This window comes from Tachypleus tridentatus, chromosome 7, assembly GCF_004210375.1.
Source record: "Tachypleus tridentatus isolate NWPU-2018 chromosome 7, ASM421037v1, whole genome shotgun sequence".
Taxonomy (NCBI): domain Eukaryota; kingdom Metazoa; phylum Arthropoda; class Merostomata; order Xiphosura; family Limulidae; genus Tachypleus; species Tachypleus tridentatus.
Window position 1 is genome coordinate 123,418,893 of NC_134831.1, and position 72,089 is coordinate 123,490,981.

Sequence of the window (72,089 nt, forward strand, 5' to 3'; positions counted from 1 at the left end):
TGTTTTATGTGTATGGATATTACTAGGGTTGTGTTTGTTTTATGTGTATGGATGTTACTAGGGTTGTGTTTGTTTTATGAGTATGGATATTACTAGGGTTGTGTTTGTTTTATGTGTATGGATATTACTAGGGTTGTGTTTGTTTTATGTGTATGGATATTACTAGGGTTGTGTTTGTTTTATGAGTATGGATATTACTAGGGTTGTGTTTGTTTTATGATTATGGATATTACTAGGGTTGTGTTTGTTTTATGAGTATGGATGTTACTAGGGCTGTGTTTGTTTTATGAGTATGGATATCACTAGGGTTGTTTTTGTTTTATGTGTATGGATATTACTAGGGTTGTGTTTGTTTTATGTGTATGGATATTACTAGGGTTGTGTTTGTTTTATGTGTATGGATATTACTAGGGTTGTGTTTGTTTTATGAGTATGGATATTACTAGGGTTGTGTTTGTTTTATGAGTATGGATATTACTAGGGTTGTGTTTGTTTTATGAGTATGGATATTACTAGGGTTGTGTTTGTTTTAATGTGTATGGATATTACTAGGGTTGTGTTTGTTTTATGAGTATGGATATTACTAGGGTTGTGTTTGTTTTATGTGTATGGATATTACTAGGGTTGTGTTTGTTTTATGAGTATGGATATTACTAGGGTTGTGTTTGTTTTAATGTGTATGGATATTACTAGGGTTGTGTTTGTTTTAATGTGTATGGATATTACTAGGGTTGTGTTTGTTTTAATGTGTATGGATATTACTAGGGTTGTGTTTGTTTTATGTGTATGGATGTTACTAGGGTTGTGTTTGTTTTAATGTGTATGGATATTACTAGGGTTGTGTTTGTTTTATGTGTATGGATATTACTAGGGTTGTGTTTGTTTTATGTGTATGGATATTACTAGGGTTATGTTTGTTTTATGAGTATGGATATTACTAGGGTTGTGTTTGTTTTAATGTGTATGGATATTACTAGGGTTGTGTTTGTTTTATAGTATGGATATTACTAGGGTTGTGTTTGTTTTGTGTATGGATATTACTAGGGTTGTATGGATATTACTAGGGTTGTGTTTGTTTTATGAGTATGGATGTTACTAGGGTTGTGTTTGTTTTATGAGTATGGATATGGGGTTGTGTTTGTTTTATGTGTATGGATATTACTAGGGTTGTGTTTGTTTTATGAGTATGGATATTACTAGGGTTGTGTTTGTTTTAATGAGTATATGGATATTACTAGGGTTGTGTTTGTTTTATGAGTATGGATATTACTAGGGTTGTGTTTGTTTTAATGTGTATGGATATTACTAGGGTTGTGTTTGTTTTAATGTGTATGGATATTACTAGGGTTGTGTTTGTTTTAATGTGTATGGATATTACTAGGGTTGTGTTTGTTTTATGAGTATGGATATTACTAGGGTTGTGTTTGTTTTAATGTGTATGGATATTACTAGGGTTGTGTTTGTTTTATGTGTATGGATATTACTAGGGTTGTGTTTGTTTTATGAGTATGGATATTACTAGGGTTGTGTTTGTTTTATGTGTATGGATATTACTAGGGTTGTGTTTGTTTTAATGTGTATGGATATTACTAGGGTTGTGTTTGTTTTATGTGTATGGATGTTACTAGGGTTGTGTTTGTTTTAATGTGTATGGATATTACTAGGGTTGTGTTTGTTTTATGTGTATGGATGTTACTAGGGTTGTGTTTGTTTTAATGTGTATGGATGTTACTAGGGTTGTGTTTGTTTTAATGTGTATGGATATTACTAGGGTTGTGTTTGTTTTAATGTGTATGGATATTACTAGGGTTGTGTTTGTTTTAATGTGTATGGATATTACTAGGGTTGTGTTTGTTTTAATGTGTATGGATATTACTAGGGTTGTGTTTGTTTTAATGTGTATGGATATTACTAGGGTTGTGTTTGTTTTATGAGTATGGATATCACTAGGGTTGTTTTTGTTTTATGTGTATGGATATTACTAGGGTTGTGTTTGTTTTATGAGTATGGATATTACTAGGGTTGTGTTTGTTTTAATGTGTATGGATATTACTAGGGTTGTGTTTGTTTTATGAGTATGGATATTACTAGGGTTGTGTTTGTTTTAATGTGTATGGATATTACTAGGGTTGTGTTTGTTTTATGTGTATGGATGTTACTAGGGTTGTGTTTGTTTTAATGTGTATGGATATTACTAGGGTTGTGTTTGTTTTAATGTGTATGGATATTACTAGGGTTGTGTTTGTTTTAATGTGTATGGATATTACGAGGGTTGTGTTTGTTTTATGAGTATGGATATTACTAGGGTTGTGTTTGTTTTATGAGTATGGATATTACTAGGGTTGTGTTTGTTTTAATGTGTATGGATATTACTAGGGTTGTGTTTGTTTTATGTGTATGGATATTACTAGGGTTGTGTTTGTTTTATGTGTATGGATATTACTAGGGTTGTGTTTGTTTTATGTAGTATGGATATTACTAGGGTTGTGTTTGTTTTATGAGTATGGATGTTACTAGGGTTGTGTTTGTTTTAATGTGTATGGATATTACTAGGGTTGTGTTTGTTTTATGTGTATGGATGTTACTAGGGTTGTGTTTGTTTTAATGTGTATGGATGTTACTAGGGTTGTGTTTGTTTTATGTGTATGGATGTTACTAGGGTTGTGTTTGTTTTAATGTGTATGGATATTACTAGGGTTGTGTTTGTTTTATGAGTATGGATATTACTAGGGTTGTGTTTGTTTTAATGTGTATGGATATTACTAGGGTTGTGTTTGTTTTAATGTGTATGGATATTACTAGGGTTGTGTTTGTTTTAATGTGTATGGATATTACTAGGGTTGTGTTTGTTTTAATGTGTATGGATATTACTAGGGTTGTGTTTGTTTTATGAGTATGGATATTACTAGGGTTGTGTTTGTTTTAATGTGTATGGATATTACTAGGGTTGTGTTTGTTTTAATGTGTATGGATATTACTAGGGTTGTGTTTGTTTTATGTGTATGGATATTACTAGGGTTGTGTTTGTTTTAATGTGTATGGATATTACTAGGGTTGTGTTTGTTTTATGAGTATGGATATTACTAGGGTTGTGTTTGTTTTATGAGTATGGATATTACTAGGGTTGTGTTTGTTTTATGTGTATGGATATTACTAGGGTTGTGTTTGTTTTATGTGTATGGATATTACTAGGGTTGTGTTTGTTTTAATGTGTATGGATATTACTAGGGTTGTGTTTGTTTTAATGTGTATGGATATCACTTGGGTTGTATATGTTTTATGAGTATGGGTGTTACTAGGGTTGTGTTTGTTTTATGAGTATGGATGTTACTAGGGTTGTGTTTGTTTTAATGTGTATGGATATTACTAGGGTTGTGTTTGTTTTATGTGTATGGATGTTACTAGGGTTGTGTTTGTTTTAATGTGTATGGATATTACTAGGGTTGTGTTTGTTTTATGTGTATGGATGTTACTAGGGTTGTGTTTGTTTTAATGTGTATGGATATTACTAGGGTTGTGTTTGTTTTAATGTGTATGGATATTACTAGGGTTGTGTTTGTTTTATGTGTATGGATATTACTAGGGTTGTGTTTGTTTTATGTGTATGGATATTACTAGGGTTGTGTTTGTTTTAATGTGTATGGATATTACTAGGGTTGTGTTTGTTTTATGTGTATGGATATTACTAGGGTTGTGTTTGTTTTATGTGTATGGATATTACTAGGGTTGTGTTTGTTTTTATGTGTATGGATATTACTAGGGTTGTGTTTGTTTTAATGTGTATGGATATTACTAGGGTTGTGTTTGTTTTAATGTGTATGGATATTACTAGGGTTGTGTTTGTTTTAATGTGTATGGATATTACTAGGGTTGTGTTTGTTTTATATGTATGGATATTACTAGGGTTGTGTTTGTTTTAATGTGTATGGATATTACTAGGGTTGTGTTTGTTTTATGAGTATGGATATTACTAGGGTTGTGTTTGTTTTAATGTGTATGGATATTACTAGGGTTGTGTTTGTTTTAAGGCGTATGGATATTACTAGGGTTGTGTTTGTTTTAATGTGTATGGATATTACTAGGGTTGTGTTTGTTTTAATGTGTATGGATATTACTAGGGTTGTGTTTGTTTTATGAGTATGGATGTTACTAGGGTTGTGTTTGTTTTAATGTGTATGGATATTACTAGGGTTGTGTTTGTTTTAATGTGTATGGATATTACTAGGGTTGTGTTTGTTTTAATGTGTATGGATATTACTAGGGTTGTGTTTGTTTTATGTGTATGGATATTACTAGGGTTGTGTTTGTTTTAATGTGTATGGATGTTACTAGGGTTGTGTTTGTTTTAATGCGTATGGATATTACTAGGGTTGTGTTTGTTTTATGTGTATGGATATTACTAGGGTTGTGTTTGTTTTAATGTGTATGGATATTACTAGGGTTGTGTTTGTTTTAATGTGTATGGATATTACTAGGGTTGTGTTTGTTTTATGAGTGTGGATATTACTAGGGTTGTGTTTGTTTTATGAGTATGGATATTACGAGGGTTGTGTTTGTTTTAATGTGTATGGATATCACTAGGGTTGTGTTTGTTTTATGTGTATGGATATTACTAGGGTTGTGTTTGTTTTAATGTGTATGGATATTACTAGGGTTGTGTTTGTTTTATGTGTATGGATATTACTAGGGTTGTGTTTGTTTTATGTGTATGGATATTACTAGGGTTGTGTTTGTTTTAATGTGTATGGATATTACTAGGGTTGTGTTTGTTTTAATGTGTATGGATATCACTAGGGTTGTATTTGTTTTATGAGTATGGATGTTACTAGGGTTGTGTTTGTTTTATGAGTATGGATATTACTAGGGTTGTGTTTGTTTTATGTGTATGGATATTACTAGGGTTGTGTTTGTTTTATGTGTATGGATATTACTAGGGTTGTGTTTGTTTTAATGTGTATGGATATTACTAGGGTTGTGTTTGTTTTATGTGTATGGATGTTACTAGGGTTGTGTTTGTTTTAATGCGTATGGATATTACTAGGGTTGTGTTTGTTTTATGAGTATGGATATTACTAGGGTTGTGTTTGTTTTAATGTGTATGGATATTACTAGGGTTGTGTTTGTTTTAATGTGTATGGATATTACTAGGGTTGTGTTTGTTTTATGTGTATGGATGTTACTAGGGTTGTGTTTGTTTTAATGTGTATGGATATTACTAGGGTTGTGTTTGTTTTATGTGTATGGATGTTACTAGGGTTGTGTTTGTTTTAATGTGTATGGATGTTACTAGGGTTGTGTTTGTTTTATGAGTATGGATATTACTAGGGTTGTGTTTGTTTTAATGTGTATGGATATTACTAGGGTTGTGTTTGTTTAATGTGTATGGATATTACTAGGGTTGTGTTTGTTTTATGTGTATGGATGTTACTAGGGTTGTGTTTGTTTTAAGTGTATGGATATTACTAGGGTTGTGTTTGTTTTAATGTGTATGGATATTACTAGGGTTGTGTTTGTTTTATGTGTATGGATATTACTAGGGTTGTGTTTGTTTTAATGTGTATGGATATTACTAGGGTTGTGTTTGTTTTAATGTGTATGGATATTACTAGGGTTGTGTTTGTTTTATGTGTATGGATGTTACTAGGGTTGTGTTTGTTTTAATGTGTATGGATATTACTAGGGTTGTGTTTGTTTTAATGTGTATGGATATTACTAGGGTTGTGTTTGTTTTAATGTGTATGGATATTACTAGGGTTGTGTTTGTTTTATGAGTATGGATATTACTAGGGTTGTGTTTGTTTTAATGTGTATGGATATTACTAGGGTTGTGTTTGTTTTAATGTGTATGGATATTACTAGGGTTGTGTTTGTTTTAATGTGTATGGATATTACTAGGGTTGTGTTTGTTTTATGTGTATGGATATTACTAGGGTTGTGTTTGTTTTAATGTGTATGGATATTACTAGGGTTGTGTTTGTTTTATGAGTATGGATATTACTAGGGTTGTGTTTGTTTTATGAGTATGGATATTACTAGGGTTGTGTTTGTTTTAATGTGTATGGATATTACTAGGGTTGTGTTTGTTTTAATGCGTATGGATATTACTAGGGTTGTGTTTGTTTTAATGTGTATGGATATTACTAGGGTTGTGTTTGTTTTAATGTGTATGGATATTACTAGGGTTGTGTTTGTTTTATGAGTATGGATATTACTAGGGTTGTGTTTGTTTTATGAGTATGGATATTACTAGGGTTGTGTTTGTTTTAATGTGTATGGATATTACTATGGTTGTGTTTGTGCTCTGAGTATGGATGTTACTAGGGTTGTGTTTGTTTTATGAGTATGGATGTTACTAGGGTTGTGTTTGTGCTCTGAGTATGGATGTTACTAGGGTTGTGTTTGTTTTATCAGTATGGATGTTACTAGGGTTGTGTTTGTATTTTTATTATCAACTTCTTTGAATTGTTGATATTTCCGTTACAAACTTTTCATGATTCATTTCTCTGCAATTTAATAATGGTATTGGTATTAAATCTTTAGACTGTCTGCTTCGTTACTTTTATAGCACGAGCTGTTTCAGTCTGTTTTAAAAAGTATTGTCTAAATAATTATCTCGATGAAATTTAAATCACAGTCAATTGAACATGGACCACTTGTTAATGCATAACAAACTAAGATATTGTGATTAACCTGTTTACTGCCAAGTATTTCAGCTCCTGCAATACAACTCTAATGCTTCTTTATTTTGTAACTTTTTCGTGACGCCATTTTGGATCGAAAGTGAAACAATTTGTAAGTACGTAGGTCAAATGCATGTATGGTGCTGACATCTAGCGTTGAAGTTAGGTATTATTGAGAACGAATTAACTCATCCGTGGCACTGTGTTACCGATCGGCTTGGACGAGTTATCTCGTCTACTGCACTGAACAGGTTAAATAATACCATCCATCTTGATATCTTCCACACGTGACACCAATTTAGTCTCAGCTGAATGCTTTTGTTTGTTTGTAATTAAGCACAAGACTGCTCAAAGTGCTATCTGTGCTCTTCCCACTGCTACATATCGAAACCCGGTTTCTAGCAGTATGAATCCGCAGACATGCTGCTGTGCTACTGGAGGGGGTGATCTCAATATTTCACTGACTTTTTACCAGCTCAAATACAGGATCGCTTTGTTATGGTTGTGCCTTTGTAGAAATATTATCCTTGAAATTCCAATAAAGTTTTCAGTGTTGTTTTTTTTGCCACACCACAGCATATTGTTCCATTTATTATTATCTTTTGTAAGATTTTGGAAATATTACCCTAGAGTTTCCAACAAAGTTTCCAGTGTTCGTTTTAGCATATCACAAAATATTGTTTATTTATTAATTCAATTATTGGCGATCCTAAAGTTTCAACAATTAATAATGACAGTAAAGGAAATAGCTCTTTTTTGTTATTTGTTTATTTATCGATAAGCTCAAACTTACAAAATGAGCTATCTATGTTTTACCCATCAAAGGAGTCAAAATCAGGTTGTCAGCATTACAAGCCCAAAGATTTACTGGTGAGCCACTGAAAACCTCTTTAGGTTTCAATTTTATTACTTAGAACACTTTCTTTTAACCGCCATTGAACACTATTGTTGTTAGTTGAATGATTTGATATTAATACGTTTGTAATGACATTATTATTCTGTTTTAATATTTTTAGTGGGCGTTCCTTTCTCTCCCTCCTTCAGCAGATCAGAAGTAAGTCAATAGGCTTACGAAGTTAAACATCAGCTATTGATACCCGTGGTTGGCAGGACACAGGTTGTCCATTGTGTAGCTTTGTGCTTAAAGACATCAAAAACATTATTTCATTTACCATTTACCTGATTTTAATTTCCTCGTTGCAGCTGATTGCTCTGATGTCACTTGAACAATGCATTTCCTGAAATGTCACATGAACAATGCATTTCTTGAATAACGTTTAAACAATATTCTGTCGACTCTTATTGTATTTTCTTTAAAAAAAAAAGAATTTTTCTTTAATTTTTAGTGTCTGATGCTTTTTTTCTTATTTTTACAATTTCTTGGTCGTATTGAGACTTGCAATGTTCTAAGATGACGTAAGCTAATTATAAGTCATTGACATAAAATACTTCCACAGCAGAGTGGGGTTCCTCATGACTCACAGGAACCCTAACATACCAATTAAAATAAACTCCTCCATCATTCCCAATACTTCTATAGCTACCCCAAAGTGTGGTTTGGGGCTCTTACGCTAAATTGTGAGTAGTGGTATGAGCCCAGAGTCTCCAGGACACAAAATCCGGTTTCAGAGTCGTTTTCAGCAACTACAAAGATCCATCCTTAGATTTCTTCTCATCTGGATAAACTTAAGGGGGCGTTTTGGCATAAAATACCTGTATTGCGATTAAAATAAGCTATTTCATTATCTAAGGGGGGAATTCATATGCTAATGGGGCGTTTTAAGCCCCTTCGCTACTTCTTATAGATAAGGACACCTCCTTCCTCGGGTTTTCCTACCATGTTTAATATTACCAACTCTGGAATTTAGAAGGAGTTAGCTAGACATACCTAGATAAAGATAAAGTTACAAACTGAATTAATACAGAATTACTGTTTGTTTGCAATTAAGCACAAAACTATATAATACAAGTAATGAAACCTGGATTCTAACGTTGTAAGTTCTCAGACATAGCGCATACAAGTAATGAAACCTGGATTCTAACGTTGTAAGTCCTCAGACATAGCGCGTACAAGTAATGAAACCTGGATTCTAACGTTGTAAGTTCTCAGACATAGCGCTGTACTACTGGGAAGCAGTTAATACAGAATTTGTATCAGTTAAGCTTATCGAAACAAGAGTATTAACCATTTAAAATGTGAGTAATAAATAAAAATATCAGTGGATCAAGTCCATCGAATCCACATTTAATGATACGTAATAGTTATTGTGCAAGCATACTATGATAGTATCAATAAAACTAATAACCCTGTTTGTTTTTTAATTTCGCACAAAGCTACTCGAGGGCGATCTGTGCTAGCCGTCCCTAATTTAGCAGTGTAAGACTAGAGGGAAGGCAGCTAGTCATCACCACCCACCGCCAACTCTTGGGCTACTCTTTTACCAACGAATAGTGGGATTGACCGTAACATTATAACGCCCACAGGGCTGAAATGGCGAGCATGTTTGGCGCGACGGGGATGCGAACCCGCGACTCTCGGATTACGAGTCGCACGCCTTAACGCGCTTGGCCATGCCGGACCCCTAATAACCCTTTTTATTAAAATTACAAAATGACATGTGGATATATCACATGTAAACAAGATAGGTATCGTTAATGTTTCTGACGGTGTTTTCCATTCGTGCAAGTTTACGTCTTGGACAAAATAATATATTTTACAGTAATTATTTAAAGGATATATTTGTTCTTTTTTCAACAGTTTATTAAATAAATCCCATAGAAATTCACTCTATTTGAACTTTACATAAGTCATAAAAATTCACCATTTTCAAACATTAGCAATATAAATACACTATATCATTACCAAGAACACTTTGGAGAAACTTAAAATGTTTTTATCGAAACAGATTGTAATTGTTAAAACACAATACTTTGAATTTTATAAATGCTTTAAAATTCGGTAACGTATAGGAGCATTCGGTAGCTTCGATCTCTCGAAAAATACACCATAGATTACGAGAAATAATTTATGCAAGTGATTTTTCTCAATTCTGTAAAAATAAGTTATGTAATTGATTTTTCTCAATTCTGTAAAAATAATTTATGTAATTGATTTTTCTCAATTCTGTAAAATAATTTATGTAATTGATTTTTCTCAATTCTGTAAAAATAATTTATGTAATTGATTTTTCTCAATTCTGTAAAAATAATTCATGTAATTGATTTTTCTCAATTCTGTAAAAATAATTTATGTAATTGATTTTTCTCAATTCTGTAAAAATAAGTTATGTAATTGATTATTCTCAATTCTGTAAAAATAATTTATGTAATTGATTTTTCTCAATTCTGTAAAACCTTATGATTTTCTTTGAAGCTTCGTATGAGGACAGCACATTGAGACGTTCCTATTTCATTATGAAGTTGGATATCATAAAAAAAAGACTGCTTTTAATTTATGCAGGAAGAAGAGCCTTCCGTATCGTTTTATGTTTATAATGTTTATATATGTTGCTAAACTTGTATCTGGGATGGATGGGTTATCACACGATGGTAGATTAAGACACTTAAAATTGTCTTCTCTTGAAAAAGAAGAGTTAGATTGTGAACATTGGTTGTAGTGTTTAACAATGTGAAAACACTGGTTGTAGTGTTTAACAATGTGAAAACACTGGTTGTAGTGTTTAACAATGTGAAAACACTGGTTGTAGTGTTTAACAATGTGAAAACACTGGTTGTAGTGTTTAACAATGTGAAAACACTGGTTGTAGTGTTTAACAATGTGATGCTTCATTATTGTTCATACTTAACATCAGGAATTATAAAACTAGAGGGACACAAATGTAGATTTAGATAAGGTCGAAGCTTTCTTCAGGTAATGACTATATTTTTCAAATAGGATGCTTGACCTATGGAATGGGTTGACCTCGGATGTTGTGGAGGCGGTAAATTTGAGTGAGTTTAAAAGAAAGTTTGACTTTAATTTTGCCAATTTATTTATTCAATAGTTTTACTATGGCAACAGATCCCTTGTTGTCGTTAAACATTGTGTTATGTTATACTCATTGGTACAGGTTTTATTACTATGTGCAACTCCAATTTTTACGAAATACTCATAATAAAAAATATATGATACACTATTACTTCTACATTTCCACAATTTCAATTTCAGTTTTTATTTTAAGCTCATAAAAAGGAACTTTCCGTTTTATGAAAAAAAATATTAATATATCAACCACTGGTTTTTAAATATAATTCTCTAAATATCCAAGCGTAGAAAATAATAATGTTTTTTTTTTCATTCCAGCGATCTGAAATATTTTACACGTTTTAGTCAGACATAAATATCACATTATTAGAACTTTATTTCACACCATTTTCTTTATTTTTGTGCTGTCTATTACGTTTAGCACAGTGTTTAGAAAGAGTTGATTTCTTTCGTTTTTTTCCGGTCTCTTCTGTTTTTCCATCTGATATAACGTTATCGGTTATAGCAAGTTCTTTAGCTTTTTGTCTTTCTTGAATTTTTTGTCGAAGGCTAAGCAGTATAGAGGGACTGGCACCGGTTCCGTGCTTCACGTGTTTGCCAGTGAGGGCTCGAGCAGGTTGCTTTTTAGCAGCACAACTCAGGTTCTCGCCCTCCAAGAGTGGCGAATCTTCTATAGAAGACTGTAGAGTTTGTGAGGTACGAGCAGAAGATGGATTGTCTGAGATTATTGCTTCAGCTGATGTTCCTGATATGGCAGCTGTCGTTAGACCTACTCCACGTTTTAATGCTTCGTGGCTGTGATACATCTGAACAAGATAAGTATAATATTCATAAACGTTCCAAGGGTATCCGCATGGCACTATTTGGTGCAAGTGTTCCAGAAAAGAGTTTCTGTCATTTGGTAATGTTGCTAAGCGCTGACACCAATTATGAGAGGTCAAAGGTTCTGCATCGTAGTATTGGAGGTTATCTGACTGTTTCCCTTTTATTTCAAGAGTTATTGGCCGATATGTTAATAACTTAGAGGATCCTTGTCTTCCTTCCTTTTGTTTTAAATATTTCTGTTTATTCGTGAACCTCAAAGTCCGATATTCCATTAAGCTTCTGTTAGCGTCAATATTATTCATACCATATGAGGACGAATTAATTTTAGGGCTAGGTGTGGAGGCTGGAGTTTCACTGTCTGATTTGCTTTTGGACAAAATGTAATTTTGTTGTTCTAAATTACAGCGAGAGATGATGTCAGAAAAACTCGCAGATTTTTTCATTCTATTGCAATTTATTCGAGAGTCTGTAGTTAAGAATCTACTAATTAAGTCTTCTGAATGGCGAAGTGATTTATTAGCGGAAAGATCTTCCGGCAATCCGTCCTCTTCTGAAGAATCTTCCCACTCGCGTTCATTTTCAAACCCCTGCGAAGATCCTTTTGAATGGACATTATATTTTGTTACATTACCGGAATGTAGAATTGAAGAGGAATTTGTCTTGTGGACTGATGTACTAAGAAAGTCGTTTTTACTTAGAGTACTTAAATTTCTGTCCTTTCGCCAAGAATTCGATTTCGACTCGCGTAAGTGGCCAATACGTTTCTTTGTACAGAATTCATAAGTGCATCTCTCTTTTATGTTCATAGCTACACAATTCACACCACTAAGTTTAGCATGACGGTTATTTCCACTTCTGTCTACATTTTTTCCTTCTCTTCACACTCATTTAAATAACTTCTTCGTGAAACGTCACTGATAAAGGAATCTAGTGGAATGGTACACGCCTGCCTCTCAGAAAGCTCAAGCAAAGAGTAAGGTTTTCCTGCATCATCACACACATTGGGAGAGCTATCGATAGTGGTAGCTGGCGCGAGTGGAGAAGATGTAACAAATTTCTCTCGAGTATTTTCAGCAGTTGAATCTACGGAAATAAACGTTTTGTTGAACTTTTGTGACTGGATTAAACAAGGCGAAACCATAGAGCGAATACCTTCGCCACGTGCTACATCATGCCAATTTCCATCTGACTCTGAACTCATGAGCTTCCTATTATGAGTTTGTATTCCCGGAAAGTTATTTGATGTTCTAAAACATCTAGTTTCGCGAATAGCTTCAGAAGATTTAATACTTAGATCTATTGGTCCATTTTGATCTTGATCACAGATCAGCCTCTCTTCATCCATCTTCTCCAGTTTTCTTGTTGTCGAAAACAAAATTTTCTTTGCACTTTCTTTGGACGACGTAATAAGAGCCACTTATCGACCATGCTTTGTAACTGTATTTAGTGTTTGTATGTGCTCTATACACTTCATTATAAAGCATTGATCGAAATGAGTTAATTATTTTTCTGAGTATTGCGTCTGACCGTCATAATTATGATTTTAAAGCTCAAACATCCACGAGACAGGTTTATATTCGCACTTAAAGCTTTAGCGAGTAATTTCTGCACTTAGGACAGAACAAATAATCTCGAAACACGATTTGCATACGTAATTTTTCTTGAGCCTCTTCTTTCTTTGATGCCAGCGAACTTTCGGAGGTCATCCTAATGGACAGTGAAACTAAAGCGATCTCCTTTGAATGAATAGGACAAAACCAAACAAAAGTGACTTGTACGTGTTCAGAAGTAAAAAAAATGGACATCAGGAGCTATCCTTAAATTGATTTATGTGGTGGCTTTATGTCTAGAAGCGATAAATTTGGTAATGAATCCAAACTTCTTTCAACAACAGCCATCACTCTTTTGTTGACTTCCTAGATGAGATATAAATTCAACATGTATCATTTTCAATAACATTAGAAATGCTAAAACAATATCATATCATATCTGGCCACAAAAAAATATAATTATAAATATTATTTATTATATCTGTAATATCTCTTTTGAAATATTAATAGTTAGTTATATCTGGGGTATTTCTTCTGAAATATCATTACTGTAAGTGATTTTCTTGTGTCTTTTATATAATACACCAAAAAGCATTCATTTAATCAACGAAGTCGATATAGCTCTGTAGATGTCGTAAGCACCAAACAGATATCAATGGTAAATTAGATAATTCAGCTAAACAGGACGTACCATATTTGCTAGTGTTTTAGACGACCCTGAAATTTTTGAGCAAATTAAAATGTATTTGTTTGAGTTTCGGTGCATACAGCGACCTCTGTTTTCAAGCGAGTCTAAGACGCTACTTTTGTAAATAAATTCTTATAAGTTATTTTTAAAACATGCACTCTGGGGTAATCAATACAACCACGAGTATTTCTTACACACTTTAAATGCTACAAGCAGCTCAGTGTGGCATAACTTAAGTTATGAACATGTAATAAACAACTTAAGAAAGTTTTCATTATAGCTGTATTTGTTTTCTTTTACAATAAAATACTAAACCTCACAATATCGTGACCTACTATAAAAACATGTTTGTAAATTTAGTGTACGTTACAGAAACGTTTTTATATAATATTAGCAATATTTCAATACGACAGATAAAGTCAACACACTTTAAATAAAAAAAGTCTGGAGTAATTGTAACTAGCTTACGAAATTAATAACTTGTAGTTATGAAAAAACGAAGTAGGTGGCACTGTGTCAAGACACTTACTAAAAAACAAACAAAAGTAAAAGGAACAACGTAGTTTTGGTTAAATATGCTATTAAACTGTATTGTGTATAAGATGAGGGGTAAAATCAGGCATTGTTTTAAGAGTAAAGAATTATCGTCTTATACATCGGTAAATAGGGCACATAAAGTTCTTAAGAGGATTTACAATTTAACGAATAAAACATGTTCACAGCCAACGTACTTAACCACGTTTCTATAAACTAGTAGTTTCACTAAAATAAACTAGAATCGATGTATTTCAAGCATGAAAGATTATTTTCAAATATACAATACATAGTTATATATCAGTTTTATCAGAGAAAAATAAAACCTAATAACCTATATCAATAACTTAAGTAAAAATAAACACTCAAAGTAATTTATTTTTCAGATTTATCAACGTGTACACACTGCTGAATTTTGAACAATGAGGTAAGTTAAACATGAGCATCAATAGAGTCGTACGTCAAAGAAATATTTAGCAAGATAATTTTCTGAACCAATAGCTCCAAACCTGGACATCTTTTTCTTGTATCTTAATAACAGTGCTTAGACATCTCAGACATCAAATCATGTGTTAAAGTTATTAATGTCTAAAGACATTAATTTATTAAATTATTGGGTTATGCCATTGATGATATCAATCAACTCTTAAAATTATTTTATTAAATAATTAGGTTGTGTCATTGATGATATCAATCAACTCTTGAAATTAATTTATTAAATGATTAGGTTATACCATTAATGATGTCAGTCAACTTTTAAAAATTATTTTATTGTTTGTTTGGAAATTTCGCACAAAGCTACTCGAGGGCTATCTGTGCTAGCCGTCCCTAATTTAGCAGTGTAAGACTAGAGGGAAGGCAGTTAGTCATCACCACCCACCGCCAACTCTTGGGCTACTCTTTACCAACGAATAGTGGGATTAACCGTCACATTATACACCCCCACGGCTGGGAGGGCGAACATGTTTAGCGCGACGCGGGCGCGAACCCTCGACCCTCGGATTACGAGTCGCACGCCTTACGCGCTAGGCCATGCCGGGCCTTATTATTTTATTAAATAATTAGGTTATGCCATTGATTATGTCAATCAACTCTTGAAATTAATTTATTAAATGATTAGGTTATGTCCTTGATGTGGTTAATCACCTCTTAAAACGTCATTTTATTAAAAGCTATTTTATACTATTGATGGTATTAAATGATATTATTATAGTACTGCTTATGTTAGCCAGTGGCTTAGCGGTATGTCTGCGGACTTACAATGCTAAAATCCGGGTTTCGATACCCGTTGTGGGCATAGCACAGATAGTCCATTGTGTATCTTTGTCCTTAATTCAAAAACAACTTATATTAACCAACTTGCGGATAATATCCAATTAAATAATATTTTTATACTATTGGCTTTATTAACCAGATTCTATGCCTAATTTTAATACATAATGTATAATTTGTTTAAATAACTTGTTAAAGGTATTCTTAGCTTATGAGGTTGTCCAAAACTCACAGAAATTCAGTTGCAATTTGAACACTATCAAATTAATTGACACATGCGCATAGGAAACATTTTATATATCCACTCTTTAGCTTGAGTTCACATTCATTTTGTTTAAAATTAAAACACAAATGTGCATGTTACAAAAACCAGATATCAAATTAATTTTGCTTGTTGTAGATTTTAATAAGATTATTTGTGTTAGTTTTTAGAATTAGTTTTTTTTCTTGAAACCATTGATTATTGTGTAAACTGTGTGCAACAATAAGCCTCCTAGTGGCTTGGTGCTGAGTCATTGAGCTTATAACATTAAAACTTGGGTTTCTGATTGACAACAAATACAATAATAACCAAACCACTTTCAAATGTCACTTATTTTACATTTTTATTTCTAATTTGTTGAATTATTAGATATTATTATAACGAAAGCGTATTTCATAAAAATGACATTGGTAACTTGGAACAGTTTTTGTCTATAATTGGGTGAACATCTACATGTAATGTTAGGATAAAAGTGTAGTTTATGTAATACGTGTTTTATTCGTCGTTTTAAACCAGTCTGAATGATATGTTGGTATTTAAAAAGTAAAGTACAAACTGTAAAGACAAGAGAATGGACTTAGAGTGCATTAGAGTGTCTGACAGGTCAGGTCATAGAAGCTTGAGTACTGGTGCTAAAAGGTGTGATTTGAATCTCTAATGATGGCGAAGTCGTATCCATTTTTCTTTTTTCCAATTTTTATGCGGATAAGATTGAAAATACTCGTATGAGTTTTAATGAAAATGTAATGTCTATAAATAATAGTAACGAGTTATATAAAATGTAAGAGTGTAATATCGCAGCAACTGCGAAAATATCTCGTAGTTGTGCTGCACCTTTTGTGGATCGCACCCAGAATTGAGTTAGCACTAAATCTGAGGGCTTATAACGCTAAAATTTGGGTTTCGTTTGTTTGTTTTTAATTTCGCACAAAGTTATACTAGAGCTATCTGTGCTAGCCGTCCCTAATTTAGCTGCGTGAGACTAGAAGAAAGGCAGGTAGTCATAACCGTCCACCTCCAACTCTTGGGCTACCAACGAATAGTGGGATTGACCGTCCATTATAACACCCCTACGGCTGAAAGGGCGAGCATATTTGGTGTGACGGGGACTAAAATTTGAGTTTAAATGCTTACGGTGTACAAAGTATAGATAGTTCAATATGTAATTTTGCACTTAACAATCGACAACTGAACATTTTGTGTCTCGAAAGCACTGAAGTGCATCAGAACGCATCTTGGTATAACAATAATTCAGTCTGTTTCGACTGTCATTGTGGCTTGCAAACACTGAAGTGCATCAGAATTCATCTTGGTATAACAATATTTGAGTCTGTTTCGACTGTCATTGTGGCTTGCAAACACTGAAGTGCATCAGAATTCATCTTGGTATAACAATATTTGAGTCTGTTTCGACTGTCATTGTGGCTTGCAAACACTGAAGTGCATCAGAATTCATCTTGGTATAACAATATTTGAGTCTGTTTCGACTGTCATTGTGGCTTGCAAACACTGAAGTGCATCAGAATTCATCTTGGTATAACAATATTTGAGTCTGTTTCGGCTGTCATTGTGGCTTGTAAACACTAAAGTGCATCAGAATTCATCTTGGTATAACAATATTTTAGTCTATTTTGGCTGTCATTGTGGCTTGTAAACACTGAAGTGCATCAGAATTCATCTTGGTATAACAATATTTCAGTCTGTTTTGGCTGTCATTGTGGCTTGTAAACACTGAAGTGCATCAGAATTCATCTTGGTATAACAATATTTCAGTCTGTTTTGGCTGTCATTGTGGCTTGTAAACACTGAAGTGCATCAGAATTCATCTTGGTATAACAATATTTCAGTCTGTTTTGGCTGTCATTGTGGCTTTGTAAACACTGAAGTGCATCAGAATTCATCTTGGTATAACAATATTTCAGTCTGTTTTGGCTGTCATTGTGGCTTGTAAACACTGAAGTGCATCAGAATTCATCTTGGTATAACAATATTTTAGTCTGTTTCGGCTGTCATTGTGGCTTGTAAACACTGAAGTGCATCAGAATTCATCTTGGTATAACAATATTTCAATCTGTTTCGACTGTTATAAATCAGTTTCCATTGCTTGCCAACTGTGCTGAACAAAAAACACCTAACCCCCAATGGCACAGCGATATATCTGCAGACTTATAACGCTAAATCTGTGTTTTGATACTCGTGGTGGGCAAAGCACAGACAGCCCTTCGTGTAGCTTTGTGCTTAATTACAAACAACATAAAAAAACAACGCGTGACGTACATAATGCATCAGCATGCCCATTCTAAATTAATTACCTCGAAATTACCTGTGATTCGATGTAACAAATCCGAATTTATTTCACACAAGAAAATAAAAGAAGTTTGTTATACATAATATATTGTAGGTATCAACAAACATTTCTTATTACAATGAAATCATTTCTTCCTTTGTAATAATAGTAACGTATGTTATTTATTTTGTATACGACATACTTTTGTAGTTAGTGTTTTTAGATACCCCTGGTGGGTATAGCACAGATAACCCATTGTGTAGCTTTGTGCTTAACTATAAACAGACAAGCAAACTATCCACAAAACTAGCATTGACTAAAATTATTAACATCACCATTTTATTTCCTTTTCAATAATAGTTACATTTGTTGACAATAGATGACGCCCCAAACGTTTTGTTTGCCACAGTTAAGTCGATAAATGCACGCGCCGTCATGGAATTTTTTACTTTTAAAAATGCAGTTTCATTTTTATTTATGTTTGCGGCTGAAGAGGCCAAAAAGGTGAGCTGAATTTGGTTTGACTTTGCCTGATTGGACGAGCACAACTGAGATCGTCCAACTGGAGTTCAAGCAGGCACCGTTTCGAAAAATTTTGCAATCTAACCACCAACCTAAGCCTGCGATCCGATTATAAGTTACTATAGTCTCGTAACTAAGTAAAAAACATCACTAAAGCTGTTAAGAGGAGACAAAATCCTCCCACCCCATACAATGATCAATGGAAGAAGGAAACACTGGAGTGTATGTAATAAATGATTTGTTTCTTTGCTGGGTTTCGATAAAAGATAGCCCCTCACAACTTAAATATTATAACTCAGATAGAAGAAAACTAATCACCATCACTCACCATTAAACTTGGATTACTATTTTACTTACATTATGACGCTACCATGACTGAAAGGACAATTATGTTCGGTGACGGGGATTCGAACTCGCCACTTACAGAATACGAGTCGAGTGCCCCAACCACCAGGACAGGCCTGCAGTAAATAGTAGGCCGAAGTTCCTGGCTAACGATAAAGTATAACTGTTGATCAGAAACGAATGAAGCTACGTATATTTTAGTAAAATTTCCGAAAGATTGTTGTCATACGAGTTTTTATGTTCATCTCTCTGAAGTTTTGCTGCTACAATATTATTAATATTTGTTACAGTCATATTTTCAAGAATGCCTGTTTTCAGAATAATTCGTCTAGTAAGTATTATTAGCAGTAGCTATATTTGAGGCCCGGCATGGCCAGGTGGTTAAGGTATTCGACTCGTAATCGGAGGGTGGCGGGTTCGAATCCCCATCACACCAATTATGCTCGCCCTTTCAGGCCGGGCATGGCTTGGTGAGTTCTGGAGTTCGAGTTGTACATTATATCAAAATAAGTTTGGAGCCTCACCACTTCTCTCTACAGGTTTCCCATAATCCATTTGGTTTCTAATCACATAGAAATCCATAGTTACTGCATCAGTCACGTGACCGGTATGTCTGTGTGTACAATAACATGCATATGTATTTACTTACTGAGGTGATAACCTAGGCCCGGCATAACCAGGTGGGTTAAGGCGTTCGACTCGTAATGTGAGGATCGCGGGTTCGAATCCCCGTCGCACCAAACATGCGCGCCCTTTTAGTCGTGGGGGCGTTATAATGTGATGGTCAATCCCACTATTCATTGATAAAAGAGTAAACCAAGAGTTGGCGGTGAGTTGTGATGACTAGCTTCCTTTCCTCTAGTCTTACACTGCTAAATTAGGGACGGCTAGAGCTTGTGTAGATTTGCGCGAAATTCAAAAACAAACAAACAAACAATCGTCCTTTTAGCTGTGGGGGCGTTATAATGTTGCGGTCAATCCCACTATTGGTTGGTAAAAGAGTAGCCCAAGAGCTGACAGTAGATGGCGATGACTAGCTGCCTTCCCTTTAGTCTCACACTGCAAAATTAGGGATAATCCTCGTGTAGCTTTGCACGAAATTGAAAACAAAGTTTTACTTGACGGATTGGAATTCTGATTTGTTTTTTTATTCCCCGAAGTGAATGAATTAAAACTACAACTACATAAAATACATAAGAAATAAATACCAGGAGAAGTTTCAACGTATATACTCTATTACTTTTTTTTTATTTCTATTACATTTTACCAGTGAAGAGCAACTCGTATAATGTCTCTCTGAGTTTCAGAAGTACAAACTATCACCTTATACCTCGATCATCTCTCAAACGATTTGAATTCTAATTACAGCTTTGACCCGAGAGGGTCAAACCCTTTTCGAACTATGACCTCGCTCAAGGTCTCATAGATTAGTATATTATAATGCTGCCTGAAATAATTTCAGTTTGAGGGTAAGCTGGTGGATACCCTGATGAGTAATAAAATCGAATCTGATGCACGTGTGACCCACGCATCGTGTTGGTGGCGCACAATAACATAACTGATCTAAAGAGAGATAAGGTGTCGTTGAATAATTCACTCTGATCTTGCCTGAAATTATTTCATCTGGCACGATGATTAAGGGATCCTTGTTTTCACCTGACTTCTTTTGTGAACTTAATTACATTGTTTTAATATTATATCAGAAGATGAATATGTGTAAATTAAAGAAAACTATACAGTATTTACTTTTATATGTCGTTTATTGCATTTAATGTCAAACTGGTTTTATTATGAATATTTTACCTGTGTTAGTTTAACTTTCACTGGAGTTATCGTTGTGTAACAGTTCCTAATTTAACAGTGATATACCGATATATTATAAAGAAAGGAAACTAGACAATCAATTAAGGAATTTGACTGTCACACTTATAGCGCACCCTGTGCCCCAAAGTGCGAATTCAGTTTTTACCTCAACGGTTTGGGAGCCATGAACTCTCGTGCAAATTAACCAATAGGCTACGCCAGCCCCCTTCGTTTTAGTTGCTAACAATTATGATATTGGAATATTGGGTGCTGTTTAAGTCGGATATATTGGTGTAAATTAAAAATTATTACTTGAGACATATGGATAGAAATGTATAGATTATTCACGTTAATTTTAAAAGTTAGTCAAATAAAGAATACTTTGTGCTTTTGTTCTCTACACTGACGGCGAATCTCAGTTAATTTCACATTAAAGTTCAAAGTTCACCATATGTTATAAAAATATATATATTGTTTGTTTCTGAATTTCGCGCAAAGCTACTCGAGGGCTATCTACGCTAGTCGTCTCTAATTTAGCAGTGTAAGACTAGAGGGAAGGCAGCTAGTCATCATCACCCACCACGAACTCTTGGGCTACTCTTTTACCAACGAATAATGGGATTGACCGTTACATTATAACGCCTCCCACGACTGAAAAGCCAAGCATGTTTGGTGTGACGGGAATTCGAACCTAGGAGCCTCAGATTACGAGACGAGTGCCTTATCCACCTGGCCATGCCGGGCCGTGCAGAGTGAAACGCATTTTACACTTAACAGAATCACAAAAATTAAAGATCGTTTTTTTGTATTGTTTTAAATTTCTCGCAAAGCTACATGAAGGCTATCTGCGCTAGTCTTCTCTAATTTAGCAGTGAAAGGACGAGCATGTTTGGTGCGACGGGGATTAGTGCACGCAGTAAATACATATTTACATTAACATATCGATAAATGATTAACCTATTAATATAAATTAAGCTATTGTCAATATTTTCTTTTTATAATAAAATTATTTTAATACAATATGTAATTATGCCTTTTAAAGCAACTGTAAAAAAACACTATTTGTAAATATTATACAGCTACTTTGTTGTTATTATTAAGATGTTTGCTTAAAGCTGTATGTAATGACCGTTCTTAACATTGTAGTGATCAACAGAAAGGAAGGCAGTTAGTTAGTCAACAATAGCCATTACCAGCTATTGGATTAATATTGTCCAATTGGGAAGTAGGATTTGACAGTCACTTTTTTTAGCGTACCAAAGTGCAAATAGAATGTTTATAACAACGGGTTGCGAACCCTGAATCATGAAATTCAGAGTCTGGACACACAAATTTCTAGCTAGTCGTGCCCCAATTCGTCAAAAGAAACAAAGACTACAGCATATTCAAGCAAGAATCAAAGACTAGGGGGAAAATATGAACAAGTAACAGTAATTAAAATGTTGAAACACTTTTAACTTTGTTTAGTGTTACAGTGTCACTTGGTCAAATTATATTAAGTTTTTTATTTTTATTTTAAAAATATAGTCATGTTTTAGACCAAACATTTCAATGCTATATTCACAACACTGAGTTCCTAGTGAGGACATACGACTTTAATTTCTGAGGTTCGATTACCTGCGGTGAACATTGCGCAGGGAGTCTATTGTGTAGCTTTACACTAAAACACAACTAGTACGTTCTGTTAACTGTTAAAATAGTTTGGTAACCACATTATTTTACTTGTGATTAAAGTTCGGCTGGTTAAAAAGTCAAGTTTTCCAAAACTAATTTGACAAGAAAAATATTTTTGTGAAAACATATAAAGCAATACGACAGATCAAGCTGTTACTTGGCGTTTTGATTACGTAATACAAATTTATTAATGTAACTCTATATTTCGCAATAACGTTTGTTCTAAATATAAAATAAATACGGTCTATTAATGTTATATTGCTGCTGAGGACAATCGTTCTCAAACTTTCCAGTTTACTACTTAGGCATTTATACGGCTGATGACATTCGTAAATGGCTAAATTATAAAAGTTAGTTTTCATAGCTTGTTTGTTTGTTTTGTTTTTGAATTTCGCGCAAAGCTAGTCGAGGGCTATCTGCGCTAGCCGTCCCTAATTTAGCAGTGTAAGACTAGAGGAAAGGCAGCTAGTCATCACCACCCACCGCCAATTCTTGGGCTACTCTTTTACCAACGAATAGTGGGATTGATCGTAACTTTATAACGCCCCCACGGCTGAAAGGGTATGCATTTTTGGTGCGGCCGAGATTCGAATCCGCGACCCTCGGATTACGAGTCGAACGCCTCAACGCACTTGTCCATGCCGGGCCGTTTTCGTAGGAAGAGACTGTTTAAACCTCACTCGATTCATCGAATACCCGGCATACTAAACCTCCTTTTCACACATTATGAAAATACGATGGAAAAAAAAAATGTGTTATTTGAATCTCTTACTTAAGTGGGTCCATATTACGTAAACTAATGTTTTTATGAAACATATTTCGGTAAATTATGAACGGACACGTTTCCTAGAAGTGACACTTTTCAACTGAGAGACCAACAAAAATAATTACTTGGTTTATTTAGGTTGTTAGCTGGAAGTAAGAGCATTCATTTACAGAACTGAATAATTTGTACGTGTATTGAGTAACAAAAACAGTTTTGTTATCTGTTCGTTAAAATGTGCAGCAGAGAGTTAAATCACACAGACCAATGGCATTTACATCACAACAGAATCTTAAATATTGTTGGTGGTCATAAAAATGTCAGTAGTTTTGAAACTCGTTTTTTGAACACGACGGGTAAGAGTCAAATAAATAGAAACCTTTCTGATGTAAATTATGATAGTTAATCGTATCGCTGAGTAGTTTAAACGTTTTTGTAATAAAGAAAATCGTGGGAAGTTGGAAAAAGGAACTCAAATGATGTATGATTTTAGCCTTTTGAACTGAAGAATAGCACAAAACATATTGGAACCAATCTAGAAACTAATTATAACCTAATGACCTATTTATTATGATGGGAAAAAAAGAAATGCTGTTCTAATTCAATTATAAGAATATATTCTATAAGGAAAATCGAATGTGAAAGAAGTAGTAATGAAAGTAAGAAAAGCACATTAATTTTCGCGTTAACAATTGAAAAACAACAAAACGATGAGAGGATAGACTTTTCCAAAACCCACAAAAAAAGTTATTATTCCTCGAATTATTAACTGTCTCCAGTTTTTGTTTGATTCAAAACATTCGCTCTATGGAAACTTTAATTACTTATGACAACGATCCAGATTCTTCTAATAGTTGTGGGTATACATACACTAAGGATAAATTGAATTTTAAATCGAAAAGAAATCGTAAAGTAACGATCCAATTAGAACCTCGTAAGCCTAAGTTATCTACGCCATCACAGTTCGTACGGGAAGTTGGACAATAATAATAATAGGGAAAGAGAAAAGAAACACGTGACACAACCTATTATGTAATATTTATTAGAGCAAGTGGAGTTGTGAATTAACTTGGAAGACTATTTATTTCTTCCAAGTGCATGTGGTGGTATTTCTGAAGACTGGAATAAAAGTATATTTATTTTGAGAAACGCCAATATATTACAAATATATATATACATATATATTCACGAATTTTGCTAAACCAGACGATTAAGTTATGTGCGAGCGTGTGCGTAAAATCAACTTGAGTTAGTGGATTCGAGAAAGACGAAATATTGGACTTAAGTACGTGTTAACAGTGCTATAATGGCACATCACGTATAACCCGTGCATTTCGGTCATGCACGAATAACAGTATTGAAAGAGATAAAGACAGGCGAAGCTGATATACCAGGAGGACGCGACCAGGTGATTTCCCTTCAACTTAATTCTGATGACCCATTTAACAAATTACAAGGAACCGATGAACGAAGGATAGAAAATTATTCGATCATGTAATAACAGAAAGCTTTAGAATGGATAACCACATTTTTATATTTGGAAACGAGCAAGAGGTTAGCTGGGACAAGTAATCACGGATATAAAGAAATATAAACCCGTTACACATGTGTACTATGTGTGCTAAACTTCACTGGACGAGTATTTTGTTGCTGGTAATCCCCACAGTGACAGATACTGTAAATATCACGAGCAGTTCTGATCTTTGACCAATCACGTTCTCTAAGGCATCTAATAAAAATATGTTTGCAATCATGTGTTATAGTTCAACAGAATGCCTTTGACGGTAACGGGAATTTTACTTTGATTAACACGAAAAACAACAACAAAAACACGTTATTATAAATAATAAAAAAAAACGTTAGTAAATGAACTGTGAGTAACTGGAAAAAATTAATGTTTTAAAAACCTATTCACATTATTCGTCAGATTAACTTAACATATAATGTCTTATATGAACATAAATAAAAACAAAACGATAAATGAAATTTGATTTCAGGTGACATTCCAAACAAGGTAAGTTTGTGTTAACCTTATAACAGTACACTGTACAGCGGGCACTCATAGTTTTTACTTGATTTTGAATAGTGGACCGTTTTAACAAAACTTAAAATCAGTGACGTTTGTAATAGTCTGCAGTCCTGAAGTTTCGAGCTGAAATTATTCCACGTAGTAAGAAAACTGTAATCGGAGGTGTGAACTGTGTAGTGCGAAAGTCAAACATTTAAAAGATTAATGGAGTTTAGAATACTTAACCCGAATGACTTAACCACTTAATGAATACTTAACCCGAACGACTTAACCACTTAATGAATACTTAACCCGAACGATAACTTATGACCTACCGAAAAAATAAATAAAACGAGGGCAAGAAACCAACAGAACCAGCCGTCTCAAGGATTTTGGACCAAATAACAGGGTTGACTGGTACCTTTATAACTAGCCTTTAGCTAAAAGCCACATTTGTTTGTAATTAAGCACAAAGATGCACAATGGGCTGTCTGCGCTCTGTTCATCACGGGTATCGAAAACCATAGACCAACACGCTAACCTTGAGGCTACGCCTGACTCATTTAAAATAGAGTTAAGTTTAGGAAATACTCATTCTAATATAATCTTTATGTTATGTAAGCTGAGCACTGAAAATAAGGTGAAATCTGCCTACCATTGCTGCCAGTAGAAGTGTTTCATCTGAACGTAAATCACAATGTTCACGGTGATTAGTAAAACCACGAAAAACACAGATAAGTAAAATACATCCCATAATGATTGTTTCGATTCTCTTAGTACGTAACCGACACTGTCCAAGATCTCTAGGTTAGTTAGACAAAACAGCATTCAAATGTTAAGAGCTGAAGGAAACTCAAGTAATCGAAGTTCAAAACACTTAATGTTTATCAAGTCGTGGAATTGAGATGCTAACATTACAGTTCAATCTATGTGGAATCGAAAACGAATTTTAATGACTTCATTCAATTCTAATGGCTTAATCTTTGAAAATGAGGTAACGTCTTCCTCTGCGTAAACTTTGAAAATTACTAATTTTATTTTGTTTGCAATTACAGCGTTGGAAATAGGTCAGCATGCTAATATGGATTGAATCTAAGCTTTCGAATTAAGAAATAATCACTTCTCTTTGAATTCTACCCGAACTATGTAAATATAGAGTTTATCTTCTTAGCATTCAGTTTAAGCTACAGCAATAGGGGATGAACTTTAAATTGACTAATACGAAAAATGCAAATAGATTCAATTCATAATTTAACCTGAGCTATGTATGTATGGGGAAAATTTTATCCACAGTATAAACAAAGAAAGTTCTCATAACATTCACTCATCGCTATACAAATGAGAAAGAAAGTAACCAAAACGTTCAATTCAAAATGGCCCCTGGTGGTTAAGGCACTCGACTCGTAATCCGAGGATCGCAGGTTCGAATCCCGTCACACTAAACATGCTCGCCCTTTCAGCCATGGGGTGTTATAATGTGACGGTCAGTCCCACTATTCGTTGGTAAAAGAGTAGCCCAAGAGTTGGCAGTGGGTGGTGATGACTAGATGTCTTCCCTCTGGTCTTACACTGCAGAATTAGGGACGGCTAGCGCAGATAGCCCTTGTGTAGCTTTACACGAAATTGAAAACAAACCAACCCAATCAATTCAAAATATATATAAATCGTGAGCAATTACCATCGGATGCAATTTTTTATAATCATAGTATCAATTCATCTTATCGATGGGAATGTACACCGGAAATCAATAGTGATGTATTTAAATGTGTTGACTATAGTTTGTTCTAGGTTAAATATGACCCCGGGATACAACAAGGGGAGATGTCCGATAATAAAACTGAATGATTAGGTTCTCTTGAATGTCAGCTTGACCACAAATTTAACCATGATTTCTAACGGACGGAAAACGTACGAGCCAAATTGAGCCAGAGGTTCAGATATTAGGCACCAAAATGTAAGATTGGTTTTCTTTATTCTGTTTTCATTTAACACCTTTTAAAGTCAGTTAATTTCCAAATAAGCCGTGTAAAACTCAATTATGTTAATATACTTAAATCATTATAGTATCAGATAATCTTTCTTCGGAACATTTGTTTCTGTTAGAATCTATTTACGATGAGTAGATTATTATGGTCAGCCATTGGACGTATAATTAGTAGATTATTATTGTCATCCAGTGGAAATATACACTCTGTGTAGTGGATAGATTATTATTGTCATCCAGTGGAATTACACATTCTGTTTGGTGAGTAGATTTTAATGGTCAACCAATAGAAGTTTGTTTGTTTGTTTTTAATTTCGCGCAAAGCTACTCGAGGGCTATCTGCGCTAGCCGTTCCTAATTTAGCAGTGTAAGGCCAGAGGGAAGCGAAACTAGTCATCACCACTCACCGCCAACTCTTGGGCTACTCTTTTACCAACGAATAGTGGGATTGACCGTCACATTATAACGCCCCCACGGCTGGGAGGACGAGCATGTTTGGTGCGACCGGGATTCGAACCCGCGACCCTCGGATTACGAGTCGAACGCCTTAACACGCTTGGCCATGCCGGGCCACCAATAGAAGTATACACTATGTCTGGTGAGTATATTATTAAGGGTGTCTGTTTTCATAATTCCAGATATGGAAGGACATTATTCAGCAGCGTGGATTCAGGGAAGGAGAAGATAAAAACAAACCTAGGTACATCAGGATATGAAACAAAGACATTTGTCAATGTTATTTGCAAACTTGATCTCACCTATCCAATTTAAAATGAACGACCATCTTTCTAAATGACACGTTTACGATTGTCTGTCCGCAACTTTTCTAGCAAATTTCTTGAACAACGCAACAAATTTTGTATCATTAGAAAGGCCTTTGCCCGAGGAGTCCAGATGGCCGTACCTTTAACTCAGTCAGAGTTTTCATTGCAATGAGTATGTTGCACGATAGCACAATGCCATTATCATCAGGTGAGAACCGGATTCGATTTCAACTTTAGTTTTTTTTATTTGCAAAGAACACAAATAACACTCAACCCACGCCTAATTTCCTAGAAAAATTAACATTACACTGAATAATATGACTTATATGGGCTTTCCGGACTTATTTAGGTATAAAATACATATAAGCATCATACCATTTAGGCCCGGCATGGCCAAGCGCGTAAGGCGTGCGACTCGTAATCCGAGGGTCGCGAGTTCGCGCCCGCGTCGCGCCAAACATGCTCGCCCTCCCAGCCGTGGGGGCGTTATAATGTGACGGTCAATCCCACTTTTCGTTGGTACAAGAGTAGCCCAAGAGTTGGCGGTGGGTGGTGATGACTAGCTGCCTTCCCTCTAGTCTTACACTACTAAATTAGGGATGGCTCGGTGCAGTGGGCTTTAGCACTTTCTAGCTAAAGTTTTTAAAAGAACCGTAGAGGTGGACGGTTATCATTTCTTATTCGTTATCAACATGTAAGCAACAATATACTAAATTTTATTTCTAACTTAGAAGCGTTTATTGTCACGTGATACTAACTTAAGTAATTAGCATAAATACTGATGCTTGATACAAGTGAAGCGATTGCATCGGGTGATGACATGAAGCTGTTGATCCAAATTTCGTGGCGTTACTACAAGAGAGGCTATTTTCGAGATGAAAATCTGCCACTATATATTTTCAAGAATCTGACTGGTTCTGTAAAGATCTGTTCTGGATAACAGAGTGGTAATCCAGAAGTTAATACGGGTTACTGTCGAGTGTCATTTTCTTACTTGTTGTGGTTTGTTGGTGTGTATTGATAAAAAGTTAAGATATTTAATCAAAAACACCTTAGATTAAAAAAAAAACGATTTAACGTGTGACCTAAAGGAATCAAATCAAAATTAGCGGACAAACTGGTAGCTACACGTGTTTGTTTGTTGTTGAATTTTGCGCAAAGCTACACGAGGGCCTACTAGGCTACCCCTTCTATATTTAGCAGTGTAAGACAAGAGGAAAAACAGCTAGTAATCAACACCCACTGCCAACACTTGGGCTACTCTTTTACCAACGAATTGTGGGATATTCCCTCACTTTATAACGCCCTTACGGCTAAAAGAGTAAGCATGTTGGTGTGAGTGGGATTCGAACCCGCGATTTTCAGATTATTAGGCAAGCGCCATAACCCCCTAACCGGGGTAGCCCCACTTATAACATTTTGATAATATTTTTGCAATAAATATTCGTTAGTTAGCCAGGCTGTGTTTATGTCCAACTTTAGACATGATATTGGTGAAAAGAGAAAATACAGTATAACTAAAGAATGAATATTGGGTGTAATACTCTTACGAGAAATAAATTATGAGTAAATCAGTGGAATTGATGGTAACATTATAGTGCCCCCACGGCTAAATAGGCGAGCATTGTTTAGTAGGGGAGGGATTCGAAACCGGAACCTTCAGAGTAAAAAGCGAGGGCCTTAATCATCTGTCCATACCACACATTAATGACGAGAGGGTAAAATTAAACCTTAAAATATTAACAAACATAGAAAATTCAATATATTTTTCTTATTTTCTTACTCCTAAAGATTAGAATACATTGTTGCCCCCGTTGTTAACGAGGTGTTTGTCCGTAATAGAAAGAATTATATAATTATTGTAGCTTTAAAACGACTGTTTACATGTGTAAAAAGTTTCCTGAAGTATGAATTAAATACAGAAATAAAAGACTTGATTTATATTTATATGGAAGCTTACAAATCCAGTAATACTCAGCACTGTCTAATTGTAAAGTAAACAAGAAACCAGTTTATAACAAGCGTGAGAACACACAGCCTGAGGGCGTTAAATCTTAAATCACTGTCAAGAAAAATGTAACTTGGGCAGGTGAATAATGTTAGGTGTTTACTGTTCCAAGGACATGTATCTGTATGAAAAAAAAAAATGAAAATACGTTTGTATTTATAAATACATGTGAGTATTATAGCGGTGAATCAAGTCTTATGTGAACTGAACATATTAAAAAGAACTAATACATTTAAAACCTTAATATATATATATATATATGTATGTGTGATGTAAAAAAGTAAATAAATATAAACTTTCTAATTTAAAGTACCACACTATTTAGCGTATTTTTTATGTAAGTGATATATATATATATCAGAACTATCTAAGTTTTGACGTTATTTATATTTTATTGTTTCGCATGTTATAATTGGCCTACATTTCACTAAATACTCTTGATGTTACAAATGTTATTATAGACAAAATAGTTTATACAATGAAGTCGCCCCCCCCCTCCTTTAGCGGACTCGCACCGCTCAAAATCGGGTTTAGATACCCTTGGTGAGCAGAGCACATATAGCCCACTGTATAGCTTTGTGTTTAATTCCAAACAATCAATCAATCGGTGAAGCCACGTGCAAGACGAATCTTGCAGGGAATGTGAGCTGTTTCCAGAAAAAGCAGAATTTCAAAATTGTTATTGTAATAGAAAAATTAGTTAGTTTAACATTATGTGGCAGTTATATGTTTGAGAAGGATTGTATTAGTTAAACAAATAATAATAACAGTAAGACTTCTGTGTTGTTTTGGACGACAAATATTATTCAAACACGCATATTGTTTAATATGATATTGAAGTGTTAATTATAAACAAGTGTCACTATTTACTGGCTTTTTTCACATTGCCCCCCCCCGTTAGTACAGTGGTAAGTCTACGGGTTTACAACGCTAAAATCAGGGGTTCGATTCCCTTTGGTGGGCTCAACAGATAACCCAATGTGGTTTTGTTACAAGAAAACCCGCAAACACACACGCTTTTTTCACCCAAAGTTACAACTATCTGAGCTAGCCGTCATCAACACTCACCGCCAACTCTTGGGCTACTCTATTACCAACGGATAGTGGGATTACCCGTAACATTACAACGCTCCCACGGTTGATATTGAAGTGTTAATTACAAACAACTGTTGCTGTTTAATGATTTAGTTTCCTACACTTATAAAAGTTTACATTTGTTCAAAGCTACACAGTTCTATGCTACAGTTTTCCAATTACTATTTATAATAATAACATGTAAAAACGGCTTACCAAATACCTTACTTACAAGTGCACTTGACGTTTAAAGTAAATTTTAAAACTAAAATAACAATTGAAACAGATTTACTGTACGTTACAAATAAATAAGTTTAACTATTAGAAATTCTCACCCAAGATATTATACACAAACACAGTTGATCTCACTAATTGATGGAAATGTGTATAGAAGAGAGCAAAATTAAATTCATTGTTTTCTTAGTGCTGATTGATAACACTTTATGTTATCCACTGTACAGTCTTACAAAGTTATATAGTGTTGATTAATCTCTGACCTGTTTATAAGGATACCTTGAACTTTAAGACAACACATGACCTATGTCTATATCTGTTCTCCCTGACTTACAGTTGTAGCCTCTAGGAACTCTTTGGTTTTTCGTAAATACACTCAGTATCTATCTGCTCGTGCAAGTAACCGACATTGAGTAGGTTGTTTGACTAATAAGGATGTATCAGTTGCTACAGTATCAGATGCTGCAACAGAATTGGTAGGAAGTGTCATGTCACTTAGTGGTGCCGTGCAGGACTGTTTAACTACGACAGGTACGGTTTTCAATCTAAACCGTGCGCCTGACTATTGGGCAAAATTTATGGTCTCAATTTACTATTCGTGTCTTTCTATATATGTTACAACTTATTTCAAAATAACTAGATGGCCGATTTTGCTTTCACTGTAACTTCTAAGCGCTTTCGTCAAGTTAATGATATTAACGTCTGAAGACTTGGACGAAAGCTCTTATATTAGAAAAAGAGTTAAAGTGTTTATCCGGTTTATCCTAAAGTAACGGTTTGTATCCCTCTCGTCGAACATGTTTGCTCTTTCAGCCGTGGGGGTGTGATAATGTTACGGTCAATCCAACTATTCGTTGATAAAAGAGTACCTCAAGCTTTAGCGGTGAGTACTGAAGACTAGCTGATCTTCCCTCTAGTTTTTCACTGCTAAATTAGGTATTGTTAGCAAAGATAGAATTCTAGTAGCTTTGCGCGAAATTCAAACCCAACTACACGTACAAATAAGAGTTGAACTGAATGAATTAAACATATAATTTGAGTATATTATTAACAAAGAGATTTGGAAAGAAAGAATCTATGTACTTACATACTTCCCAGTGCTCTTGGATTCGAAACCTCAGACAACGTTACTTAGAAAACGGTTTCATGCTAATCACCTAAAATTATTCTTACGTCCTCTTCCAGCCGTACACGTACATCCTTAAAGTATTTAAGTAAATGCATAACAGCGTATTACATGCGACTTTGAGTTTATAACATCTTTAGAATATTGTATACATATACCGTGTAGGCACACATCTGTCAACAGTTCTACTTTGTTACGTCACGCTTACGCACCCACTTAAAAATCTTAAACGAGTACTTTTAAGACTTGATGTAGCAACCAGCACTGTTAAAATTACTACAGACACAGTAGAGTAAAACAAAAACCAACTATACTGGCCAGCGAGAGTGGATGATTTGACCTGTTTCGACGTAATCGCGGTTAAACTAGGCCTAACTTCCAGTCAGGAAACGCTCTCACTACCCTAATTTCTCTTGCCCCATTACAAATCCACGATACAGTCTGTGCTGCATATAGCAGCAACCACTGACTATGGGTAATCTTGCCCTGTGTTTGTCGTGGGAAATGAGAGACAGTCCGTGAGCACGTGACTTCCATTTTTGAGCAGCCATGCGGGATTGAGTTTTGTTGTGTGTGTTTTTTTGGTTTTTTTTTTACATTAAAAAGAGTGTTCAGTTCCCAACAGAGACATGTACTTCGTTCTTTGTTTTCGGGGTGGGGTGGGAGAATACTTGAGAAATTCCAAACTCGTGAATGAATTTGAAGGATTACATATTTGGAAGATAATTTGGCGTATCCGCTAAGTTAATACAGTACGCTCTGATACGAAGGTCAAGCGTTAAAAAAGAAAAGCACTCGTTTAACCGTGGATGGTTATAACCGGCTATAACTTAATACTCTAAACATAATGTAGAGGTAAAGGTTAGACGAAAGAAAAACATCACGCTTCGAAACTGGGGAAAATAATAATATATTCTTTTCCACCAGTAAAACTAGTTTAATTATTTTTTTCTCTGACTTGTTTGTAAGAAATACACTGTAATTCTATGCTTAAAGAAATGTCGTGGGATAAAGAATATGTTTTGTTTTTTTAACTATGCTCTCTAGTTTTCGATTTGTTATATTTGCCTTCATGCGGTTTTTAAGTGAATAAATGCAATCCTCACTTCATAAATCATGATAATATGGAGACATTTTAAAATAATATTATTTTATAATGTGGTATACGTAGGACTCGTCACATTCTAGGCGTTAAGCGTACAGACTTGACAAAAATCAGTATTTAGCACGGGATTTAAATGAATTACGAATTTTTTGTTTTGTTTTTGAGTTTCGCGCAAAGCTACACGAGGGCTATCTGCGCTGGCCGTCCCTAATTTAGCAGTGTAAGACTAGAGGGAAGGCAGCTAGTCATCACCACCCACCGCCAACTCTTGGGCTACTCTTTTACCAACGAATAGTGGGATTGACCGTCACATTATACGCCCCCACGGCTGGGAGGGCGAGCATGTTTAGCGCGACGCGGGCGCGAACACGCGCCCCTCGGATTACGAGTCGCACGCCTTACGCGCTTGGCCATGCCAGGCCCCTAAACTTAATGAGAGAGAAAAGTATATTTCTTGAACTATATGTTTTCTTTTGCACCAAATTTACATATCTTTTAATTAAAACAAAATTGAAGTACAAGTTTTACAGAAAAAGATATTGTAATACTTCTGAATTCTTTACTAATTTTTGATCAGCCAGTAGGACCGATTTTATGGCCCTAACTGTTCTTAATTTTGGACCATATTTTGTCAGAGTTCAACAACGATTCGTGTGAATTTTAATTGTTGGACTGTATTAATTATGGATTGTTTCTAACAATTCACAATCGAAACAATTAATAAAAATATATTGTGATTAAATGTCTAAAGAAAATGTGAATAACATTTGTTGATGACTTACTAAAAGGTACTGGTACTACGTAATATGGGCCGGCATGACCAGGTGGTTAAGGCACTCAACTCGATTGTTGCGGGTTCGAATCCCCGTCGCACCAAACATGTTCCCACTCTTTCAGCCGTGGGGGCGTTATAATGTGCGGTCAATTCCCCGTTGTTCGTTGGTAAAAGAGTAGCCCACGAATTGGCGGTGGGTGGTGATGACTAGCTGCCTTTCATTTACACTGCTAAATTAGGGACGGCTGGCGCAGATAGCCCTCGTGTAGCTTTGCGCAAAATTCAAACCAAACCACACACATACATATATCTATATCAGTTTCTAAGGTAAATCTCCGAAAGTATTGCTGAGGTTTTTGTAAAAATACAGTGTTGATATTATTATAAAAAGCATGAGGTAAATCATTCTAAATTGCTTGGGAAATGTTTACATAAAAAATATTACACATTAAGAAAAACATGAATAAGACAACACGTCGTTTGAACAGACAAAAACACTAATTGTGCCTTTGAAGAATGAAAGTTAGTGAAGTAAATATCATTTTGTGAACCCTGTAAACCTACATGTTTCAAAAACACGAGCAGCAAAACTACTAGTTTTTCTAACACTACAGGAGGGCCTTCGTGGTACTCTTTAAAGGAACTATTTGTTCTAACACTGTAGGAAAGACTTCCAGTTACCTTTTAAATTAGCTCAACCAAGAATACACTATATTTCCAGAACTGTAGGGAAAACCTCCTCTTATACCTTTAAGACGAGAGTTTATCCTTCACTAAGAACACGATATGTAAGCCTTTCTCATGTACCTTTATTAAAGGTTACTTATCGCACAATTACAGTGTAAACTATGGAGGCCTGTCAGATTTAGCATAACACCACACTGCTAAGTTAAAACATATCAACGGTGACGAAGTTTAAATCCTAGGTAGTGTGGTTCGTCGATAAACTTACACGGTGTGGTTAGTCGATAAACTTACACGGTGTGGTTAGTCGATAAACTTACACGGTGTGGTTAGTCGATAAACTTACACTGTTTGGTTAGTCGATAAACTTACACAGTGTGATTAGTCGATAAACTTACACAGTGTGGATCGACCAGCTCATAAACTAAATTTGAACCGATAAAGGCTATGTTTTAATAAGATAAACTATGTATAATATAGATTCATGTTTCAAAAACATGTTTCTAAGGGTAACTCTTCTGGATCTGTTGAACCAGGATCTGCAGAAACCACGACTGATGAGAAGAATCAAGTTATATCTTGCCCAAAGAATCGTATTGTAATAGTGAGTCCACTACACTGTGCCCAAAGAAACGTATTGTAATAGTGAATCCACTACACTGTGCCCAAATAAACGTATTGTAATAGTGAATGCACTACACTGTGCCCAAAGAAACGTATTCCAATAGCGAATCCACTACACTGTGCCCAAAGAAACGTATTGTAATAGTGAATCCACTACACTGTGCCCAAAGAAACGTATTCCAATAGTGAAGCCGCTACACTGTGCCCAAAGAAACGTATTCCAATAGTGAAGCCGCTACACTGTGCCCAAAGAAACGTATTGTAATAGTGAATGCACTACACTGTGCCCAAAGAAACGTATTCCAATAGCGAATCCACTACACTGTGCCCAAAGAAACGTATTGTAATAGTGAATCCACTACACTGTGCCCAAAGAAACGTATTCCAATAGTGAAGCCGCTACACTGTGCCCAAAGAAACGTATTGTAATAGTGAAGCCGTTACACTGTGCTCAAGGAAACGTATTGTAATAGTGAAGCCGCTACACTGTGCCCAAAGAAACGTATTGTAATAGTGAATCCACTACACTGTGCCCAAATAAACGTATTGTAATAGTGAAGCCGCTACACTGTGCCCAAATAAACGTATTCCAATATTGAATCCGCTACACTGTGTCCAAAAAAACGTATTAAATTAGTGAATCTGCTGCACTTGAAGTTTACACAAAATCCGTGGATTCGTTATTACAAACATTCGGTAGGTATCGCTATCTCTCAGCTGTTCATTTGCTAAATTGATACAATGTTATTGGAACGTGGGTTCTTGCCCTCGGATACCACGAAAAACATCCAGAATTCCGTAAGCTTGAACACTACATATTTTCTCACATAGTCACATACAGAATCAGACGGAACAGTTCATGTCAGAGTCATGGAGTAACATTGTTTAGTTATCACAGTTTACAAAGTTAGATGTATAGTTGAGTTAACCTACGTTTTCCTACATGTTTGAATTTCGCCAAGTTTTGAAGCCTATAATTGTTTGCATATGGGTGCTTTAAAAATATTGAATAAACCAACGCTATATCTTTTGTGAAATGTTACCTCGGCCTCCCCACCTTATTCTTACAAAATGTTTCTCTCATTACATTTTTTTCGAATAATAATTAATGTAAATTTAATTTGTTATCATGATATTTACTGTTTTTTGTTTGTTTTTGAAGAATAGACATATTATTATAGGCCTTTTTCTATGGTAGAAAATAATATGAATCCAATGACAGATTAGCTTTAGAAAGTGGTCTACTATTTTATATTGTATTTATAGAAGTATGAACATCAGTCTTAGTAAATGGTCTACTGGTTCATGTTATAAATACTTTGAACAAAGCATAAATTTGAAAAGGAATTGGTAGTATACATGAAACAAATGCTATTGGATGAATATGAAAGTTTTCATCAGACATTTTGTTCTAACAGTACAGGTACTGAACGTATACACACTGAAATTCGTGACGCACACATTTTAGTTCCATTTTCAGGTGGTTAAGGCACTCGACTCGTAATCTGAGGGTCGCGGGTTCGAATCCCCGTTGCACCAAACATGCTCGCCCTTTCAGCCGTGGGAGTGTTAGAAAGTGACGGTCAATCCCACTATTTATTGGTGAAAGAGTAGTCCAAGAGTTGGCGAGGGTGATGATGACTAGCTGCCTTCCTTCTAGTCTTACACTGCTAAATTAGGGACGGTTAGCGCAGATAGCCCTCATGTAGCTTTGAGCGAAATTAAAACACAAAACAAATCAATGCTCTCACGATTAAATCTAACAAAAAAAAAAAAAGAAAATAAGTTAAAAGGAAAAACCATGGTAACAATTATTTACCGACTTCTGCTACTTCGTACGTGTTTCATTCCTCAAAAACACTCGACACACACACCTAACATAAGACATAACCATACTTAGGATAATCTGGATTCGTCACATATACCGAACATAATATATAAGCCAGCCTCGGATTGGTTGGATTGGGTATACACACCGTCAACATAAGATGTAACATAACCTAGGATTGGCTGCATGTTAAATTTTCAAATCACCAAAGTACTTTATTATCACGAAAGGTGCGATTTTAAGGTCAATGTTAAATTGGCATAAACTATAAAGATAATCACTTCTAGGGTAATAGTTTGTTTGTTTGTAAATAAACACCACGCTATATGTGCTCTGCCCAACACGGGTATCGAAACCCGGATTCTAGCGTTATAAGTCCACAGACATGCTGCCGTGCCACTGGGGAGCTTGGAGGTAATGGACCTTACCTGAATAATATAATAATAAAACAAGCGAAAAAAAGAAAAGCCTAAACAGAGATACATATATACTAAAACATAAATAAACATATAAACACACACACATAGAAAGGTAGAAAGAATAATGAGAGACAGATAGACAAAATGGCAAATGTATATTTATATAAATAGAAAGAGAAGGTGTAAGAGGCTAATTTGTATTATGTAACAAATAAAAAACAAATTGTCAAATTGATTGGTAAGTTCAGAGAACTGACGAGGATTTCAGCTTGAAAATCGTCTCTGGTGACGTTCATATATTTTTAATTTTATCTTTGCTACACACTATTTCTTTTTGGTTATTTCCATAAAAACTAATTTTAAACAATCTGTGTACTTCCCAGTGTCTTTAACTTCCCCTTAATCCTAACTGTTTTTGCTTGGTTGAAACATGTTCTCCCATTAGTTCAGAAACTCGAGACCAGTCGCCACGTTCAAACAGCGCACCCGCCAGAAATGCAGGTGGTCTTGAACGTTCGTTATATGACTCACAGCTGTTACATTTAGCAGGCTGATCCAGCTTGGATTAAGCTGTACGCTATTCCAAAACTAAGTTTTACTTGGAAGACGAAATGGTGCAATTTATATTTCACAAAAACAATAAATAAAAAAACAACGTTTTTCGCGTGTGTTTTCGTGTTTCAAATTTGGTATGTTAAATGTAGGTCAGAAAAGTTCGTATCGTAAATTACGAACTGTGTTTTCACTCTGTTTCGTGTTGGAGTGGGAATTGTCTCGATTAACAGGGGCTATCACACAATATACGCTCGTCAAGCCTGAAAACCATTATTAACATGGCATCTTTTTTGTTGCTGCTTTGTTTTTGGCAGGAAATATGGAAACCATTATTTAAAGTGTAGAAATTGCTGGGGCAGAGAGTAGCGCAGTGATTAATGTCCCATTGCGGCAGAGCACGTTTCAGATTTTAGGGGCTGTAGCTGTGTTATAAGAGTAATAGTTAAACTCCGCTATTCGATATGGGCAGTTCGAGAGTTGACGGTGTTGGTGGTGTTATTGACTAGCTTATATTCCTCTGTTATCTCAGTTAAAATTTACGGTCGGCTAGTGCAGATAACCCCTGCGTACCTTTTGGTGAGCATCCGTAACAACCTGTGCTATTGACAGATGTATTAGAACACGTGGATAACAGAAATATATTCGCTGCACTCGGAAGATGATTTCTTTTCTACAAATATTTCTCAAACGAAAAAGAAAAAAAAACGTATATTAGAACATAATACAACAAATGCTGTATGGTAAACATGAAGGAAGACATTGATTTGTTTGCTTTGAATTTCGCGCAAAGCTACACGAGGACTATCTGCGCTAGCCGTCCCTAATTTAGCGATGTAAGACTAAAGGAAAGACAGCTAGTTATCTCCACCCACTGCCAACTTTGGGGCTACTCTTTTACCAACGAATAGTGGGATTGACCGTAACATTATAACGCCCCTACGGCTGAAAGAGCGGGCATGTTTGGTGTGACAAGCATTCGAACCCGCGACCTTCAGATTACGAGTCAAGTTCCCTAACCACCTGGCCATGCCGGGTCTTTTTAAAGTTTATTTGAAGAAAGTATTGTACTTAATTATCTACGTATAAGGAAAATTTGGGGAACCTTTCTTATAAGGCTCTATATTTAAAACAACTTAATTCACAGTTTCTTCTGGCGAGTCAACCGTAAATTTACGTAAAAATCGTGGGTCCGATTCCTCTCCGGAAATGTGTCGAGTCATATAACCCGTTACGTAGGGTTGCGTTAAAACAACCATATCTAATTTTAATATATAAATTTTGTATTTCATTCGTAATTGTTTCATATCCGTTTAATATTCAATTAATTATTTTTTGAAAACATGAACTTGCATAACAAAAAAATACCTGTAAAATTTTTTTTTTATCAAATCTGGTTCCATATACGTTGTATGATCATTTTTTATCATCTGATCAAATTCTTAACCCAGTTTTGTCTCGAATGATATTCAACGAACTGTTGATAATTAATATTCTTTAGACCATTGCTTTCACTCAAGATTTATGAGTTGCTTACACTAAAACCAACATGATGAAAAACGAAATTTAAAACTTAATTAATTTTCCAGAACATTATTCGTGTTAAACAAGCTACAGTGCATCAATATGGTCGCATAAAGTGTTAATATTTATGTGACACGTACTACGCGTTTTTATGTCTTGCTGTAATTTTAGGTTAATTATTTACTTTCGAGAATTGGGAGATTCAATCTCCAATTTCCTGATTAGTTTGTCTTTCGAAAGATAAAATTACAGGTAAATAGAAAAAACAACATTAATTGTATCTAGATTTTTTACACTACTGAATAATTAATAGCATTTAGGCCTTTTCAGTTGTATATGTGCGTGTGTGTGTGTGTCTATCTATTTGCCCCAAGCGGTTCATTGGTGAGGTTGAAGGCTTATAACGGTAAAAACGGAGCTCCGATACCCGTGGTGACCACAACAAAGAAGGCCCGGCATGGCCAGGTGGTTAAGAAACTTGACTCGTAATCTGAAGGTCGCGGGTTCGAATCCCTGTCACACCAAACATACCCGCCCTTTCAGCCGTGGGAACGTTAGAAAGTGACGGTCAATCCCACTATTCGTGGGTAAAAGAGTAGCCCAAGAGTTGGCGGTGGATGGTGATGACTAGCTGCTTTCCCTCTAGTCTTACACAGCTAAATTAGGGACGGCTAGCACAGATAGCCATCGAGTTGCTTTGCGCGAAATTCAAAACAAACAAAACAAGAAAACAAACAATCTATTTTCCTATTTACACGAACACGCACACACAAACACACATCTCAGACAGATTCATTCATTCACGAAGTTAGTTAATTAAATACAAAATTATTTAAGTGTGTTATTGAAAGACTTGTGATATTAACACGAAGTGTTCGTTCCTTCCTGTGCTGATACGTCATCGTGTAGCGTTGCGCTAAGAAAAAAACAAAACATACAAATACTAGGATGGGGGTCAAAAGTACCCCAAATTATATTATTTTCTTCAAAGAATAATTTTTGGTAGTAAATAATCTGTTTGTTTTAATGTTTGCAATAACTTAATTTTTTGAGATTTTCTTTCATCAAGGGAAACTTTGGAATACAATAATGTACTTTTAAAAACAAGTTATAGTTTTTTCTAATGAAATCAGCTTCAAACTTGTATCTGAGCACTTTACCACATATCTGTCTAAGGGCGTGTTATCCAAGTCGCAGTCAGTTCCATTATTCGATTTAAAAAGTGGCAGTTAGTGCTTCTTGTCTTTCTTCTGGTCATTCTTTTAAAGTTTTCGACTCGAAACCTAAATTCTAGAGGTTTTCGACCTGATCACTTAGTGTACGTGAGCGTAAAGTGCCGCTTAAATATTTCATATTCAGGATACCGCTCGTTCAGCTTTCGACAGTTGGCCTTTCATTCGAGTTTACAGTCCGAGGGAAAGGTTACTGCTTTAGTTGTCGCGGATTAATATGGTTTGACTTTGATTTGGATTGTTTCCTTACTGTTTGTTTGGACTGTTCGTTGGTCAAAAAAAAAACACGTTTTTTCCGCGCGAGACTCTCGCGTAAACATCCCTTCTTCAAAGTGTGTTTGTTTGTTTCTGAACTTTGCGCAAAGCTACACGAGGGCTGTCTGCATTAGCTGTCCCTAACTTAGCAGTGTAAGACTAGCGGAAAGGTAAGCTAGTCATCACCACCCACCGCCAACTCTTCTCTTTTCACCGATGAAGAGTGGGATGACCGTCACACAATAATGTCCCTTCGGCTAAAAGGGATTTAAACCGGCGACCCTTAGAATGCGAGTTAGGCTCTCTAATCACCTGGCTATGTCCTAGATCAGGATTTTTGATTCGGGAAGACCTTTATGATAACCTCCCAACTTCAGGTGCTGTCTGCTCATATGATCACACTTTAATTTAATTTTAAAAAGAAGTTGAATTGAAATTTGTGGACAGTATTACTGACTACAAAATAAGCCATTTACCGCACTATTTTATTGTAGGGACTGCGACAAATGATTTGAAGTGGTAAAGTAAGTGAAGTCTGTCAGCGCATCACAAACTGAACGGTCAATCACAAGAACCATGGACGTCTCCAAATGACACACAGAGGTATTCAGGAACCGTTTAGAACCACATTGATAGATACTATGCAGCAAGTCAAGTACAATTTTACGTCTATAGATAGTTTCAAATAGTTCCTGTCCACTAATCCTACTGCTGACTATCGTGATACTTTGATCTTCCCTACCAAATCGCAAATGAAATCGTCCTATCTTAGTTGAAAGATAATTATAAGAAAGTGATAACAGAAGCATAAAGGGTTGACAATTGTTTAATTAATGATGCTGAGGACGTGGCTTTATTGATAAACACTGAATTTACTACAAGTAGGTAGATCTTACTATTAGCTAGTATGGAGACTTTAGGGTTATGTTTTTCACTTATAAAATTATTAGTTAACAAACAAGATAGGTACAAAACCATCTTTTTGTAGGAATTTTTGGACTAAACTTACTTTAATGATCAACAATCTGTAGTGTAAAGACGTTCCTTGACTCCTGATGGACGTGTTAAACTATGATTCAACAACCTGTAGTGTAAAGACGTTCCTTGGCTCCTGATGAACGTGTTAAACTATGATTCAACAATCTGTAGTGTAAAGACGTTCCTTGGCTCCTGATGAACGTGTTAAACTATGATTCAACAATCTGTAGTGTAAAGACGTTCCTTGGCTCCTGATGGACGTGTTAAACTATGATTCAACAATCTGTAGTGTAAAGACGTTCCTTGGCTCCTGATGAACGTGTTAAACTATGATTCAACAATCTGTAGTGTAAAGACGTTCCTTGGCTCCTGATGGACGTGTTAAAATATGATTCAACAACCTGTAGTTTAAAGACGTTCCTTGGCTCCTGATGGACGTGTTAAACTATGATTCAACAATCTGTAGTGTAAAGACGTTCCTTGGCTCCTGATGAACGTGTTAAACTAGGAACGGTGTTATATTTACCTCATATTCTAGACTAGTGTTGATTTTGTTTGTTGTTAGCGTAAATACTATACAACGGCCTTTCTGTGCTGTTCCAACCACGGGTATCGAAACCTAATTTTTAGCCGTCTAAACTTTCAGACTTATCGCTGAGCCGATGGGGGCTTCGTGTTTTACTGGAGTGCATAAATCATAAGCGTCATGGAAACAAAAGTGGGGCCATTTCTATGGTTACAAAAACTACCGTATCCTCACGATCTCCGAGTGGCCCTCTACTCACCAAAATGAAACTATTTTTGTTCAAGATTTGAATTAACCTTGTACAACTGGACATAAACATCGCCAGAAACGAAACATATCGCGTGAAACTTTATGGTTAACGTAACTGTTTAGAGTTGCCTCATTTACATAACAAATTTATCATTTCCGCAAAATCATGTATTTTCTGACAGCAACTCACGACTTTAATTTATTTTAGGGTATAGTAGGAACTGCTTCTGAGAATGTCGTTTACTCGGGAAGCAAGACAAACTTCGTATTAGCTGCAAAACAAGGAAAACTCTTCGAAAAGAATTTGTTTACAAAATGACTAAGCGACTATGACTTTAACATTAAGATGATTGGCAACTTCTAAAAAAAGAAATGAACACTTGATTTCCTGAACAACACCATAAGATGATGAAATCTGATACTACTCTTGTCAGTTTACACCATAGGTTCATAAAATCTGATGTTACTCTTGTCAGGTTGCACCGTAAGTTGATGAAATCTGGTGTTACTCTTGTCAGGTTGCACCGTAAGTTGATGAAATCTAATGTTACTCTTGTCAGGTTACACCGTAAGTTGATGAAATCTGATGTTACTCTTGACAGATTGCACCGTAAGTTAATAAAATCTGATGTTACTCTTGTCAGGTTACACCGTAAGTTGATGAAATCTGATGATACTCTTGTCAGGTTACACCGTAAGTTGATGAAATCTAATGTTACTCTTGTCAGGTTATACCTTAAGTTGATGAAATCTGATGTTACTCTTGACAGATTGCACCGTAAGTTAATAAAATCTGATGTTACTCTTGTCAGGTTACACCGTAAGTTGATGAAATCTGATGTTAGTCTTGTCAGGTTATACCTTAAGTTGATGAAATCTGATGTTAGTCTTGACAGATTATACCGTAAGTTAATAAAATCTGATGTTACTCTTGTCAGGTTACACCGTAAGTTGATGAAATCTGATGTTACTCTTGTCAGGTTACACCGTAAGTTGATGAAATCTGATATTACTTTTGCAACTCCATTTCAACCTTTAGATTTGATTATCCCTTCTAAACAGTGATTTTTTTATTTTTTTTTGAGTAGCTACAAGTTCACTGAGGAGATTCTGAATTGATATGTATCTTATTGTTTTGGAAGTAGCATTCAAATGTGTACATATAGCACCTGGTGTGGTCGTGCCAGGTTGTCACATGAAAACCTTAAACTGAGCTACTCAGCACCAATTTTGAACTGTGTGTTTTTCTAGCAAGACTGCTTCCATAACCATAAATACTAGTTTTATGTATTCGATTCAGTTTCCCCACATCTACCGAAACGTTAAATTTCCTCCTCAATCTCTGGCCAAAAAATTAACCTTTAGTATCCAAAATGTCGACCTCAACACATTCGTCATTGAATAAACAAAATCATGAGGAAGGGCTGCGTTAAAAACAGAAAATCTCAACCTCTGATTAATTGTATTATAACCATAACCCGTCGCACCAAACATGCTCGCCCTCTCAGCCGTGGGGGTGTATAATGTTACGGTCAATCCCACTATTCGTTGGTAAAAGAGTAGCCCAAGAGTTGGCGGTGGGTGGTCATGACTAGCTGCCTTCCCTATAGTCTTACACTGCTAAACTAGGGTCGACTAGCACAGATAGCCCTTGTGTAGCTTTGGGCAAAATTCAAAATAGACCAAAAACAAACTTATTATAGTATTTAAAATATTTGTAAAATGCTAACCGTTTCGTAGTGAATGCTATTATTCCCCATTTCGCAGACATTAAGGTAATGAAATGAAATATAAAGAACTGTACTGTGTGAAAGGTTTTAGCCTTGAGGATATCCTTGACCTATGTTATTCGTAAATGCCTTTGTCTCAAATAAACGCTATGAATTTCGTCTTTACAATATGTTGGTGTCACTTGAAAGTACGAATGCGTGTTACGTGTAATAAACATCTGACGTTGTTACCTGAGGCTATTAGGACGAAATAGTTGTTGATTCGATTGTGTCCAGCTTCATTGTTGTTAGGTAAACGATCCTGACGACAAAAAAAAAACAAAAAAAAAAACTGGCGAACAAAGTTTTAAACGTCAAAATGATAATCATTTATTTATTTGAGAAATGCGGGTGTGACTGAACGGTTAGCACGTCCTGAATGTTTATGGCTCACGTTACGTTGCGTTTGAACGCAGTGGGTGTACTATGAGAGTGGAAACCATTGTTTTGTTTGTTTGTTTGTTTGTTTTAATTTCGCGCAAAGCTACACGAGGGCTATCTGCGCTAGTCATCCCTAATTTGGTAGTGTGAGACTAGAGGGAAGGCAGCTAGTCATCACCACCCACCGCCAACTCTTGGGCTACTCTGTTATCAACGGATAGTGGGGTTGACCGTCACATTTTAACGCTCCCACGGCTGAAAGGGCGAACATGTTTGGTGTGACGGGGATTTGAACTCGCGACTTTGAGATTACGAGTTGAACGCCTTAACTCACCTGGCCATGCCGGGTCATGACAGTCATACTGCCATTATCCCTCTCCGCATAAACAGTACAACGCCTGATATACGAATGGGAATTGTGGATATGTCCTCTTCGTTGTTAAATGTTTCATTCTTAAAACTATGTTATTCTACCAACCTTAACTGTTTGTTGAAAATACCTATTGACCTATTTGTTTGTCAGTTTCATTTTTGAACTTCGCGCCAAGTGACTCGATTTTGCGTTAGCCGTTCTTATTTTTCTCGAGCTACGTTTAACTACGAATAGTGGGATTGATCATCAGATTATAACGTTTTTACGGCTGAAAGAGTGGACATGCTCAGTGATGGTTTTAGAGTCCACATCTTTGGGGGCAAATATCGATACGATAATAATTTGAAATCACACGTTGATAGCATGATGTATTAGACTTGCATTAGCACACGAACCAAGTGCTACTTTGTTTGCACAGTTCACTGTGATATTCTTTTGTGTACAGCACATATATATGTATACAAGGAACATAGTCATCACCACCCACCGCCAAATTTTGTGCTACTCTGCTTACCATTGAATGGTGGGATTAACCGTAAACTTATAACGCCCCCCAAGGCTGAAATGGTGAGCATGTTTGATGTGGCAGGGATTCGAACCCGCAACTCTTAGATTATGAGTCAAGCGCCCTAACTACCTGGTCATGCAGGGGCATTTGGAAAGAAAGTGCTAGAAAAGTACATATATATATATGTATGTGCACCTATCTGAAATCATAAGAAATCATAACATATTTGGTTCGGTACTTCATGTGGTTAATTATATGTGAAATATTAGTTGGCACCACAGTTAAAACAATAAACTCATAAAAATTCACTATTACAGTTGCTTTTATCTAATTTCTGAAAGACAAAGACATGATATGTACACACACGTTAATTCTCTTTCGCTTTTGAGGGCCTGGCATGGCCTAGCGCGTTAATGCGTGTCCTTCGTAATCTGAGGGTCGCGAGTCCGCGCCCGAGTCGTACCAAAACATGCTCGCCCTCCCAGCCGTGGGGGCGTTATAATGTTACGGTCAATCCCACTTTTCGTTGGTAAAAGAGTAGCCCAAGAGTTGGCGGTGGGTGGTGATGCCTAGCTGCCTTCCCTCTAGTCTTACACTACTAAATTAGGGACGGCTAGCACAGATAGCCCTCGAGTAGCTTTGTGCGAAATTCCAAAACAAACAAACTTTCGCTTTTGAAATCGAAACTTAATAACCTGGTGTCAGAAAATCAAATTTAACCTGGAACTTTTATCTTTAAAATTCCACAAAACAAAATGCTCGCGGACACTCAATTTTTTCAGGCGTTTGATGGCGGTCAGTTTTAGTTGAATCTTGAGACAAAAATGGGCATTCAAATAAATATTTAATTCCTGCACGTGAAACTAACTCGTACACCAATGATTAATAGAAGAATATATCAACTGTTTCTTATGTTCTAAATCCGCGAAAAAAAAAAGTGCGTCTTTTAACAAGTTTTGTTAACTGTGACGTACATACATACGCATATCTGATGAAATCAAATCGGTCACTGATAACAAAAAGAGCATCTTTGGAATCAGTTAATCTTTGTTAAACACGTCATGGTCACATGCGTTATCAGTATCAAAATACCTATTTAACTATGTTAAGTGACATCTATCGACGCACTTGGAAATCTACAAAATATAGAAATTTAAAGACAAAATAAGAGACATAATAAGTAAATAAAGGCAGCTTTTTCTTTATATCACCAACGTTCAATCTACTATTTTTTCTTTGCAATAGAAAGCCTGACCACTAGTTGGATATTCATATTTTTTTAAAACGGTTCGAACAAAATACGGTTTCTTATCGGCAGGCTTGTACATAGTCAGATTTGTAGCTGACATAAATATGCATAGATCTTTTTATATTTTCTAACAGACGTCACCGTTTTTCTAATACATCCTATTGTTCAATTATTTTAGCTTATACGGTGCTTAAGATATTGTGTGTTGTGCAATTATAGTAACGATTAGAAAACTATTTATCTTACTGATTTACAACACAAGAGATAAATTCCAGTTTCGACATATTAAATCATTTTAAAGGAAATACGTTCTGGATTCGACAGTTCTACTGATCACACTTTTTGTCCTGCAATCGTGTTTGATTCATCGTCCCTTATTCTCAGAAAAGTTTTTAATGTTCGTTAAAAACAGATGTAGATTTCGAGATTGTTGTACATTAACATTAAATACTTTCAATTATGAACAGACGTAACAACATTTTTGGGCCCCGGCGTGGCCACGTAGTTAGGGTTGCTACACTCGAAATCTACAAGTCGCGGGTTCGAATTCCCATTTTACCCAATTCATATATGACCTTTCAGCCGTGGGGGGGGCATGCATTGTAATGTGATCATAAATCTGTTATAAAAGAGTGATCCAACAGTTGGCGGCGGGTGGTGACAACTACCTGCTAGCTCGCTCTAGTCTTTTATCGCTAAATTTTCGACGGCTAACGCAGACAAGTAAATTCGTGTCGCTTTTAGCAAAATTCAAAACAAACAGACAACATCCGGACTATTTAATTGGAAAAAAAATCAATTTTAGTCTCACACTTACTTGTAGTATGTTATGATATCAACTCGCACTGTATCATAACAAGTTGAACATCTATGTCAGTTTACGATACGGACATAAGATTTATTCGGTGCATAAAGTATAAAGATACTTCAGGCCTGTTCCCTAGTGGCTCAACGGTATGTCTGAGGACTTACAACGCTAAAAACCGGGTTTCGATACCCATGGTGGGCAGAGCACAGATAGCCCATTATGTAGCTTTGTACTTAATTCAAAACACAACAAGTACTACTTCAGGCCTAATATTTATCATGGCTGCTTCTATCTATATTTCCCTACATTTGTGCATTGCGGACTTCAAGCCAAAAGTGTATAAAAATATGAAACGCTTCAGATCCGTCTTCTTTTTGTCTGCCACACATATGTCTGTAAGGAACATTCTTTCACCATTAAGACTAATCAATAATTGGTTTCCAGTTTCAACATATTAAATCATTTTAAAGGAATTACGTTCTGAATTCGACAGTTCCACTGATCACGTTCTTTAAAAGTACGATTTTTGATGTAACGCCACTTAATATAAGTTCGATTCACATACATATACATAGAGTGCGATTCAGAAGTCCAGTGGTAAGAATAATAATGAATAAGAAATGAATGTTGGAAAATAACAGTTGGTGACACAATGGAGTTTTGTGAGCCTGTTCTGTGGTAGTGTTATTGAAGTCATTCAAAGTAGTTTTTAAAACCTTGTTTTGAGGGGAAATTTTTATTAATATGCTCTATACACCACTACGTCAAAAATGACCAAAATAGCTCTTCCATAATATGTGCAAATGCACCTCTTTCGTTCGCATGGAGTTTTGTCACAGAAGACCGAAATCTGACGAAATCTAAAACTAGGTTTCAGGAGCAAGATTTTATTTTGCATAAAAAGTATTACAAGAAAAGCTACATAAAGTAACATACAAATATGGCGTCGCGTCAACTCACAAATTATTTAAGTAATAATACTCATTCAGATGAAGAATGACTGACACTAGAATACTTAAGTTGACACCGTATTGAATATTAACCAGTTTTCAGATGGACGCCATTCGTCATATTAGATGATAGGAAATATAAAATAGCGGCTGCGTACTACAGGCTCATTTACCTATCACTGACAGATCAAAAACAGCAGCTACTTGTCAGCATTTCCAACATTGTTAGGTTGTGTTATCGAAACTTTTGTGTTTAGTGCATGCCAATAAAAGTCTTATGAACTACTGACCTTGTGATTGATCTTAAGTTATCTCAGAAGTTTTATTAAAGAGTTGGACAACAGCACCTCATACCATATCATTAACAGTTATGTTGCTATACCTCTGCGTTTATGAGTCATTTGTCTATCACTGGACTTCTGAACAAATTATTATAGAAAGGGTAGCTTACATGACATTACTGTGCCTGTTTGCTCGCGAGGATATTATAGACCTATTTACACTCATCTTCCAGTCGAAACTCAGATAAATTACTTTAATATAAAATAACATTCTCCAAGGCACATTTTACTCAATAGTACTTCGGATCAGTTACAAGGAGGAAGTCCACATTTCCACAGGAACTTACAAAAGACTTTATACAAACTTTTGAGTGCATTATATTTTGAACGGGTAAACTAGCAGGCCAAATAACATCGACAGATGATATAAAATATAGTGGGACTGAATGTAAATGAGCTACATTTTAACATTGTTTGATATCTTGTAGATGACATCATGCCACCAAAAACTGATCGCTTTTAGGAAGGGTATGTAACAGCTATTTCCGACGTAAAATATGTCTACACTAAGAATGTAAAGATATCTTCAAATCGAAGACTTAAAATTTCCAAAACAGGTGTATACTTTGTACTTAATGACATTATAAAACAAAAAATATGGATCATCTTGTGGTTTCAGGCCCAATCAGAAAGAAACCTACAAGAAGTCGTACCCCAGCTGTGGTAAACAAAGTGCATAATCTTGTAACAGGTGGGAATCTACAAAGAGAAAGAACGCGTATTCCAGGAAAGAAGAATCTTCACCTCAAATAGCAGCATAGTAACATGCACAGGAATTGCTGTTAGATTTGTTTAACAGCCACATATTTTAAACACCTGGATAATCCAATTGATATTCATGGTATTCCATGAAATTACAGATCAGTCAAACTGGCTTGAGGAATTTCTATGCCATCGGATTGTTTAAACGGGCGCTGTGAAACCATCTTCATCGTACATTAAATTATTTATAAAAAGTATACGGAGGAGACGAGTGTGCTTTAGACATGACAACCTTACGATAGACCATTTTGTACCGGAAACTATGCTGCACAATCGTCAGATAGAACATGATTGAACGTGACGATATGAATTTTAATATAACGTATTCAAACACTGTATTTTTGAAATATTATCCATTTATTTTACCGAAACAGATTTACACATAGTAATAAAAACATAACCATGGTTAAAATCAACTGAATAAACAAACCGCTTATTTTGATAATTCGAAAATATTTACGAAACACCTGAGCATAAGTATATTTATATGGTAGTAATAAATATAACACATTCGTTTACACTAGAAATAAACGACCTTATAACATCAACATTCTGTTTTTATTTACACTAGAAATAAACGACCTTATAACACCAACATTCTGTTTTTATTTACACTGGAAATAAACGACCTTATAACACCAACATTCTGTTTTTATTTACACTAGAAATAAACGACCTTATAACACCAACATTCTGTTTTTATTTACACTAGAAATAAACGACCTTATAACATCAACATTCTGTTTTTATTTACACTAAAAATAAACGACCTTATAACATCAACATTCTGTTTTTATTTACACTAGAAATAAACGACCTTATAACATCAACATTCTGTTTTTATTTACTTAGACATTTGTCATTTCCCTTTACAGTTTTTTCAGTAAGGTTCATTAAAACGAAGACCGAAAATGACACTACATAAAACTTCAAGCGTTAAGCATCTAATGAGATAAAATCATCATTGTGGTGTAAAAAGGTCGTTTACTTCTAGCTTTAGTATGTCTTCTATACACCAATATGCACTTTAATAATACATTCGTTTAGGCACTTTAAAAATGGCGGAGATAGAGAATGTTGGACAGACGGGAAATTGATTTTGTTCTTACAGTATTGATGTTTAAGCCTTCGTTGTAATATTCATAAATTTACGTTAGCAATACCAAGATAAAACAGCTTCCAAAATACCAAAAACGCAAAAAACAAACAACCAACTACATTGTATAATTCTACAAATGATAGCACTTTTCTTAACTGGGTTTTAACCAAGATCATGATGATATGGGTTTAAAGTAGCTTTATAAGGACACTTATCATAGTAGCATTAGTTAATTCTATTAATGTCAACTGCGTGTTCACATATCGTAAGTTCTTACCTTGTGATTATTATAAAAGCAAGTTCGTTTGTACGTCTAGCTTTAGTTTCCAAACGTTGACGCACTTCTAACTAATCTGTATCTGGCTACTGTATCTGGATATTACAACCTCCAAATAACCGTGTTAGTACAGAAAATTGATAATACCGTGATATTCGGGACACGGAAATAAGATAAAATTACGGTTTTAGCACAAGGTTTAGGCGTCAGCTCCTGGTATTCATTAAGGTCGATCCTTCACCTTTGTAAGGCGTATCATGAAATACAACTAATTAACGAAGTTTAAAAGGGCGAAACCGTCTTTGTTACAATGGAACTCGACTCTTAACCCCAGATACGGTTCAAGACATTAAGAATGATATCACCCCACCAGCATCTTATTCAGTCGGGTCTTGTGGACAAGCTCTAATACATACGAGATCGCGCGATAATACATGTGTGCATTCTCCGGCGTTTAGGGTATGGTCTTCTGCGCACTCGCGGATGTGCCACACGCCTGAAGGTTCCGAAATTTATGCAAAGAGCAACCAATACAAGAAAAGAAATGGAGCGATGGGTAATCAGAGGAGGAGCTATTTGGCGTTCCACCAATCAATATAATTGTTCCAGAAAACATGCGGAGAAAGAAAAAGACAGATGAAAGATATACTCATATTCTGTTACTATAATTATTTTTTATTTTTGCTAAATTATCTCTCAAACATAAAAAGTTAGAGTGAATTGATCAAAATCTGTCAACTTAAAGAGAGAACTATGAGTTGTAACTTACCTCTACAAACATATTAGTTAGCTAGGCACCATCTTCAGGGCTCGGCATGGCCAAGCGTGGTAAGGCATTCGAGTCGTAATCAGAGGATCGCGGGTTCGAATCCCCTTCGCGCCAAACATCTTCGCTCTTTCAGGCGTGGGGGCGTTAAAATGTGACGGTCAATCCCACTATGCGTTGGTTAAAGAGTAGCCCAAGTGTTGGCGGTGGGTGGTGATGACAAGCTGCCTTCCCTTTAGTTTTACACTGCTAAATTAGGGACGGCTAGCGCAGATAGCCCTCGAGTAGCTTTGCGCGAAATTTAAAAAACAAACAACATCGTTAGAATGTTAAAAAACTGTTTTTAGAAAATTATTTAAACCATATGTTCTTTTTTCTAATCACAGTATTTTTTCAGTTCGAAGCTTTTGCAACTCAAAGTTTATTCTTCGATTTGCATTTTTTTATTGTTTACTTTTTAATTTTTATTTCATTAAAAGCAAAGACGGTTTTTGTGAATAGTGTTTTAATAGTTTAAAATATCCTGACTTGTAGAAACAAGATCAACACTTATACATATGAGAGGCCAAGCGTAGTGGAGTTTGTGTTAGTTTTTGTTTTGTGATGTGCGATAAAACTATTAAAAGGTTAGGTAAAGAAAAAGGCATTGGAAGTGCAGTAGTTTTAGTAAACTAGCAAGATAAACTGAAAATCTAAATTAAATGCTACCTCACAATACATCACTGGATAAACACTTCAAAAAAAAAATTACAGAATTTCATTTTCTTGCAAAGTCTTAGTAACGAATCTACAATGAAAGAGAAATACGATATAAAAATGTCTGGAGATAGTCCAAGAACAGTAAAATATTATTACATTACATCATATCATACGAGGTTAAAACACTACTGTCTAACACAACATTGTATAAGTGTAAAACACTACTACCTAATACAACATTGTATAAGTGTAAAACACTACTACTTAATACAACATTGTATAAGTGTAAAACACTACTACCTAATACAACACTGTATAAGTGTAAAACACTACTACCTAACACAACATTGTATAAGTGTAAAACAATGTATCTGTGCCCTTCCCACCACGAGTGTCGAAACCCAGTTTCTAGTGGTATAAGTCCGCAAGTATACCACTGTGGCACTGGGTGAGGCGCTGTTTTAGAAGTTATACAGAGAGTATATTCACGAGTCCTGCATGAGGAATACAACAAAATAAGTCTGGTTATAATTAAAACTAGAATTCTTCAATTTTCTTTTGGCCAGTTTTTCGACAATTCTTCCAAGAATTAAACTGACAAACAAAAAGAGACAATTAAAACGAGTTCACAGATAAAGAAACTGAGAATGACAAAGCGACTGAGGCTTGCTGTGAAACAAGTGGTAATATGCAGTATATCTCTCCTTCGACTCCTAAATCAATGGGAAAGTTATATTGGTAATACTGTATAAAACAGTTTGATCGAAGTAGGTCACTATAACATAGAGTTCTGTATTCTATCACACCTTCATTAAAATTGTTTTTTTCACAGAATATCAGCAGTATATATACAGCAATGTACGTATATATGTAACAAACACCACAGTAACGACGCTAGGCTTTATAAAGTATTTAAAATATTTTTGACAACGGAGTTATTGAGTTTTCTTTTGATAATTTCGTATGAAGATTTATCGAGCCTACACATTTTCTGATGTCAGGATTTTAAGTAGATAATGGTTTACGATACCATACGAAGCTGTCCGAAACAGCTCAAGAAACAAATATGAAAAAAAAAAACAGTTTATTTATAAAGCATATTGTGGGTGTTTTCTTTTAGCAAAGCCACATCAAACCATCTGCGGAGTCTACCGAGGGGAATCGAACCTCTGATTTTAGCGTTGTAAATCGGGAGACTTACTGCTGTGCTAACGAGGGAGGGGCTAAAGCATATTGACCAAAGGAACATCTATCGTACATTTTTACATCGAGCCAATTCTTTAACCCTAAACACATAGAAGTGTAAATTTTTTTTAATAACGTCTGATGTTTGGATCATTAACCTGTTTTTTGATATCAGGCGTTGGTCAAAACTGCTTTCTTCAATTGGTCAGGGTTAGGACTCTCTGTATTGCTTGCAGTGTTTCTTACGCCCAGTACAGATACAATACAGTTTATTTACGCACACATAAATAAATAAATTGCCCGTGAAAGGTACTTTTGATAACATGGATTAGTTTACATGCAATGACAATATTAGAATAATTGATACAATCATTAAAGTCTTTATTATAAACAGTTATTTTCATCCGGTAGATTATTTCATAAATAAAAGCCTCATAGTATCGTATCTAATTTACTTGTTGCAAGTAAAACCAGTACAGATAAATTTGATGTAAGTTAAGATGTGTGATAGGCAACTATATCTTTGCTCTTTAAATGCAACGGACGCGTATACAGAACTTGAATACGTTATATTATAATGATTTTGAAGACTCACTATGTCGTTGCAGCTCATGTCGCCACGTACAGTCGTGTTCTGTTTGAAGACGATATATTTTGGTCATAAACCTACAGCGTAGTTATATTACAAGAGTCGCCATCATAAGGCTGTCATGTTAAAGGCGTATTACTCTTCTCTGCATCAATAATCCATCTACTGAACGAGGCCGTCGGTTCCCAGTGCCCGTTTTAACCCTTCAATTGTACAGAAAACCACACGTTCTGCAACCGGTGACTTGATTTGCATATCTTTATATGGAATAACACAAATATCTATTTCATTCTTCAATTGGTTGATGTATATGACGAATGAGCTGACATGTCGTGGAAGCAGCTTGTGTTTCTTTCACAGATGGGGCCATTCTTGTTGCCTCGGTCAGATGGACAACTTTTACTACTCCCCTCTGCACTCGTAAGTTCTCACCTGTCGCAAGACGCCACACTTTGCATGCTGCGATTAGAGAATGACTTGTTGCAGGTCTCTTTCTGAATGGGCCAGATACCCTATGTTGATCTATACTTCTTTGTTTACGTGAATTTCTTCCAATATATTAATACTGGAGTGGCAGCACACTGAATACAAAATCCCAAGCAATTTCAGTATGCAATTCTGTTAAATACCGTCACTCCCTTCTCTACATCAGTTATGATTTTTACATGATTTATTGATTTGCTTATTAAAAATCGTTTTAGTATAATACACTTCAGAGACAAAGACATATAGGAGACAAAGCCCATACCGTATTGCCCTTAATTAACGCCCTTGAGAGCATTGAAAACTGCAAATTGGAGGAAGAGGGTATATTATGATATCTTTACAGTTTCGGATTCTATTTTTCGCATGTGATTTGTTGACTTAATGCAAAAAGTGCGAGTGTCTTTTACTTTTTTCATAAGTTACGGTGACGATAGTGAATCATATGTTGAATTACTATTGCTGTCACACACGGTACACTTTGTAGAAATACAGGGTGGAAGCAATACTTACAGGGGTGGCGTTACTTCGGGCCAATCCGGTATATAAATATATATAAACATCGTTTTAGTCTTAAAAAGTGTCATAAAATGGGCTCTTCAGAGTAAGGGGCATGAAATGAAACCATCGTAATTACCTAAACAGTCATAAACGTCGAATATTAATTGACGAACATAGGAAATAAATGCATGAACAATTATTTTACTAATAGTTCTAAACATATTTTCTAATAGCAAAGTCACATCGGGTTATCTGGGGTGTCCACCGAGTGGACTCGAACCGCTGTTGTTAGTGTTGTAAGTCCCTACACTTACAGCTGGACTAGTGGGGGGACTTGTTGTTAATATGACAATTAATAACACTATGTAACACAAATTTTGTTCCTGGATAGTATGTGTTATTTCTTAATTACTTACGTTGTAAAAATACATAAAATGGTCATTATTCCCTTCAAACTTTGCTTTTGTGACCTGGATAATGAAATTTAGAAATTAACCTGTTTTCTATGTAAAAACGGGCAAATTTGCACATTTTCATTTACATAAGGTCTGAATAAAACAACATATGAATCAAGATTTACATGTATTTATACTAAAGTTATACAAAAATATTTAGAAGTGAGTAGTTTTTTTGAGATTTGCGACTAATGTAAATCACTTTCACGTATCAGCCCCCAAATATAGTCTCCCATCATGCTTTAGTTATACGCTCCTTGGTAGCGGCGTTCAAAGTCCAGTATATCTTGGTGGAAGCGCTCGCCTTGCTCCTCTCAGTATGCTCCCATGTTCTCCTAGAATTTATCAAGATGAGCGTCAAGGATATGGACTTTCAGGGATATCCTGCAGCCCATTTTGCCGTACTTCTTCACCAGAGCTTCAACCAGTTCCACATAATTTTCGGCCTTGTTATTGCCCCAAAAGCCCCAAACCACTGCGACAAAGCTGCTTCAAGCTTTTTTTCCCTTCCTACTGAGCTTCTTGGGGAATTCTGTGCACTCCAGGATCTTCTTTATTTGTGGCCCAACGAAGTCCCCAGCTTTGACCTTTGCCTCAGACAGCTTAGGGAAGAAGCCTCGAAGGTACTTGAAGGCTACAGACTCCTTATCAAGAGCTGTGACAAATCGTTTCATAAGACCCAATTTTATGTGCAATGATGGGAACAACACCTTCTGGAGGCCCACTAGTGGCTCACACTTGATATTGTGTCTCACCACAGAGAAATCGGTCCGTTGTGGCCAGTGCTTCCTGTTGTAGTGCGCTGCGGTGTCCCTGCTGTCCCAAAGGCAAAGATAACAGGGAAACTTGGTAAAGCCTCCTTGGAAATCCATCAGGAATGCCACCATTTTGAATTCTCCGATAACCTCCTAGCCATACTCATCATACTTCAAGGCTTCTAGCAAGGTATTGAAGCTGTTGTATTCCTCTTTGAGGTGCACCTAATAAGCCAGGGGAAGAGACAGATAATTATTCCAGTTTTGGAGCAGTAAAGCTTTGAGGCTTCTGGATGAACTGTCAATGAAGAGGCGCCACTCGTTCGGATTACAGGCAATTCCACAGACCGGATATATTGTGGCAGAAGCAGAGCCCATCTTGAGGAGTGAATGCGTCTGGAGAATGCTTGCAGCTTCTTGATGCCATCTCTGATAAAATCAGATAGGTCTATGTGTTCACTTAGACAGCTAGAACTAAACTGAAGTGGTGAATGGTGAACCCCTTTACATATATTACTATGAAAAGTTCTTGAAAATTCTTTTAAGTTCTACAACATTCTAGAAAGTTCTTGAAAATTCTTGTAAGTCCTACAACATTCTAGAAAGTTCTTGAAAATTCTTGTAAGTCCTACAACATTCTAGAAAGTTCTTGAAAATTCTTATAAGTTCGAGAAAATTCTCTATCAGCTACTCAGCACTGAATCTTCCTGGAATGTTCTGGAAAATGGGTAACTTTGCTTTTGTGACCTGGGTGATAAAATTTTCAAAGTTTGAAGAGAAAAAATATGTCTTTTCCATTTACTTTAGGCATAAGCAATTAGGAAATAACGATTTGTGCCCAGGAACAAGAAAAAGTAAAAATTTTATTACACAGTGTTATCGAGGTATAAGTGATTATACAACACCACATGTGTTTTTTGTGTGTATCTAAAAATAAATCTGGCAGTTGAAGCGTGAAGAGGTTAAACAGCTTATATTTTATATTAAGAAAAGCAGTTCACGTGAGAGGTAGTTAATGCCAAGGACAAAACAGTTTACGTGTAAAATTATATGATCCTTTAAATGGTAATAATGTTATATGTATTCAGCAAAATATTATGAGAATGGGCTAGGTAGGTTTTCCAACTCCATTAAACACATCATCGGAATTAGCGATAAGAAAAGTCTTCACGTGTATTTCATCTCTCAACATACTGAATCAGGTGGGAATCCAAGCTAGCTACTCGTTTAGGGTGTGCAACAAAGTTAGTTAATTAGGGTGGAGAAAATCTCTGTAAGGAACACATAAATGTTCTAAGAATTATGTTTTTTTTAATATATTCGTGTTTAATGATGTCGCTACAGGAACCTCCAAACTAGGACATGTAACGTCTCAAGTGCTGTTCATTTCCAAACTAGGATATGTAACGTCTCTAAAACCGTTCATCTCCAAACTAGGATATGTAACGTTTCAATTACTGTTCATTTCCAAACTAAGATATGTAATATCTCAGAGTGTTGTTCGTCAACAAACTATGATATGTAATATCTCAGAGTCTTGTGTATCTACAAACTAGGATATGCAGTGTCTCATAGTGCTGTTATTCACCTGTTTCGTGTTCCATTCCTGATACGATATGTTTTGCCCTTAAGAAGGTAATAACTTAAACTATCATTAGTAGTTTTTCAGTTATAATTTACCTACTTTCTAAATATATAGCTGTACGCTAGAGGTCCCTAATTTGTCTTGAAAAATTTATGACTTTTAACAACAAACACAAATAATTTTGTAATATGCTTTTATAAATACATAGCTATGATGGACAAGTTATCTTTCCTGTTGTATGTAATATCCAGAAAATTATGTTAGTGTGTATGGTTTAATATGGCTGGAATATAATATTATAAGCATCTATGTGATTTTAGGCTTTGAAGAATTTCAAAATCGGTGATTCTCTAGTAATCCGTTAGATAGAGCTTTCAATGACCTTTATTCAACCATTGAACCCAATAATATTTTATATAGTAAGCGGTTCCTAATAACTTACATTCAACCACTCTACTCAGTAATACTTAATAAAATAAACAGTTTCTAGTAACTTATATTCAACTGTTCTACTCAGTAGTACTTAATAAAGTAAGCAGTTTCTTGTAATTTATATTCAGCTGTTCTATTCAGTAATATTTAATAAAATAAACAGTTTCTAGTAACTTATATTCAACCGTTTAATTCAGCTGTATCTTCGATAATAGATAGTTTCTATTACACAGTTTCTGGCCCGGCATGGCCAGGTGAGTTAAGGCGTTCGACCCGTCATCTGAGGGTCGCGGGTTCGCCGTGGTGGCTTTATAATGTGATGGTCATTCACACTATTCATTGGTAAAAGAGTAGCCCAAGAGTTGGCGTTGGGTGGTGATGACTAACTGCCTTCCCTCTAGTCTTACACTGCTAAATTAGGGACGGCTAGAACAGATAGCCCTCGAGTAGCTTTGGGCGAAATTCAAAAACAAACAAACCAGCAATGCCAAGTGGTTAGGGTGGTCGACTCGTAATCTCAGGGTCTTAGGTTCATATTCATCACAAATTAAAATTAAATGAGGATATTAATCAACTGTGATAAGAGCTTTAAAATTATAAACATCCATTGCCATTTCTTTCAAATTATAAAAAAAAATTGGAGTTTATATCTTACCGCTGATAAAAAATAACTGAGTTTATTTATTCCTTTCGTTTTTAATTTTGCGCAAAGCTACACGAGGGCTATCTATGCTAGCCCTAATTTAGCAGTGTAAGAATAGAGGGAAGGCAGATAGTCAACACCACCCACCGTCAGCTCTTGGGCTACTCTTTTACTAACGTACGGTGGGATTAACCGTCAGGTTATGACGTCAACACGGGTGAAAGGGCGAGCATGATTGGTGTGACGTAGATTCAAACCTGCGACCCTCAGATTACGAGTCAAGCGCTCTAACCACCTGGCCATGTCGGGCCCAACATTTAGTAGTTATATCAAACTATTTGTATATAAGCCATAAAAAGATAGAAAGCTTAAAATTTTATGTGTCACATATAAAAGTACTTTGATAAGTAGCAGAACAGCAACAAGTATTATTTATTGGCTTTCAATACTAAAAACCTGGTTTCGATACCCTTAGTGGGTACAGCGTAAACAGCCTATAGACAGCTTTGTGTTTCATTTCAAAAGTTATTTCGTTTTGTTTCAAATAACTCTCATCTGATGCTCAATTACAAAATGTACTGTTATCCACGTAACAATATGCAGATGTAGCTACAGATTACATACAGTCTCTCTAGGTAACGTTACTTAATATTTCTTGATTGGCTAAATTATCCAAACCATTGAAGACTCCAAATATTTCAAGATACACGCCGCCCACCGCTTGATGTTGGAAAATCAGGACTACCAACCCACTTTATTAAGATCTTCTGAACTGACGGTGAGCTTCATCCTATCACAGCTGTTTCCTCAATCATCACCACTTCAGTGGAAAATCTCCTCATCAGAAACTTTGCTCACCCCTCTCCTAACCAGTTTCCCTCCTCTGCCACACCCACCCCTCTCCCAACAAACACCCACCTCCGATCAAGAAGGCCCCACGTACCCAGGTGGTTAAGGAGCTCGCCTCATAATCTGAGGGTTGCGGGTTCGAATCCCCGTCGCACCAAACATGCTCGCCCTTTCAGCCGTGGGGGCGTTATAATGTGACGATTAATACCACTATTCGTTGGTAAAAGAGTAACATAAGAGTTGACAGTGGATGGTGATGACTAGCTGCTTTCTCTCTGGTTTTACACTGCTAAATTAGGGACGGCCAGCGCAGATAACCCTCGTGTAGCTTTGCGCGAAGTTAAAAAAAACAACAAGAATTTTCATGTTTACCTCATCGCTTGCTACACGTGACTCCGTTTTAAAGTATGTGATTTAGTTTCATGTTTTTTTCCTCATCATTTGCTATTCGTAACTCTCTTTGTTTTAAAGTATGCTGTTTAGTTTCATGTTGAAACTCCGTAGATGAATGGAACACGTAAAGAAGACCTATAAACGAATCCCAGCCATTACCAACACAGAAACAGCTCTTCCCTGAAGAAGGTAACAGATCTTATGACCTGAACTCGTTACAGAAATTAGTCAATAACTGGTATTTAGTATAGATCAGTCCTATGGGATTGTATGAGCTACCAACTCTGACAATGGAAATCCCCGCAATTGTTTTATTCGTTCAGCCTCTTGGGGATCCTACTGCACACTGCATTTTGTACTAGTTTGTACTAAATTAGTTTAAAACATCAAATAATGTGTTATCTGTATGTTGTATCTTCAGTTCGTTATGTTTTCAGACATTTTATTATCCACAACACGTGAGATGCATTAATGCACTTTTGTAGTTGGTAAAACGGAAAGAAATGAAAAGATGGACAGTCCTTGGGTGTCTGTCACTAAAGATATTTTATAAAAAATACTTTAAACGAATGAGCGTAGCATGAGCAAAAATAAATGTATATTTATTTTTTCGTATGCAAAACATTTCACACGACTTTGTCTGCTTCAAAAACTGTATGCATTGTTTTCTAACAAACGTTCGTTCCACTTGTAGTGCACGTGTTTATCAATTATATTGTAAGCACACGCATATGGTCCCTGGAATCGACTCTTTTGTTCCTTCCTCTTCATGTCAATAACTGGCATATGGCTAAGAATGATAACATGTGCATTTGTAAAAACCTGATAGAATTATGGCACCTTACTTTCATTACTTAGAGAAATAGAACAATAAAACTAATGCAAACTAAAAGAATTACATCATTTCTTAATAAATAGCTAAAACGTATAAAGTATAAATACTGTGCATATAAAAATGCGTAATTCAAATCAACATTCATGTTTTTCAGTGTTGGTGAAAGTTGCTTTGTGATCTCTATTTACTGATTAACGAGACCCCTTCCTAATTTAAATCAACACTCATGTTTTTCAGTGTTGGTGAAAGTTGCTTTGTGATCTCTATTTACTGATTAACGAGACCCCTTCCTAATTTAAATCAACACTCATGTTTTTCAGTGTTGGTGAAAGTTGCTTTGTGATCTCTATTTACTGATTAACGAGACCCTTCTAATTTAAATCAACACTCATGTTTTTCAGTGTTGGTGAAAGTTGCTTTGTGATCTCTATTTACTGATTAACGAGACCCCTTCCTAATTTAAATCAACACTCATGTTTTTCAGTGTTGGTGAAAGTTGCTTTGTGATCTCTATTTACTGATTAACGAGACCCCTTCCTAAGTTAAATCAACACTCATGTTTTTCAGTGTTGGTGAAAGTTACTTGATGATCTCTATTTACTGATTAACGAGCTCCCCTCCTAATCTAAACAGCACTACATGATTTTCAGTTTTGTTTGTATCTCCTTCACTTTCTAGGTATTTTAGTTTGTATTAACTTTTCGTTACCTCAGCAACGTATTTTAGTTATTTACGAAGGATAGATACAATTATTTTATTTTGCTTTACGTAATAAAGATGGAATATGTAGAATTCCGAAACTTTTAATCAGTGTCTCCCTTCTGTTACAAATAAACGTTGTTTGTTTTAAATATTGTTGTTCGCATATTGTAAAACTTTGTTTTCTTCCAGAAATAAGATGGTTTAATCCATAATGATTTCATCGCATATTGTAAAATTTTGTTTTCTTCAAGAAATAAGATGGTTTAATCCATAATTATTTCATAAAGAAACATTTTAAACTAAAAACACCTATCTTATAACCCTAATAGAATGAATAATTTGTAAAGAAACATTTTAAACTAAAAATACTTTTCTTATAACCCTAATAGAATGAATAATTTGTAAAGAAACATTTTAAACTAAAAATACTTTTCTTATAACCCTAATAGAATGAATAATTTGTAAAGAAACATTTTAAACTAAAAAGACTTATCTTATAACCCTAACAGAATGAATAATTTGTAAAGAAACATTTTAAACTAAAAAGACCAATCTTGTAACCCTAATAGAATGAATAATTTATAAAGAAACATTTTAAACTAAAAAGACCTATTTTATAACCCTAATAGAATGAATAATTTATAAAGAAACATTTTAAACTAAAAAGACCTATCTTATAACTGTAATAGACTGAATAATTCCACTTTATTGTTATGACCCTAATAGAACGAATATTGAATTGTACTGGTATTCATGCAAACAATAATCAGGCTACAGAGAACTTAAGTGTATAACGCAAATGAAAACACACAATAAATGCTTTTATAGATTGGAGATAGACAACTGGACCACACTGATCCATATATTTGTAAATAAAAACAGACTTACGCGAACAACTAACTGACTCGCACATGTGCTGTAGTCGGCTCAAAACACACTCTGGCATCAACAAAGAACTACACGTACACTGAACTCTTGTGAAGATCCCTGGTTTGAACAAGTACTACAGCGTACACCGAAATCTTTAAAATCTTCGTCAGTGGGTAAGAAAGTAATGTGAAAAGTGGACTGTTGAAGATATCTTAAAACCTGACTAATACTTCGTGCTAATCAGACTGTAATGTATTTATTAGAAAACATGTGTGCTTATATGCTCGGTGAAGGAAACAAATAATTATTTTTCTGTTTTAATATACGTAGAACCGTGAGTGTACTTGTAAGTTAACGTGTCTCAGCATTCTTCAGTTACATTTGATCACACGTATGCACGTATGCATCACCTACATGCATTATCTTACTACATACGTGTTTTAAGTGAGATTTGTTCGATTTTACCTCAGTTTGATTCAAACGTTAGACATACTTGGTGACAAGATTTTGTCTTGTGAATCATAAAATGGTCAATTTTAAGTTTTACTACTTACTTCAAAGTACTGCTTGAAAGTTTATCTGTATTCGTAAGTAATAGTATGGTTTCTTGTGAATAACTAAAACGTTTAATTTTAGGAGTTTTAACCAAAGTTTAGGGTATTGTGCAAATATTTATATGTGTTCCTATAGGGTACACGTCAAAGCGACATTAGAGCACCTCTGTAGGACGTGCTTTGTTGAAACTGAACCTTTCACAGAGGTTCACAAAAGAAGTCTACTGTACGTTTAAATGAACAAAGCCTGGATAAACATACAGTGTCTGATTGTAATAACCTTTTTGTGACAAGAAGTAAATACTGTACTATTAGAAGTAATCTTATCAGTATTTTTTTACTTTTTACTTAGTTGTTGTGTGTTTACCTGTTTCTCAGCGCTACGCATGAAGGCTAAACAACGCTAAAAACCGAGTTCCGATACCAATGGTGGGCATAGCGTAAATAGCCCATTATGGGACACAGCACATGTAACCTACTGTGTTACTTCCTTGTTTACGAAACACAAAACAAACAAGTGTCAATGTCCGATTTATTCCTGCTCGCAAAAGAAAGCCAAAGAAATACATACAGTATCTATCGGATTATCTGCGATCTACATCATGTCAGGTGTCATCCTTTGAATTTCATATGATGAGGACCGGCATGGCCAGGTGGTTAAAGCACTTGACTCGCAATCCGAGGGTCGCGGGTTCGAATCCCCATCACACCAAACATGCTCGCCCTTTCCACCGTAGGGGCATTATAATGTGACAATCAATACCACTATTCGTTGGTGAAAGAGTAGCCAAAAAGTTGGCGGTGGGTGACGATGACTAGCTGCCTTCTCTCTAGTCTTAAAGTGCTAAATTAGGAACGGCTAGCACAGCTAGCCCTCGTGTAGCTTTGTCCGAAATTCAAAACCAAAACCAAAATCACATGATGAGCTTAAGAAAATCAAACTTTATTTAACAATCTACTTCTGTAAACTACAAAACGAAACTCACCAAAATGTAGACGCATTATGACATAATTACCATGAATTAGGGCAAAGCCTACAATCCAGTATTTCTAAATGAAGTAATGTCTGCTCTGATTACCCTAATACAATATAATGACCGTATTGAATCACTTACCTAATGTAGTCCTGAGTGAGGATTTTGTAATGTCCAGCTATTTTCGTTGTTTTCTCCCGTGGAAATTCTCGATCATCGATCACAAGTTAACTGTACCTTAAACGTTAAAGTTCTTGGTTAATATTAAACATTAGTAATAATTTTCTGAATCTCTCATAATTTGTAGAATACATTTCCAGTTAACATTTTGAGATTTTTTTTTCACCCTTCAGTTTAGTTTCAGTGAGGAGGAGAAAGGAGCAGTTATAAAAAAATCGTGTTTTAAACAATTTATAAAATATGACAATAAAACAATTAGAACACCCAATAAAACAATTAGAACACCCAATAAAAGTCTTTGCGTATAACGTTGTCTATAATATTATGCTTTGTCATCTGGAGTTAGGAACTACATTTTTACAACATTTATTTACGTCATATCACACGTTTTTTCTTCATTCAGAGGTAGTGACGTCATTGTTGCTTGATGCAGATAGTGCAAGAGATTCGGTGGATTTTTGTCACTTGACCTTGGAAACCAGCGTGATACAATATAAAGTATTATTAACTAAAGTTGCATGTGTCAAGCAGAAGTCGCAAAATTTGCTTTGAGTTTTGATAACGGACTGTAACACAGTGACTAAAAAATGTATCCTTAAAGAGTTACAAGAAGAAAAAAACATGTTCAAAGTATCCTTACGTTGAGTAAAAGACCATTAACTTCTGTATCTTGAAACTGTATTTTTTACAGCTATGATGAAGGTCAAAATAAATACCTAACAATCCCCTCAATGAGTTACAACTAGTTTATAGGTTTGAAACGCTAAAACCTGGAGTTTGATTCCTCGCGGTGGGCAGAGTGCTAATAGCCTATTGTGTTTGTTTGTTTTGAAGTTTTGCGCAAAGCTACACGAGGGCTATCTGCGCTATCCATCCCTAATATAGCAGTGTAAGTCTAGAGGGAAGGCAGCTGGTCATCACCACCCACCGCAAACTCTTGGGCTACTCTTTTACCAATGAATAGTGGTATTGACCATCACGTTATATCGTCCACACCACTGAAAAGAAGAACATGTTTGGTGTGATGGGGATTCGAACCCGCAACCCTCAGATTACGAGTAGAGCTCCCTAACCACGTGGTCATGCCGCGCCACCTATTGCGTAGTTTTGCGTTGAAAGAAACAAATATCTATTTCAGTTTACGTAACTTGATGTTAATATGTGTGTTTGTGTGTTTTCTTATAGCAAAGCCACATCGGGCTATCTGTTGAGCCCACCGAGAGGAATCGAACCCCTGCTTTTAGCGCTGTAAATCCGAAGACATACCGCTTTATTAGCGGGGGTGATGTTAATTTTTTTTTTGTTTGATGTGAGTTGATACTGTTTCGTATATCAGCGCAGATTTTCGTTGGAGACAATAAAGAGTTTTGTCACTGACTACAGAGTTAGACCCGGCATGGTTAGGTGGGTTAAGGCTTTCGGTTCCTAATCCGAGGGTCTTGGGTTCGAATCCCTATTACAATAAACATGCTCGTCCTTTCAGCCGTGGGAGCGTTATAATGTGACGGTCAATCCCACTATTCGTTGGTAAAAGAGTAGTCCAAGAGTTGGCGGTGGGTGGCGATAACTAGCTGCCTTCCCTCCAGTTTTACACTACTAAATTAGGGACGGCTAGCGCAGATAGCCCTCGTGTAGCTTTGCGCGAAATTAAAAAAACAAAACAACAGAGTTAAGCAGTCTCAAAATTAATTTGTAAAAGAAAGCGTATAAGCGCATGTGTACAGATAAACTTAACTCTTAGAAATGAGTGTAAAAATAAACATTTTACGAAGAAGAGAAATGGTGTGTTGTGGACTCACATTTTTATCATACGTTTGCAGGTTTATAAAATATTCAACACACGGTGTTTAGTGAAGTTACACTTTTATCGTTGGTATATTGGTTGTATAAAATATTCAACACAAATATTGTACATCAGTCAACATATTTGTGTTCTGTTAACTTATTTAATGATTCAGTTTGTCTTTTAATCGCAACCTTGTTTGTAGTGTATTACTATAGATGAGAACACAGAGATCATAGATTAGGTTTAAATCAGTACATTCATTTTAATAAAACGTAACTATTAGACACAAATCTAAACGACATATATTTGAACACACTGAGAACACATTTATTGAGCATTCAAATAATGAAGAGACGAAACATATTCAGCTAGATAGGTGCAAGAAGGAGTGAAACAAGAAGTTTCGGTTGCTGTGAAGAAACCGAAACAGGTGTGAAGGGAATAAGTTCAAATGTAGGAATGTAAAACTGACCAGCTGTTTCGCCAGTTACACTGACCAAAGTGATCATAAAATCTGAGAGCAAGAATTCTGAAATGTTTACCAGTTCCTCTAGGAGGTAAGTGTAACAAATATTCCATTTTTTTTGTATTTATAAGCAGACAATGAATATTCTTGTCTGCTTGTGTTTCTGGTATGTATTTGTTTCCTGGCATGGTCAGGTAGTTAGGGCGTTCGACTCGTAATCTTAGGGTCAAGGATTCGAATCCCCGTCGCACCAAACATGCTCGCCCTTTTAGCCATGGGGGCGTTATAATGTGATGTTCAATCTTACTATTCGTTGGTAAAAGAGTAGTCCAAAAGTTGGCGGTGGGTGGTGATGACTTAACTGTCTTCCCTCTAGTCTTACACTGTTAAATTAGGGGCATTTAGCCCTCGTGTAGCTTTGTACTAGCCTTCCTCTAGTAAAGCTGTAAGCCTACGGATTTACAGCGTTAAAATTAGGGGCTCAATCCCGTTCGGTGGGTTCAGCAAACAGCCCGACATGGCTTTGCTATAAGAAAACACACACACACACACGCTTTGCACTACATTAAAGAACAATCAATGTGTTTTTTACGCTAGGGGCGAACAGTATTATTATTCATTATCAGTAACTATCGAATTAAAAATAAGCTACACACAAAACCGAACATATAAAAATGATGTTTGACCTATTTGAATGAAATTCAGGTTATACATGTGAAGTGTTGTTAACGTGGCCTGGGCTCGTCCTATAATTAAGATTAATACGCTTGTAGCCAAATTTTATTTAATTTAGTTCTGATATGGAAATATACCAGTAGCTCTAAGGCAGTTACCACCCTCCGTATCCCCCAGAGCCTCAGCGGTACATTTGAAGAGTTATAATTGTTTCGATATCCATGGTGGGTACAGAACAAATGGCCTATTGTATAGCTTTTTGCTTAACAACATACAAATATTGTTACACCGAAAAAAATAGATCTTTGGATTAAACACTCGTACGCAAATTTAACATCCGTACTAACATGTGCTTACGTTTTGAAATTTGTTAAGTACGTGATCCCTAATATACATTTAAAGTATTCCGTTCTTTTGTTATTTCCTCTGAATTTCACTGCAAAGCCACTCGAGGACTTACCTGCACTAACCGCACCTCGTTTGTTTTTTTTTAGTTTCGCGCAAAGCTACGCGAAAGCTATCTGCGCTATCCTTCACTAATTTAGCAATGTAAAACTAGAGTAAAGGCAGCTAGTCATCACCACCCATCGGCAACTGTCGCGCTACTCTGTTACCAACGAATAGTGGGTTTGACCGTCACATTATAACGCCCCCACGGCTGAAAGGATGAGCATGTTTGGTGTGACGGGTGTTTGAACCTGCGACTTTCAGATTGCGAGTCAAGCACTTTAACCATCTGACCATGCCTGACAGCACCTAATAAGAAAGTAGCAGACTAGAGGGAAGGCAGCTGTTCAACACACCCTACGCCAACTCTTGGACTACTGTTTTATCAAATAAAGCAGGGAACACGTTCATGATGAGACCCTTATGTTGAGATTATGGAAAGTTAGTCCCCATAGAACAAACTATTCTCTCTTTTGTTTCATCCAGACCAAGATAAGTACAGACCAGTTGATAACACATATCCAGACGAACGAGGTAGATTTGGTTTGATGTTTGGTCAGGTTGTTGATCACTAGCAAAACACGACTTCGAGATCGTCTTGTGTGTACATAAATCATGTAAGTACATTGACACAGGTTTTCATGATGCTCGTGGTGTTGTCTTTTTCTTTTAGATATTGGTTAAAATGTTTCTAAACTGGTCTATTTCTATGATGGATTGGAATTCTTCTAGGATGAAAATATCAATTCTGGGCAATACCCTTAAGAACGTATTTCCAGTTATTGTTTTCTCTGTTTCACCGCAGATAAAATCAGGGTCATATCAAAAATAAAAATGGTCACAGTATTTGTCATAACCGGTATTGATTCCTGGACTTTAAAGCCGTATCACTGTTCTACTAAACGAGGTTCCATATTTTCCTGATTAGCAAGAAAACCATGTTGGAAAGACCGATCAGGGACCTGTTTTCCATGTGCTTTGATTGCCACGAAAATTCATATTGTGATATTTGAAACTGTACGAAAAGTTTCTTAAATATCCATAAAATATGTCATCGACAACATATCCTATAATAGGACATCTGAGTACTTGAATCAAAATACCTTATCACACATGTCTGGAAGTCTTCCTGAGGAACTGAAAACGATTTGCATACTATATTTCAGAGGGTATTACTTAGTCATTGTTTTCTAAAATGCTTTATCATGCAAAGTAATATTGACTATACGATAAAATTAATATGGTCTGATTTTGACCATGTGATAGAATGAAAATGGACTGACCATGACTATGCGATAGAATGAGATTGGACTGACCATGACTATACGATAGAATGAAAATGAACTGACCATGACTATGCGATAGAATGAAGACAGCTTAATCTTGAACGTGAGATAGAATGATGATAGGTTGACATTGACTTTTCTATCATAGGCAAAAACGGAAAAGAGAGACACCTTGAATCTCGATTCTTCACTAGACTTAATACAAAATGTATCCAGATGTAGATTAAAGTTTACTCCAAAACAATTTGTTCTGCCTGAAAAATTCCAAATGTAGGAGGCCGGTCTGTCGAATGTCTGACTATCACTTATCTCTATGTAGCCATCTTTCGTTCTCGATACATTTAAAGTCGCAATCGTCAAAACTGATCGACGTGTTGTTTACCACAGTATACAAAGTCAACGTACTTGTCTGTTTCTTCGCCACAACTTAGTAAAGCTTCTGTGCAAACCTTATGCACATACCTACAAACGCTGTAAGAAAAAGAGATGGATTGTCGATCAGGTGCAAATCAGAGGATGAAGAAACAGATCAGCAGGAAAATGCTTAACTTCTTCCTCTTGATGACGAGAAACCCACTTGAAGATGACCTAGGAAGGTCAAAACGTTGTTCTCTGTTTATCAATAAAAGTGTTAATACCCATACCAACAGTTCTGAGATACACTTTTAACTTTTTCTTTCCATGTCACATCCACCTGGTTTGACAGTTTTTGTTTATACACAAATATATGATTGTACCGGATATAAGTATTCATTCTCCAAACCTGATATAGAAAATTTAGCGAATTCTCTGTCAACTACTGAAGTTAGAAAATAATATTCCTCATGAGCGCGAGAGAAGAAAAATGTAGCTAAAACGATTTACGTAAAAAGCGGGTCACGATTATTCCTTGCAATTGTCTCTTCTTTATGTTATTCAGACAAACGAAACGCCTCTTTCATGTATCTACGGGTTTTACGCGTAGCAGTGCAAGAATTTAAAGTAAAGTTTTATCTAAATCTGTCTCCTGGGCTAAGATTGGGGTCCCCGAGGTGTCGGGTTTCTCTGAAGACATTTTAAAAGCTAGCTGTGATTTTTAGCTCTCGAACTACGAGTTTTTTAAGCGCAGCAAGCCAACGCTTCAGATAAAATATTTCTAGCTGTATCACAGCCACGGTCTTACTAATCAATGAAAACATATTGAATGAAATATTGGTTTCTTTTTTCTCTTACATGGATACGTTAACCACAATTTTATAATTGGAAAATAATACCATTTGAGATGTACTCTTGGTGGAGTTTTTTGTTTCAAATCATTTAATTCATAACTAAAGAGTAGCTGTCGTATGTCCTGATAAGATTCTTCAAAATATTTAACAAGAGCATAAAACATTTGTCAGAACATTCTTGAATAGAATGATAAAGTAAAATACATTCTGAACATTCCTGAATACAATGATAAAGTAAAATACATTCTGGATATTCATGAATACAATGTTAAAATAAAATACATTTTGGACATTCTTCAACACAATGATAAAATAAAATATATTTTCAACATTCTTCAATACAATGATAAAGTAAAATACATTTTCAACATTCTTCAATACAATGATAAAATAAATTACATTCAGAACATTCTTGAATACAATGATAAAGTAAAATAAAGACTGAACATTCTTGAATACAATGATAAAATAAAAAAAATTCTGAACATTCTTGAATACAATGATAAAGTAAAATACATTCTGGACATTTTTCAATACAATGATAAAAATACTTTCTGAATATTCTTAAATACAAAGATAAAATAAAGTATATTCTGAATACTCTTCAATACAACGATAAGGTAAAATACATTCTAAAAATACCTGAAAACAATGATAATGTAAAATACATTACCAACATTTTTGAATACAATGATAATATAAAATACATATTGAACATTCTTCAAAACAATGATAAAGTAAAATACATTCTGAACATTCTAAAATACAATTATAAAATAAAATACATTCTGAACATTTTTGAATACAATGATAAAGTAAAATACATTCTAAACATTTTTAATCAAATAATAAAATAAAACACTATCTGAACATTCTTAAACACAATGATAAAATTAAATACTTTCTGGATATTCTTGAATACAATGATAAAATAAAATACATTCTGGACATTCTTCATCACAATGATAAAATAAAATACATTTTGAACATTCTTCAATACTATGATAAAGTAAAATAATTCTGGGCATTCTTGAATACAATACTAAATTAAAATACATTCAGAACATTCTTGAATAAAATAATAAAGGAAAATACTTTTTAACTTTCTTGACTAC

General features: G+C 35.4%; 1 protein-coding gene across 6 annotated transcripts; it reads right to left on the reverse strand.

The window, feature by feature from the left end:
* Positions 1–9,419: 9,419 nt before the first annotated feature.
* On the reverse strand, positions 9,420–51,926 carry LOC143256524 (uncharacterized). 6 transcript variants are annotated; one of them, XM_076513866.1, is made up of 2 exons: positions 51,657–51,926; positions 9,420–13,406 (listed from the first exon to the last, which is right to left on the reverse strand). In XM_076513866.1, the coding sequence occupies exon 2, from the start codon at positions 12,294–12,296 to the stop codon at positions 11,040–11,042; it is 1,257 nt and encodes a 418-aa protein (XP_076369981.1). In that variant the 5' UTR covers positions 12,297–13,406; positions 51,657–51,926; the 3' UTR covers positions 9,420–11,039. The 6 variants fall into 6 exon arrangements, with proteins under 6 accessions (XP_076369981.1, XP_076369984.1, XP_076369980.1 ...); XM_076513869.1 differs by lacking the exon at positions 51,657–51,926 and adding an exon at positions 42,396–42,546; XM_076513865.1 differs by lacking the exon at positions 51,657–51,926 and adding an exon at positions 32,354–32,883.
* Between the last annotated feature and the right edge of the window lie 20,163 nt (positions 51,927–72,089).

Coding starts and splice junctions, on each gene's coding strand:
- LOC143256524 (XM_076513866.1), bottom strand. CDS start 12,296: ATGAACATAAAAGAGAGATGCACTTATGAATTCTGTACAAAGAAACGT.